Consider the following 59,405-nt stretch of genomic DNA (forward strand, 5'->3'; position numbering starts at 1 on the left):
ATAAATCAGCAGAGAAGTAAACCAGATGTATGGTAATTAACACGGCACCCATGGTTCGGCACATAATGGTATGTCGAGGTCTGAGTTCTGATTTCTTCCCATTTTTATTTATTGCCCAGATGTTAGGGTATCACGTGAAAGCAAGATCTTTATGTTGAAGCTTCTGCAATAGCTAGATTTATTAGTGATGCTCATATTAATCAAGCACGGCAAATGACCCACCCGTCTGCGGACTATTTCTGTTATTACCTTGATTTTTTTTTAAACTAAGCTGTCATTCTTTTGGTAGCTCCTGTCAATTTTCACGTGTCAAATTTGTTAGTTTCTCTGAGTTTTTGTAACTTAATTTAATTGAGGATGCACCATCGATTAGCAGAAATTTAGCGGTTGCGCGAACATGATGTTACTTTACGGCCAAACTCACGGCAGTGGCAGAACAGCTCTATTTAGCTCAATTTCCCAATCGGCCCAGGCCATCGCATAGAGTGTTTGCCAGAGTATTTCAGCGATTGCGGGAAACGGGAACAGTAGCAGTTAATAGGAAGAACTGTGGAGTTCAGAGAAATCGTGGAATCATAGAATACGAGGAAGAGGTGCTTCATAGGATTGAACAAGATCTGTCAAGTAGCACGCGAACTATTGCAAGCGACATGACAGTTAATCATATAAGTGTTTGGCAAGTTTTGAGAAGATAACATCTCCAACTAGTTCAAGCACTAACTCCAACTCATTATGCCCCACGTACCATTTTCTCTGGGAGGTTCGTACAACGTTATCAAATACAGCCTGAATTTCCAGGGTTTGTTCATTTTCTGACGAAGCCATCTTCACCAAGGAGCGTATTTTCAACTCTCGCAACAGTCACATTCGGGCTGACGAAAACCCTCATGGCGTTTGGTCTGCCAAATTTCGGAATCAACATGTGGGCTGGTATTGTTGATGGCCATTTAACTGGGCCATACCTTCTTCCACTTCGTCTTACCGCTCCCATTTACTTGAACTTTGTGGAAGAAACCTTGCCCGAATTGCTGGAACAAGTGTCTCTGGAGAGTCGTCGTCAGACGTGGCTGAAACAAGATGGAGCATCAGTACGCTATTCGCCGGTTGTTCGAAAATACTTAAATTAAAAAATTTCGGTGAAAAATGGATTAGAACAAAGGAACCAGTTACATGGCCACCACGCTCTCCCGACTTAACTCCCCTTGACTTTTTTTATAGGGCTATATGAAAAATCTTGTTTATGAGACCCCTGTAGCGTCGAAGGAGGATCTATTGGCGGGCGTTATGGCTGCAGTACAAGAAATACAAGCAAGACCCGGCATCTTAGAGCGTATCGAAATATGATACGTAGATGTAACGCGTGCATTGAGGTTGTTGGCCACCATTTTGAACAATTATTGTAGTTATTGACAGATATAAAAGTTGTTGTGAGTGTGACTTACCATGATTGATTGATATAAGCGTGACTAATAAATCTACCCATGATTCGAAAACGGTGCGCTTCCGCGTATGACTTTATTAAAAAAAGTTGGTCTTTCAATCCACCTGTATGTCCTATAAGTATACAGGGTGTCCCATAAGTGTTTCATTAAATTTTAGTGGGTATTAGTACATTGAAAAATAATATGACTCCCCATATAAACCATATTCCAATAATGTTTCATTAAGAAGATACAGGGTGTAAAACTTTACTTAAAAAATCCGACTTTTATTGATATATTCAAAACCGCTTGAGATATGTAAGTGAAATTTGGCACTTTTTAAGAGTTAATGTAGACGCATTTATCTATGCAAAAAGGTAATTTTTAATTTCACCAGTGGCGTGGGTATGGACACCTCTCAGCACATTTTTAAAGAAAAAAATGGTGCGCTACTGCTTTTTATCAAAATAAAAATTATTTTTGGAAGTTTAATTTTATTTAGCAGAGAAATGCTCCCCTGATTCTTTTTCGTCCGATGTAGCGTTTGCTAGTAAAAAATTGTCTACATGCGTGATATCATCCTCTAAATGGTTTTAATAATATTAAATGTGTTCTAAATATTATTCATTTGCTATAACATTACAGAAACTGTTCAAATTGGCGGCCATTTTGTTCAAGACATAATTGAGCTCGCCTGCTCATTGATGCTCTGATACGTTGAAATATTCCAGGTGTGTTTAGGATTCGTGTGCAGGCGGCCATTGTACTATTACCCACTGAAATAGAATGAAACACTTATGGAACACCTCGTATAATACGTGTTCATTAACACCCTGTGGTTTCCGTGTGTATATAGGAAATTAACCAATGAGATATGAACTTAAAGTAATTTCTACTGTTTCCTCTAAGACACTCTACAGCTCCCACATGGAGATCTGTGCTGGTGTTCAGCATGGCGGTCTATGTAAAACTGATAATTCTACTTCTGCAGTTACTCAAAGAATTTGCTCACATTTACCAGCTTCAGGAAGAAATGTTAGTGGGTCGTTGGTTTACAAGATGTGCCCTTATGAGAAGTTTCCTAAGAGAGGATCACCGACTTTCCGATATGGACACAATTAGAGCCAATAGAAGAGAACTAGCTCCCGAAATAATACAAATAAAAGATAGACCAGTATGCTCTTCAGTACTTGCGTTTAATGCTGACATGAATTACGTTACTTTTCTCGAAAACGGGATTTTTTCACTTCATTATTTCAAGAAGTGAAGATAAATGTTCAAACCAACAACATAACTACTCAACGGGAAATTATGAAGAAGAATGCGCCTCCTAACTAATTTAAGGATAGTTTTGTATCATGGGTTATCGCTGGTTCCTTAACGGGTCCAGTAGAGAATCCAAAGATTTACGTTGGCCCAGCTATAAGCTAAGGCGGTATGGTTCACACAACTCATGATCGTCGTGTGATATGCACCTACAAATGGAAAAGACGTTCTTGCGGCTTCCATGATCCGCCGAGATGATGGTATTGATGAGGAGAATGATAATTTGCAAAAACCTGAAAAAATCATTTTCTGCAACAGTGTGAAAAGAGGAGTAGATCATACAATGATCACATCATACAATGTTGCAAGAAACACGAACTGTTGGACAATGGCGTTATTTTGTAACTTGTTCCATATTGCAGTAGTCAACGCATTTGTAATTTACAAGGGCAATAGTGTAATTGGCGAATTCGAGAAGTGTCGTAGGCTGTTTCAAAAAGATCTTGGTATGGAAATAGTGCAGGATAAATTGGAAAGAAGAGCAGCTGACAAGCGCCTACCACGAAGTGTACGTGCCTCAGCTACAAGGCTTGCAGGCGTCATTGAAATGGATGTACCGAACTCTAGGTGGGAGAAGAAATTATACAGGGTGAGTCGGGAGGATCGTGCCAAACCTCAGGAGCGTGTTGTACATGAAAAATAAATGTAAAAAAACTCAAATGTTGTTTTCCGATTTTCGTTTGTTTACAAGTTATAGCGTAAATAAAATTAAAACATAAAATTTAAAAAATTTATAAATTTCATAAGAAATTCCATAAATTAACGTTTGGACATCATAGTAAATGTTCAAAAATATTTCCATTAACTTCTAAGCATTTTCGGCTTCGTCTATGAAGAGCATTCGTTGCGCTCCTGATTGTTTCATGTCTTTCTTCAACAGCAGCTGCAGCATTTCTAATGCGTTGAATTAGTGCATCTTGAGTGTCCACTTTCACTTTGTACACTTTAGTTTTAAACCAACCCCACAAACAATAGTCTAGTGGTGCGAGGTCTGGAGAACTTGGAGGCCAACTAATAGGACCACCACGACCAATCCAACGTCCAGGAAACGTTTCGTCTAAATGTTGCTTAACCTTTATGTTTTAATTTTATTTACGCCATAACTTGTAAACAAACGAAAATCGGATAACAACATTTGAGTTTTTTTACATTTATTTTTCATGTACAACACGCTCCTGAAGTTTGGCACGATCCTCCCGACTCACCCTGTATATATTGCAGGAGACGTAAAACACGTTTTTTTCAAAAACTGCAAAACTCGGCTGTACATGAACAGACAAAGGCCTATTGAGGGGGATAATTTTACAACTTTAAAATGAAAGTCTGAGAGCCTCCATTTTTGATTTTTTCTCTTTTTTATACCATTTTTTACGCCAATCTGGCCATTTTTTAAATAAATACTTCCAAAAAAATGGTACTTTTCTTCTTCAAATTTTTGTCCGGATTTTCATGAAAAACGCGCGTTAAAATTGGAACTTTGCCAATTTCGATTCTAAGGCAAAGGCGCAATTTCACAAACGATTTCATATCATACAGTGTGTCCTAAAAGATTCACAGAAGATACATTCGTATGAAATTATTTCAAGAAAAAAAAAGTATCACCAGCGATCCTATTGGTTTTGTCCCTCACTGACGCCGCCCGTGCGAATGCGAAACCGACCAAGCACCCGTTTAACCGAGAGTTAATGATCACTCTATGGTCAATTTAACCCACGAATAAATCTTCTCGTTGTGAATTGATTACTGCCCACAGTTTACTCATATCAGTTACTACATTTTAGAATTCGCATGAATGGTGTGATTGCAGAAACGGCCGTTTTCGAACAGCAGCAATTCGATTCTTCATCTTGTTTTATCAGTCGAAAAACATTTAAATGCTAATTGTGATCGCTCGGTATATGAATATCGCGAAACAATCTCGGCGGATTACCTTCAAATGATTAATTTTACAAAATTTCTAAAAAGTAATTGTTGTGTCGGTAATGTTCGTTTGCGACCATTTTTATCTGAGTCTGATTAGGATACTTGATATCATATTTAATTGGACAATTGTTCTCGCAGGACTGAGTCAATACATAAGTTCACCTGACTTGGTTGACATTGTGTCTAGTGCAAGGTTTGTCAACCCAATTTTATAATTCGGTTTGTTTGGTTTTGCATTATTTATCGCACTAGTTCTGAAGCCGTGAAAAGTTTAGCCCGAAAACTTTGGAGGTAATGACTAACCAGGTGATTTTGAAATCTTATACATTTCATGATATTCAAATTAACTTGCCTCTTCACGTTCAAAAATAACATGATATACAGTATATAACAGTATATGTAGTATACTCGGGGGATTGAGGCACTAGCGGATCCGATACAAGTTTGTTTCATTATCGAAAACTGCAGGACAAACTTGATCAGCCGCAAGGTAAAAATTCGTTCCATCAATTCAGCAGATCAGTGCATCGCTCTAATCGCCAGTTTTCATTATATTTTCGATTTTACGTAATTTTTTCATTAAAGCGTTAAATATTTTTCGCACGTTGGGAAATCGCCCGTCCAGGACACGCAGTCCGGGTCTCGAACGGGCAGTTCCACATGGGACAAAAAACATTAAACTTTTAATCAAGAGGCGACATTTATTTTCGTTTTAGTTTACCCACGATCATAATTCCTTTATAGATCAATTAATCTAAAATAAGTAATCAATCTCTGATTAAAAACTAAGATTGGACACGAGCTATGATATCTAAGCTCGTATATCACAATAAAGTTCAGATAATCTACGGGAAATTGCAGTTCTTTGATAAACACTAGTGAGAAAAAACAGGATATTGATCATTAAGACGATATGCCGAGTGCTCCTGGAGGATGGAACCATAAAATTTTCTCAAAAATTTCATTTCTGTATCGTAATATACAGGGTGGGGCAACAAGAGCGCCCCGGGGTATTACGTCCTTATTAATAATTTGATCGAAAATTGTTTTTAGAGGTGTTTATAAGGGCTTACAAGGTACGTTTTAAAAATATTTCCATTTATACAGGGTGTATATAAAAAAAGATACATTTCAAACATATGGTTTTTTTAATGAAACACCCTATATTTTATTACTTATTTGGAATTATAAGAAGAAAATAGTATAAGTTCGTATAACACACATTGGGTCTAGAACAATCGCTTCTCGAGAAATTTTAGAAAATATAAAAATGCAAGAGTGAAGAGTTTTTTTTTACTGGGTGAAATGAGTTACTTAGATATTATTTTTTTACTAAACTGATATACAGGGTAAGCAAAAAGGGTGGTCAAATTTTACTCCCTTATAATTTAGCATAACTTTCTTATTTCAAATGGAATATATACATTTTTATGTATTACTTAGAATCACTAATTAATTCCCTTTCAAGTGATACTACAGTGTTCTATTCCTATCTTTTACCGTTTTCGCATAATATGAAATTTTATTTAATTTTCAGTAATAACACTAAATAATACAAATTATGCCTTGGATTGGTTGCTATGGTTATTAAAGAAAGCTAATTATAGGGGACGAAATTTAAAAATATTTAATACAGTTTAACAGATTCCCAAAAAAATTTTAAATTTACAGTAAATGTACGAAATGATGGTCATCATTTTCAATGCATAATTGAATACGTTTTTGAAAAGAAAATTTCACTTTTGATAACATGTCTGGTGTTATTTCTCTGAATGCATTTTGAATTCGAATTTTCGTGTCCTCCTTTGTTGTTGATGGTAATTTGTACTCTACATCTTCAATGTAGCCCCACATAAAAAAATCCATACCGGTAAGATCGGGCGATCTTGCGGGCCATAACTGAGGACCACTTCGCCCAATCCATCTTCGGGGAAACATAGTAGTGAGAACTTCTCTCTCACATCTCTATGAAAATGTGCGGGTGCTCCATCTAACCGAAACCACATTTTTCTTTCAATTGTTAATGGTATTTCTTCCAATAATTCTACAAGTCTATTTTCAATAAAGTCTTTGAACACTTGTCCAGTTAATAATTAGCTTTCTTTAATAACCATAGCAACCAATCCAAGGCATAATTTGTATTATTTAGTGTTATTACTGAAAATTAAATAAAATTTCATATTATGGGAAAACGGTAAAAGATAGGAATAGAACACTGTAGTATCACTTGAAAGGGAATTAATTAGTGATTCTAAGTAATACATAAAAATGTATATATTCCGTTTGAAATAAGAAAGTCATGCTAAATTATAAGGGAGTAAAATTTGACCACCCTTTTTGCTTACCCTGTATATCAGTTTAGTAAAAAAATAATAGCCAAGTAACTCATTTCACCCAGTAAAAAAAAAATTCTTCACTCTTGCACTTTTATATTTTCTAAAATTCCTCTAGAAGCGATTGTTCTAAACCCAATATGTGTTATACAAACTTATACTATTTTCTTCTTATAATTCCAAATATGTAATAAAATATAGAGTGTTCCATTAAAAAAAACATATGTTTGAAATGTATCTTTTTTTATATACACCCTGTATAATTGAAAATATTTTTAAAATGTACCTTATAAGGTCCTGCATGCACCTCTAAAAACAATTTTCGATCAAATTATTAATAAGGACGTAATACCCTGAGGCGCTCTTGGTGCCCCACCCTGTATCGCCTTTTACGATATCTGTCTGAAAGACCTTTGCGACTTCTATTTCAAGTTAACCCGGATTAAATGATCAACCTTACTGTTGTGAATATATGGTGTAACACGACTTTACATATTCGTAATCATAACGTACGGAGTCAGGAAATTGTCGAACGCTTTTTATAATTTCGACATTGCGACATAGTTTTTACATCGATACGCTGATTTAACTGGTATCATTACACTGATTGCACTGATTACAACGAATATGTCGTAAAATGTAACACAAACATCTTTTTAACGTCTCTCTATTTTCGATTTTCTAAATAAATCACGGAAAGTGTCCCACTTGTAGCCCTAGGGCTGCAGGCCCTGTAGTTCAAGGTGCAATTCGCACGATTTCCCATTCTAAATTTCAAAGGTGTTTTCGAGATATAGACGGTCAACAGCGAAAGGGCGCTGGTACAAAGGTCTGACGCGTCCATTGGCTGGAGTCACGACTACCGACGGAAGTTGAACTTGAACTGGAAAACATTTCGCCCTTTTTAAAGTAATTTCACTAAAGGGACGATTCGAGTAACGATAATTCTGATATTTTGTTGGAGATATTAAAATTCAGATACAAAAGTCGAGATCGCAATATTGTTCAACTATCCATGACCTCATCATTGAGACATCTATTTCATTACTGTTGATTAGGCGGTCGTTATTTCGCCCGGGTTAATAACAGTATATTATACAGGGTGTCGCTCAACTTATTGCATAATACTTGACCGAAAATTCCTCGATCGAAAATAAGGCGTTCGAGGTAAAGTTGCCTATATCCAATGTTGCTTCCTTTTGCCTCTACTGGACCCCAAAGTTGTCAAATTAATATCGTTTTTTCGAATTAATTGCTAAATGCTTTTGTCAATTTTCACTCATTCACGTCCATGAATTACTACATAAATTGGCATGTTTTGGGGTACACGGGGTCCTTCATCGAAGCTCGGAAATATTACTAATGGGGGGGGTCGTAAATAAAAGTTTGTGTTATCGTTACCCCCTGCTCGAATGGTTTTAACTTGATCTCTTCCACTAACTGACTTTATACTGGAACTTTTTCGTCTCTTGTGGAATTTTCGTCAGGTATACACAGCTGCTCTAAAAAATTACTTATTTATGATACCCTGCAGTTGACCACTGTTTTGAAGACAATGTTACAAAAAGAGCTGGATGTGGTGCCTAAAGTCCAAATTAAATTTTTTTAAATCAAATTTATCTATGTATCCCAGGAAACCGTCAATATTTTCAATATTTGTTATAAAAGTTGGCGGTTATTCAGAATCAAAGCTTTTTTCATGTTTTCGTTCCGAATAAACAATGATGAAGCGTAAGATATCGTAAATAGTTTTTTTTGACAAAAATTTTACAAAAATCAAAATAGTTTCAAAATAAAGATGCCTCGCGGAAGAGAAAAAACTTAAGTCATTCATACAGGGGGCGACGAAAATATTAACTTTTATTTACGAACAATGCGCAATTTTCAGTATTTTTACATTTTCAAAAAAGGTCCCGAATCGCGACAAAACATGACAATTTAGATAGTGTTAGTTCGAAAATTAGTGAGAATGCTTAGCAATTATCCCGAAAAAACATTACTAATTTGAGAATTTAGGGCCCCCTGCAACTGCAAAACGAAACAACGTTGGATGCAGGCAAGTTTGCTTAGAGCGCCTTATCTTTGGTTAAGGAATTTTTAGGCAAGCGTTGTATAGTCACTTCAGAAACGCCCTGTACATTAAGAGAGTCAAACTAAGCCTCTTAATCCGGTGGCGACGCTTCGCTAGGGAAATGAAATTTTTGGGAAAAAAGCCATAGAGCTACGTGAATTCTTGGACGATTTCGGTAAGTTGATTCAGTTTTTCATTTTTTTAAAATTTATTCTACGATACGTTAAACAATTTTTAAATTGTATGAAATCAAATGAAACATTCGTTTTTGTTTACGAATTCGTCAGACCCCAACCTTAATGCTAGTAAGGCCATGTGGGATTCGTGCAAATGAATATAGGGATTGTTTTAAATATAATTCATGAACATACATGAGCGTTATTATTTTATTCACAATTTGTTTGGTTCCATGAGTGAACGATTACGTCAAGAAGAATTAAATTTTTTTACTTTTGCGAGATTAAACGATCTACTTTAGTCCCTGTTAGGAGGCTTTGAAGTCGCTACTTCAGTTTTTGAACTGCAAAAAAGGGTTTCGGCAGTTATAATATCAAACAGGTATTCCGAATAAGGTCTTTTGTGACCATTTTCTCAAATATGAATGACGATTTGTGATAAATCGTTGTAAACGACGTTGCTTCTCATATAAAAGTACTCACATCGAAGAAGTCTTAGAAAGTGTTTAATACGCGGCAAAACTAAACTTCTGTTAATAAATTTCTAAATTATATCGATTTTTTCATAAGTTATAAATATAGCTAAGAACGCCCTCCTGTTAGCTTAACAAAACATTCTCGACAACCAAAAAAGATTAAATCTAACATAAAGTATGCCCTCCACGGTCATTAATTACAGGCCTAACTCTGTCGTCCATACTAAAAATGATACGATTTTTGATGATGATATGATGATAAATGATGGATTTCCGGTTGTGGTGTGCTTTGCTATTTTTCTGATATTAGTTCCCGTAATCGAATGCGCTGTGAATGTTGGCCATATTCGGCGAAACTGTCCACTGAAGCATGTCCCAGACATGTTCAATTGGATTCAGATCTGGCGATCGTACTGGCCATCGCGATGCGACAACTCCTTTGTTGGTTAACCAGCCTGTCACAGTACTGCACGAGCATTATCATGCACTAGACGAAAGTTTTGACCAACAACGTCGACAAATGATCGAACTGTAGGGTTAAGAATGGTATCAATACACTATCCAGATGTCAGGATTTCATTTGGAAAAACTAGGTCAGTTCTGCCGTTATTATTCAGGTCCATACCATTATTGTGCCAACAAAAGAATAGACTTCATGGACATGTCGTCAACGTTCAACATTTCCAGACCGCCCCACATTCTCAATTGATAAGAATCTGGATTCGTCAGTGAGTAAAAGTAGTCTAATCACTTTCCTTCCAACTTCGATATTCTCGACACCATTCTAATCTTGCAGCGCAATTGCTTCTGGAAACTGATAGACCACTTAGTGGTCTTGGACTATGAAGATTGGCTTCATATAGACCATTTCTGACAGTATCTCGGCCTACAGTCCCCCGGTGCCCCCGTAGTAAATCTGGAACGAATCCAGATACCGTAATTGTAGGTTGCCTCCTAGCGTTTAAAATTAAAAATCAATCTGGAGCTGCAGTTGTAGTGCGTTCACGTCCTGGATGTTGTAAGTCGGAGCGAACTCCAGTTTCTGCGTCTCCGAAATCGACTGATTTGACACTTTGGGAAACACCCATGCGGTCGGCCACCATTCGATTCTTCCCATTCAGAGTTACATGTTGTCGTTCCATGGTAAAACACAGTATCTTCAAAGCACCTGTTGAATATCAGCTAGTACTGTAGGCTCGTTCTTTCTATTGTCTAGGGTGTTATTGATGAATGGTTACAATTAGCCTGATAACTTAACTAAGGGATACTGGCGTGCCTTTACGGCACTCCCGAAACTCCGCCGCTTCGTCATTTGGGGTCAAAAAGAGGGCGATCCCAGTTTCTAGAATACCTTAAGTATTAATTCACGGGGCAATAAAACAGCGCCGTACCCTGACCAGAGGTCTGTTGCCGATCTGCCATGTGGCCGGCTTCATCTGGACATCATAAACCGTCCTTTGTCGGAACCGTCGTCGACTGTCCTTCGACCCTCTTTCCTGGTTCTAACAAGAAGAGGCTCGACTTTCTTTTGCTTCATGGGGCCTCAACCACGGATAATTCCAGTAGTGCTGCGAACCACACGAACTCAGTGATCATACACGTGGGCGTACCATTAGGGTTCCTCACTATCTATCCCTCTTCATTCCTCCAACTTAGCCTAAGCTAGTTTATAACTTATGTCTTCTGTTCGCGGCTCGATTTGGTCAAACAGCACCAATTATATCTGTTGATTATATACACCAAGGGATTGCAGCAATCTGACAAATGGATCCTACGGTAATGAAATGGAACCAACCTGACAATTTAACAATGCTTAAAATTCTTACTTTTGCTTTCCGCAAGAAAAGTGTTTATTTACTCCTAGACCTTTTCAACCAATTTAAATATGAATGTAAAGTGAGAGTTTGCATCAATATACTACAGTGTAAACTGCAATGAAAATTATTTGTTATCTGTTTTATGATTTTTCCAAAATGTCCCTAGACTTTTCCGATGGGTGTATAGGGAAACTTCTTTTCAAAATGGCGAACGTCACCTTAATTCGGATTAAACCGGCAGTTCTGGGTATGTAGATGCATACAGTGGTGGACGAAAGTATGGAAACTTTAATATATTAACATTTTTCTATGATATATTTAATTGAAATTGAAGCCTTTAATATCTAAAAGGTAAATAAGTCTCTACATAAACAAATATGAAATTCCATTTTAAAAATAATTTTACTATTGTCAATATTTTTAACAAAAACAAAAATGTGCTGGAAAAAAGTATGGAAACTATTCATAAACAGGTTTATTTTTCTCTTAATCGTGTACGATCTTCCAAAAGTGCGGTTTATTTCAATTGAATCTTGTTTCAACAATGCCCAAAACAGCATATTTCTCGTTTGACTTGAAACAAAAAGTCGTAGATTTATATCAAATGAAAAAGAAGAAAAGTGAAACTGCAAGATCTCTTCTGATTAGTAAAAGTGCTGTGACGAAGATAATAGCCAAATTTAAGAAGCAGGGCAGTGTGGAAAACTTGCCCAAGACTGGTCGTCCCCGTAAAACCATCCCAGATATTGAAGAAGTGGTATTAAGGATTTCAAAACAAGATCCAGGAAAATCCGCTAGACAAATTACTGCTGAAATTTCTGGACAGTTTGATATTCAAGTAACCAGCAGAACGATACAAAATAGATTAATTAGTGGAGGACTTCATGGACATGTTGCAGTAAAGAAACCATTATTATCCAACAAGAATCGAAAGGCTCGAAGGCTGTTTGCGAGGAGTCATCTGCATTGGAGCAAACAGCAATGGAATACGGTTCTTTGGAACAATGAGAGCAAGTTCTGCTTATTCGGATCTGATGGAAGACACTGTGTAAGGCGTCCCACAGGTGCTAGATTCAAAGCAAAACATCAAATTTCCATCGTGAAGCATGGAGGTGGTAATGTCCAAGTTTGGGGTTGTTTTTCGAGATCTGGCATTGGGCCGATCGTTCTAATTGAAGGGCGTATGGATCGATTTTAATATAACGACATTCTAGAGAACAAAATGTTACCGTTTGCAGAAGAAGAAATGCCGATTAGACGGGTTTTTCAGCAGGACTGTGATCCCAAGCATTCTGCAAATATAGTAAAAGAATGGTTTTTGCAGAAAAATATTACTAAACAAAACACCAAAATACCTAATCTACTTAATCAAAAATCTGCTAGAAAACCGACAACTTCAGGTACGATTTGACACTGCCTTCTCCTTCCCCTTCACCCCGGAACAGGGGCTACCATAGGGTTCGGCGCTCTCACCACTGCTCTACAATAGATACTGCCACGACATATACAACTATGATCTACAGGACAAGGAATATATAGAGAAAACATCATACATTTTGCAATACGCGGACGACACAGCGCTGATTGCATACGACAAAACTACTAAGAAAGCCGTGGAAAAGCTTCAGACGTTGACGAACAGAACCATTACATGGTTTTACAAATGGAGACTAACGCCAAACGACACTAAAAATCAACTTCTACTTTCAAATCACCACATCAAAAACAGCTCACCAACAATAATGACAGGCGGACACACGACTAAACCAAGGAACGACGTGAAGTATTTGGGAATAAGAATAGACAATGAACTAAAATTTACGAAACAGGTACGAAATATTCGACTAGAAATCATAAAAAGGGCAAAACACTTCCGAACACTGACATACAAAGACAAAGGGATTAGTATGGAAACCGCCATAAAAATATACAAAACCATATGCAGACCACTATTGGACTACGGGCACGTACTGAGGGCAAATGCAACAGAAAAAACAAGCAACCACATACAGACTACAGAACAGATTGCACTAAGACTAATCACAAAACTAAGACACCCCGAAAACCCGTTACACAACCCACCCAACCAATTACTGTATGAACGCACAAACATGATAAGAATAACAGAAAGACTACGACAACTACAGAACAGATGGAAAAAGAACACCAACAGCTCAACTATACTGAGCCCGCTTTGCTTAACAAGACAGACAAGACAATCCCGCCTCCGTTTCCCTTCGAGCACCCTTTGGGAGCACTTCCAGATGTAATGTGATAGTATTTAGTCATCAAAAGATTACCATTGTATCACAGGCAGAAAGACCTAACAGGTCGACAGCCTATTTCTGAGGAAATGACGATTGTTTATATATATATTACCAAACTTGAATGGCCGTCTCGGTCTCCAGATCTGAACCCAATTGAACATTTGTGGAATATTTTGGATCAACGGATTCGAACCCATTCAAATATTAAAAATTTGAAAGAACTCGTCGAAATAATTAGATTGGAATGGTCTAAAATAACAAACAGTTCAACAATTAATAGATTTCATGCCCAAACGATGCCAAGCAGTTCTAGATGCTAATGGTTGCTCTACAAAATATTGATAATTTTTTGTTGTAAACGTGTTCTTCAAACGTAAAAGTTTCCATACTTTTTTCCATGTAAATTTTGAATTTATTTTCTACAGGGCATACTCGCGAATGAAAATTTTAATTTTATTGTTTAAATAAACGAGCAATATATTTAGTTTATATTTCAAGTAATGGTTCTTGCCTACATTCCTTAATGTCTAATTTGAATACAAAATTCGAAAGTTTCCACAATTTCTTCCACCACTGTATGTGCAAAAGAGTATTAAATTGGGCAGTAACGAAAGTTTAATGGAAGTGAAACTTCGCTAGTAAAAATCATTATTATTGTTTTTCGAATTGGCAAGTTCTCGAGTATTACAACATATTCAAGGATTTACTGAGCTTACAAAGAATTTGACGTCACTATTAGGTCCTCCTTTATTTTGTAACTTGTTCAGAAGTTTTGAAGGACCCCAAGCGACCTCACTCATTATTGTTGGTCACATTAATAATAATTTGTTACTAACTAAATACTTATAAGATGCACAGATACGATCTGACAATAAGCGATTAAAGTATCTCAAGTTTGGATAATTGTCGATTCCACTAATCGAATTGTAAGTGAAAATTCACGAAATGGGGAAGATACTCGATATTGACAACGTTTAATTTGTTTAAATATTTTGGCGTTGTCCCAACGGACGAATTCGTTCAAAAATGGATCTACGTCATCATCATTCAATAGATCGATCATATTGCGGGGGGAGGCGGAGGGGCGGTGAAATTTTCACGCGAGTCACGTAAGAGAGTATAAAATTTGTTGAATAAAATATAAAATGATAATTTGAGGAAAATAACAGTTTAATGGATTATTCTTCCTGGGAAATTGATAATCATCCTCTTAAATGGAATGCGATTTTATCTCACGGTTTTAACCTACGCGACATCTTCCTCATTTATTATGTATATCGGCGCGGATGAATTATAATTAATTTTACATAAAATACTTGTTAATTGCTAATTATAATAAAATTATGTTCTGTTCTAGATGTCTGCCAGAATATTCAGAATGTTGACCAGGCGAAAAACGGACTCTGACCAGGGCACAAGTGCAATGGCACGATGTTTAAATCTTATTGACTTGACTGCTTTGGGCGTTGGAGCCACGTTAGGTAAATGTCCTTTATTTATATTTATTTATTTTTCCTATAACTGTTCTCGAGTCTTTCGAGTTCCCGCAATTCGAAATCGCTTTATCTTCTAGTGATCAGAATGACTATGGTCATTTCACTGTGCAGCTATACAGGGTGTTGGGTAATTCGGTGCATTCCTTTAGGAGAGTGACAGGGCGCGAGGTAAGAAAGAAATTCGACCAGTACGTGCATCTCAATAGTTTTCGAGTTACTTTGGTTTTCATTTTTGAGTTAATATTAGCTCCTGGTGATTTCGGGTTGATTTTTCAAAAAAATCATTTTTTTACCCCCACCACTCGATTGCTTGCCCAACACCATGATCTTTCGTTTGGAGTGAAAAATATTCGGAAACATTTGGATTACGTGAAGATTTTCAGTAAATTCTTTTATGAAATGACTTTTGCAGATCAGCCGCCAATTTCTTCCAAGTTTTTTTCCGAAAATGTTCAAGGTAACACGGGTGCAAATTATTTTAAAAAATTCTCCATTTTAATGGCTGTTCGGCGAGGTACTACACGTTCAAGAAATCAAATCTAGTTCCAAGAAAATGTAGAAATTATCAGTCTCGCAAAAACATGCAATAAAACATGCTAAAAAATAACAGTAAAAATTATATTTATTTAGATTTGTTTTGCAAAAAAAAATTATTATTTATCCTTATTATGTAAGATACTGCTCGAAATGATGCCCTCTTCTTCCAACACACGCACGAGCACGTTTCCGACCGTTGGTTATCCTTTTTCCACCAAACGTGGGTTCGTCGGTGTGCAAGTTTCTTCTGAGGAAAGTTGCATCTTCCACATCAGCAGTTAAGATGGATTTCCGGCTTTTGTCACTTTTCTCAGAAGAATTTTACGCACCGACGAATCCTAATTGATCAAAAAACAATAACCAATTACCATAATGCTTATTACTGAAATGAGGAAAATCCACGTTGAACTTAAATGCACAACTATAAAAACAATATTCAGAGTTAATGATGTGTGGCTTGGTGCAATAAACAATCTTCTAATAGGACTTCATTTTCTGCCGGATATTTTAAATGATGAGAGAGACGAAGAGTTCCTTGTGAATGACCTACCGCCGCTACTGGAGGATTTACCGTTAAATATTCGTTAAAACTCGATATTCCAGCATAACGGATGTCATTCACATTATCGTCAAACGTAAAGGAGTTGCTTGACCAAAATTTTCCAAATCGGTAACTTGGAAGAGGAGGTCTCATACGGTGGCCTGCAAAGAGCCCAGATCTAGGCCCATTGGACTTTCGCGTATAGGGAGGAATAAGGAACTAGCTTATGCTCGAGAATTACGGACAAGAGAGGAATTAATACAGAGTGTTGGAGAAGCTGCGGCAATACTTAAGCAAACATTTTTGACCAAGGTGATTCGCGCAAAAATCATAAAACGACCAGTTATATGTGCTGAAAGAAGATGGCATCATTTCGAAAATATCTTGTATGATGAGCATAAATTTTGATGTTTTTTTGCAAAATAAATCTAAAATGTTATTTTTGTAGCATGTTTTCTCACTGTTTTTGCGACACTTTTATAATTTGTGAACTAACCTGGAGGAAATTGAGCGGCTGTTCTGCCAGGATTATTTCATAAAAGAATTTACTGAAAATCTTCACATAATCCAAAGGTTTCCGGACATTTTTCATTCCACACGAAAGATCATAGATCTGGACAAGTAATCGAGTGGTGAGAGTACAAAAAGTCAAAAAAGATTTTTTTGAAAAATCACTCAGAAATCATTAAGAGCAGTATCAAAAAAATTGAAATTCAAAATAACTCAAAAACCATTAGGTTTTGAGACATGTATGTAAGGGTCAAATTTGTTCCTCACCTCATGCCCTGTCACCCTCCCCTAAAGGAATGGATCGAATTACTAAACACCCTATAGTTATTTCTTCTTTGTTGTGTTGGTGACAACTGCTTTATGGAATTTAATATATGATCCTTCCATTTGTTAGATAGATTTTTGAAAATCTCCATATTGTTTACAAGTTAGAGGTCAATATGGAATCTATTGTTAGCACTATTTAACTTGAAAATATTGCATATATTATTGTCAATTTAACCCACCCTTAAGCTTGAAGATTTTCTGTTTCCATTGCTAGTCTTATTAGCGAATCTGTATTACATATATTATGTACAGTGTGTCTCTTAATAAATGGTAAAAAATTAAATGGGTGAATTATGAGCTTGTTTTAAGATAAAAACTTCGTTTAATGGCATGTCCTAAATCGCTTCCATTTTGATTTAAAAAGTGTTGAATTTTATTTTTTTTTAAATTAATTTTTCTGTTATTTGTAAAGATAATTAACTCAAAATGGGCAACAATAGTTTTAGCACTGGAAACAAACTGAAATATCAATTACTTAAAATACTCTACAGGGTGTTACTTTTTTGGCGGTCGCTCTCAATATTTTACAATAGAATTTTTTGATGATATTTTTAGATTTTATTTTTTAACTTCATTTGACCCTTTTTATCTTTTATAAATTTTTTTCCTCTTCAGTTTTTTTTTTATTAAGGAAACTAGTCTCAGAGAGATTTGCAAAAACATCTAACCATATCCGCCCGGATTCGCTTAAAGATATGATAAAACGACAAGGGAGTGAATCCTGTGATTAGGCATAATAAGCTGTGGAATTTGCATTTGTTCTATTTGAAATATTAATTTTACAGTTTTTCCATGTTTTTATAAGCATTTCCCTGAGAGCAAAATAAGATTTAAAGCTAAAATTGTTGTCTTTTTTAACTAAAATATGGCGTTTCCACGTTTTTCTAATGCTGAGGTAACTGACCTTATCCACGCTTTGGCTAATGGAAATACATTTCCTTAAAAATTTAACACACCACCAATAAGTAACCAAAAATTTCAAGTTATTGTTTTTTCAAAACTACCTTGCCGATTTGGACGATTTTTGTAAATGACAGGTTGTCTCTTCCAGGACGTTGGTTGTTAACTCTATTCCTGTAGAAACCTCTTTTTTACAAATACCGGGTGTAGCAATTATAACATGTTTTTCCTATAAAATTTGTAACACCCTGTAGAGTTCTACAGTTACATTATCAAGTTAAAATTGAAATAACACTTTAGCCTTACCTTTGTAGTGTCCCGATTTTGAAAGTGTTTTTGAATGAAAGATACATTTTTGAAAAATATATTTAAAAAGGCCCTTTAAGCCTACACAAACAATATCGTTTCATCCCTCTTGGTTTTTGGGGTACGGAATCGCATTAGTACCTCTTATACGATTTTGAAAGTGTTGCTGAATGAAGGTCCCTAAAGGTACATTTTTAAAGCTAGAGGACCTCAATTGCTATCCTAGAACAATAAGCGGCCTTAATTTTCACTTTTATCTCTATAAAGGCTCTTTAGGCCTGCACAAAGGGAACTGTAAAATCCCTTAAGATTTTTGAAACACGTTAATTCGTATTTTTATGACTTCAATAGTGGTATAAAATGAGGGTCCCTAAGGGTGTATTTTCAGGTCTCCAAAGCCCCAATCGCCACCTCTAATCGATATAGTATCTGCAGTTTTCAATTAAATCGATAAACGTTCTCTAAGGTTACATAATCGAAACTGGCCCATCTCTTTTGTTCATTGATATACGGGGTCACGTTACTACCTACTTTGCAACTTTGAAGGTGCTGAAGGTCCCTAAAGATGCAACCCTTAATCTCCAACACTTTTTCCTTTAATTTGCTTTATTATCTTTCCTGTTACACGGTAATCACCATTTTATGGCACGACATGATTTTATTGGAAATTAATGTCCAAGGACGAAAAGAAGCAAAATGCAAAGAAACAAGTTAAACGAAAGTGCCAGTAGAGATTATTTTCACCTTTGGCGCGAATGATTTCTTCCCAACGACGGCCCTTACTTAAAATAAACTAAAAGAAACCTTATGCCATTTTGGTCCAGTTCTTCCCACACTTGAATCAGTCTGTGCCGTACGTCTCCTAAAATGTTTAAGTTACGTCTCTTTTGTAATCTTCTACCAAAAATGTCATGAAAATTCTCTATGGGATTTAAATCTGGACTCCGAGCTGGCCATTGCATGGTAGCAATACCGACTTTCTCGAGATACTTTCTTACAACTCGAACGACATGAAGCCTGGCATTATCTTATATATCTGCAAAGACCTTGTTCTATATATGACGCACATGACGCTACATGTTGGACCAATACCTGCATTATGTGTCTTTTAACCGTAAGGCTTCCATCTATGACGACAATAACTTCCAATCTCTCTCTCCATCTTTGTATGGCTCGTGAAGCGGTTGTGTAACTTCCATTAAATTGTCCACTAATTCTTCGGTGACTTCGACCCATCTCAAACAATAACGAGTGTTTGGACATATTCTTCACGAGTAAGATTTCGTGTTTCACGTTGCATATTGATCAATAAAATAAGTTGCAAAAAAACGTGACTAACACTGCACCTCTAACTATTACTGCCGTTCTTTGTGTAGGATCACAAAACCAGGCCATGATTCAGTTGACCATCGCCATTTTCTTGTTTATTCATGTATTCTTTCCATTTCACAATGCCGCGTCCCCATACTTAAAGATATTACGATAGGACAATTAGAGTGATGATCCTCTGGACATCTGTTGCCCAGATGTGACCAAGCGGGGGTGAGAGCCCCAGAAACACAGGTAGCAGCTAAGGGAGTTGGAAAAAGGAAGGGGCTGACCCGGACAGTCCCGAAAACGACGAACTGAGATGCGACAGGCCTCGGTCTGCTTGCTCTTCTTTCTTCTGTTCTTCTATCTTTATTTAATAAACGCGCACTTACAGCTTTTGTTTTTTGAACTGTGATTTCTTTCGTAGATACAACCACCATCCCATATCTACTCTAGTGTTGGAATTTGACATCCCATTGAATCACCGATGCTACATTTGGTTTACGATGGCTTGCTACTTGCTTCGGTGTTTATGATGTTAATGATAATCAATAAAATCATTCTATGGTATAAAATGGCGTTCCTCGTGTAATTGGAAATGTAATGTGTTAAGACTTGATGAACCAAGTCTTGACGTCTTCATCGAGCAAGTTAAAACCCCAAGTTGCGCCCCTGCACATCTTACATTTGTCCCCTCCCACACGTCGCTATCAGTTAGGTTCACCAGAAATGTTTCAAATTCCTCGTCCTTTGTACTTTTGCTAAGAACTAAATTGCGAGTTATTCAAGTCATAAATGTGCATCGGAGGTGGTTCTTGGGTACCGGAGTTCCTCGCCATTACCTTTGACGGTGGTCGCAATTGGGGGTGCCGTCACGTCCCATTCGGGATAAAGGGAATATTCGGGTCACGGGATAATCTGCCCATTGGCCGTCAGGTCTGGCGAAATGGGTATTCCTCGGGTGAAATGCGCTCCGACTAAGAGTACGCCTATGCCTGCTGACCATCAGCTTCCAGTACTTAAGAGCTGGGAGAAGCTGGGAAGTATCATTATTTTCTTTCCTATCACGATTGTCACTCATCAGTTGAAGGCGGATCGATACATCGCCAATTCACAATCATAACTCATACTCTTCATCGGATCGCGATCATTCAATCATATATTTCTGCAACTAAGTTTTAATCATAGTTATGTGTTATAAGACAGTTAATAAACCGTGTTAATGTTTAAAGGGTTGTCCTAATTCCACGACTTTCGGTTGATCCCACGTGTTTACCTTGGTAAGCAGGTATCTAGTCCGTCCTAGACTCTCGTAAGCAGAAGTGCAACGCCGGTACTTTGACAAGTACTACAAGTAGTGCTCGCGTGTAAGCGCTCTCGTACAACAATTCGCGGGTGGTATCTCCAACCCCCAAGGAAGGAACCCCTGCATATCGATCAACATAATGAAATAAATCAAACATGAAAATGTTAAAAGACAATAAGGCCAAAGTGCGATTTTAATTGTAATTTGATAATGTAACTGCCAAACTCTATAGGGTGTTGCAAATTTTACGAGAAAAACACACCGGGCGTTTACAAAAAAGAGACTTCTAAGCGAGTACAGTTAATATACCAACTGGAAGAAACCACCTGTCATTTGAGAAAAATCGCCCAAATTAGAAAATTTTGAAAAAAAACTACTTGACACTTTTGGTTCCTTTTCGATGGTGCATCAATTTGTTGTTGAAGTGCAGTTGCAGAGCAGTGCAATTGCACCAACGGCGTTTCTGAGATCGTACCACGTCTAATTTAAGAAATTCTAGAATTCACATTCGTTTGCGTGAAACTAGAATTTTCCAAATAAATCATTCTGCGGGAGGAGCATATCACATGATAAGAACTCCAGAAAGGGAACAAGCGGTTTTAAATAATATTGAGGAACATTCTGACACGAGCAGGAGAAAATTGGAACGTAGCTCAATACTTCCCATATATTTGTTTGGAGGAGGGTGGTTGGTAACTTGTCGCAACCATGTCACACCCAATGAGGTAAAGCATTGTTTCCACGAGATTTTTCATTACCCCTAAGGTTTCGTGTATGGTTTTGTCACACGATTATTAGAGATCTCTTATTTGATGCCAAAGTATTATTTGCCGATGAAGCGAACTTTTCTCGTAAAGCTATTGAACTTTCCATAACAACCATTTATGGTTGGACGGAAACCCTCACGCAATTACTGATAAGGGCCACCGAGGAAAGTTCTCAATGAACGTACGGTGTAGAATCGTTGGCGATTTTTTTGTTAAAGCCCTTTTTTTACCGGGAAGACTAAATGGGGCAACTTATCGACAATTTTTTGAAGAAAATCTGGATATTATTCTGAAAGATCTTGCTCTTTTATTACGTCGTAGAATGTGGTTTAGGCACGTAGGGGCATACTTTAGTGTTTTGGCTTGTCAAATTCTTGAACAAAACCTTAGAAGATACATGGATCGGAGAGAAGGTCCTCGATTTTGGCCTCCTCGCTCGCCTGACCTAAATCGTTTAGATTTTTTTGCGTGGAGATATATAAAAAAAGTTTGGTATATTCTATATCAGTGAATCACCGAAGAAAAGTTAAGACAGAATTGTAAATGGTTGTCAAACTATTGTAAATATATTTGGAATTTTTCAGAGTCCGACAATTCATGAGAACAACGGTAAAATCTTGTTTTTTGGTAGGAGGATATTTTCAGTAATTAGTTGGATTGTAATCCAAATTACTAGTTTTAATTTTTACAAGTATCTCTTAAATTATTATTTCTAGTAATAAAATTTTAGAGGCAAAAAACTTAATAAAAGACATAAGTGATTAAATGAATTTAATAAATAAAATTAAAAAATGCCATACAAAAAGCTCTGATGTAAAATATTGATAGTGACAGCGAAAAAAGTAACACCCTGTGGAGTATTTTAAATAACTGTTATGTCGGTTTGTTCTTAATGCTAAAATAATTGTTATTACCAACTTTGAGTTAATTATCTTTACAGATAACACAGAAATTTATTTTAAAAAAAATGAAATTTCAACACCCTGTAAATCCAAATGGAAGAAATTTTGGACATGCATTTATACGGAGCATTTATCTTAAAATTAGCTCACGATACAATAATTTCCTTTTCTACCACCTATCAAGAAAACACCATGTATAGTCCCAAATTTTAGGGGTCAAACTTTAACCTCGACTTGCGCATAGAAAAATAATCGTAGTGTTCTAATGGGTACATCCTCAAGGTATTTCGTGTCGATAATAGAATGGTTTGAAATTTTTGTATAATGTTAAAAATTTATTAATTTCCCATAACTTGCGTATTAGATTTTATTGTAATTTTGTAGGCGTTATTCATATCAACCAACGATTTTTTTAAAGTAAAATACAATTCTAGAGTTCAGAAGTACCGTGCGTACGGGCACTACCTTGAACATATCAAAAAAATGTATACAGGGTGTTTCCTAAGTACGGTACATAACTTCGGGAGCGCGTTCTACAGCTAAAATAAAGGTGATTTTGTTATATAAACTGTATCCCTAAAATGCTTCGTTGTGGAAATACAGGGTGTGAAAATTTCATTAAAAAATTACAATTTTTTAAATATTTTCGAAACTACTCGAGACATTTTAATGAAATTTTAATAAAACAGGCAAGTACAAAACAAAAAAATTCACATCTTCATGCAAGTATTTCTTCTCTTAAAAAGAATAAAAAAGAATGAAAAAACTTAGCTACAATGTTTTTTATTTATTTACTCGAAAACGATGCGTCCTACGAAAAAAAGTCAAGAGACCTTTTCCAAATCGAACACATAATTCAAAAAAGAGACAAGATATTGGAAAAGAACAGTGGCGTATCACATTTTTCCTTTAAAATATCTAGTAATTATCCTGCCCGCACGCCACTGGTTACATAACAGCCACTGTTTTCAGCGTAAAATACGTACCGTTGCTAACTCTCAAATCCTGCAAAATTTCATTAAAATGTCTCAAGTAGTTTCGGAAATATTTAAAAAATTGTAATTTTTTAAAGAAATTTTCACACCCTGTATTTCCGCAACGAAGCATTTTTGGAATATAGTTTATATAACAAAATTACCTTTATTTTAGCTGTAGAATGCGCTCCCGAAGTTATGTACCGTACTTAGGAAACACCCAGTATTATAGGTTTTTCTCGAAATAAAAGTTACATTTATAGTCTGCGTTTATTTTTGAATTAAAAAAAAAATCTAATCATTTTTTGTTCAGAAACAAACCATTTCAGAGTTAAAAAACTGATATCGTCTTAATGCACTAATAACAGCTTATTTTTGTTTAATTATTATCTTTAAAGTACTGCGTGTACTTTTTTTAAAAATATATTCAGGATAATGCCCATGCGCACGCTGCAGCTAGAATCAAAAATTATATTTCGCTTCGAAATATTAGTTGTTTGATGTGACTAAAGTCTACAAAATTACAATAAAATATTTCAAGCGAGTTATGAAAAATTAACACATTTTGAATTTTCCTACAGAAACTTTAACAAACTGTATTTCTGTTCCGAAATATTCCTGGAACATAGCTAATTGAACAAACTATGATTATTTTTCTATGCAGAAATCGTGGTCAAATTCTAACTCCTAAAACTTGGAATATCCTGTATAATGATAGAGACCACTCATTTCAAACTGACTCACCTAAAGATCATAGCGAGTAGGTCTGCGGTACATTTTGTATTTATTGCATAAATAACTATTATTTTTATTTTTCCTTCATTCTTATTTTTCTTTATTTTTATTTTTTCTTTGTTTTTATTTTTTCTTTATTTTTATTTTTTCTTCATTTTTATTTTCCCTTTATTTTTATTTTTTCTTAATTTTTATTTTTCCTTTATTTTCAGGCCTCGGGGTATATGTTTTAGCGGGCTCCGTAGCTAAAGAATATGCTGGTCCCGCGGTGTGTTTATCTTTTTTGATAGCAGCTGTGGCTAGTGGTTTTGCAGGTACGTAATATTGAGACCAAATGGGCAAAAAATGGAGCTAGACACAGACATAGAAGTTGTGGCTGCAATTCTTACAATTTCCGAGATTGCAATTTCCACTTTACGAATATAAATCCAAGAATATTCGGCAAAACAGAAAAAATCACACCTTTACTTTAAAGTGGTGCAATTTGGAGCTGAAAAATAGTCCGTTTCATATTTCGAAAAAACTCCAATGATTTTCGGGGGTATTTGAAAAAAAAATGGAATTTTGGAAAAACACCTTTATTTTTATTTTTTATTAAGCTTATTTGGTTACGCAAGTTTGTAACTGTCACGAAGGCCTTTACTAAACATAAGTATGGACGCTATTCCTCAGACACTCTCTGTAAAAACAGGATTTTTGATATATGCGTCGCACTGCCACACTAAATCAGAGCACACAGTACATCACGTAATAAGACAAAAAGTCGAATCGAAAATATGTAAACGTAAGATGCCGCCCATAACGAAAAAAAAAAGTCAATGACGGTTGCCGAAAATCGAAATGGTGAATTTCTAATGTGACGTCGCAATGTTGGGGAAGAGGAAAAAATCCAATGATGAAGCATCAATCATTGCGAATTAGTTTGCCAAATAAGCTGAAGAAAAAAAAATCAAAATTTTCATATCCACATTAGACAGTTTCTAAGATACATAAAAATCACCACGTTTTAGTGCTGCCATTTTGTCAAGAAACGTAACATGCGATTTATGGACGACGAAAATCGTTTTAACGACATTACCTTCGCTAATGACCATATTATTTACTTTGTTTTGCTGCGGAACGCAGGACAATCCCCGGATATAGGAAAAAGCACGATCTTCTCACAAAATTCATTTATTTCAATGAGCCAAATGTAGAATGTTTAAATGTCCGCGCACTTGGCATAACGAACCAAGTTCAGACAGGAAAATTGCGGTTGCAATAAGTGCTGATTGAATTAGTTCATTGCTAAGAGATGTTGCCGATTCCGAGTTAAACCAACTTAAGTGCAGGAGTAATTCGAGAAAAGTCAAATTTTCCACGACCGGACTTCACACATTTTAACGGTTAACGAACGAGTTGATTAATGAAAAATAATAACTGAGAGAAGTCGAGAATATTGATGTCTATCATTATCCCTCTGCGTTAGTGTTTACCTTGTCCGAACAAATGGACATTAAGTAAGGAACAATGTAATTCTCGCAATTGTCCAGTCAGGCTAATTCGCATTTGCGCTTCGTACGGAGTTTTCAAGTTAGAAATTAAAATCTTCGCAAATCATCTTGAATCACTTGACAGTGGCGTAACGAACGGGCGCGTCGTGATCGATAGGACGCGTGCTAACCTGGACTAACCCGATCACGAACGTTAAGAGAACCAAAAATCAAATTACATTTCCAGCATGATTAATGGTTATTAGGTGTTGATTTTGCATTCGGCAGGTATATGTTGTTTAATTTATTTTTTATAACAATCGAACCACCTATTGTAGCAAACTGATAAGAAGAACAAACATGTAAATCTGCATTATAGCTTTATTTCATTTAATATTTGCTTGAGGCACGTTAAAAACCCATTTCAGTTGGATTGTCTGAAAACTTTCAAATCTTACGGCGTACGCTTACGGCATACGACGTTACAGCAAACAGCTCTTGAATTCAACGTTTCTCGAATTTTTTTTTAAATTGATTTTCGTCTGGAATTCAAGCAGCGAAGTAAACTTTTGCCCGACGAAATAAATAAACAATTATTATTAACGATAATTCTTCGCATCGTTAACTTCGATTCGTAACGATCATGGTCGAAAAGCGACCTCACGAATAAAGGTCAAATACGGCTGCAAGGTGCCCATGGAAGTCGTTAATAACGGCTTGATAATAATATGATTATTATGCTGCTCACAGTATACGAACGGTCCGAATCGGATGAATTATCGACGGTTATTTAACGCGCGTTCAATCGATTTGGGTTTAATAACTTTAATAAAAAGTTTGAATTGGGCGGTCGGTCGTTTAATGGAAATTAAAGCCTCTTTTCCATGAACATAAAGCTCCGTTTTAAATACATTTGCAACTCGCTATTCCGATTACCATCAGTTCTCGATGTATACAGGGTCATTCACGCTGCACGGTGCGGAATATTGCGGCCGAAATACGAGGCTGTCAAAAAGTTTCACCTTTGGACTGCATGAGGGTCTATTACGGCTACTTTCCGAAATTATTTTCATATTATACGGGGTGTCCTGAAAGCTCCGAAAGTATCAAAGTTGTGTTTTTTTTTAATGGAACCCCTCGTATATTATTACAATTTTGAATTGTTCGGCTAAAATAAGCGTCTGTTTTAATGAGACTTCCAATACCCGACATTTTCATAATTTTCACGTTTTAAACGCTGAAGAAGTACTTAATTTATGTGAGAGTAATTTGCAGTGCTGTGTGACAACAGACCATATTTTATACCCCAATCATGGTAAAACTCCGTTAATGACCTAATGAATGGAGAAGAACCGTGCTTCATCCAAGAAAAGAGACTTTCCCGCTGGCGCGGTAGCCTGTTAGCCGTCCAAAGACGGGGAAGAACCATTCGGTAACGAGGGACTTCCCCTTAAAATTTTTCTTTAAGTTTAGCAAAGAATGGTCGGATTGCAGGCAGGTTTCATTTTAAATCAAAATAGTCATATGGGCAAAGCGTGTTCACAACACAGTACCCACAACCGAAGACTTCATGGAACTGATTAGAGCAGAGTGTGCATATATCAACCCAGAAGTTCTCGACAATGTCTTCAAGAATATGAAACGTCGGGTAAATTTGCGCATTGAAATGAATGGACATTTTCAGCAATTATTATTGTAAATTTTTCAAACAATTAGGTTCTTTTTACATTAAAATGTATTGTGAACAAATAACCTTAATGTTTAATCGAAACCTTGAAAATTAAAATTAAATGAAGCAACATAACCTCACTCGGCTCCTCTATCAAAAGTTCATTTCAACGTCATTTGGCGGCACGTGATCAAGCCGCGACCTACTTTTCATCTTCTATTTCTCTCGTGTACAATGCCACAGCTGGCTGTATGTGAAATTTAAATTATCTCACTGTAGTTGGTAAAGGAGGACCAGAGCGGAATCTAATTCCGTTATGAGGTTTATGGGACTAAGACCTTCCAAATAAAAATATTGGATCACGTATCGATAAGCAATTTTTTGATTTTTACGAAATTTCTAGAAGTGTTATTGGAGGTGGCTTCAAGTTAAACACAAATCAATGTAGCACCCTTAAGCTTTACACGTAAGCTTTTTAAGGTTAGGTCTTTGTGTTATAGACAAATTTTTAACAAAAAATCGCCATCTATATGTCAAGTCGGGTAGCTCCGGAGATATCCTCGTAGTAAGGCAGAGGGTCTCGTTGTAGTTGGATGGATGTCCAGGTCGCAATTAACATACGGGGCAAGGGCTATTTCAAATTACTGTACCGCCAATTTGGGCCGTTCTGGTCCTTTTTTTAGTGCGTTTTTTCAGGACATCAGATCTGGTGTCCTAGCGGCCAGATAATGTGGGGTTCGTCGGGCATCTGCCAACTAAAGACCCCGGGGGGACACCCTACAAAAACCCGGAATTGTCCCTGGGACATAAAACGTCAGTGTCGAGAAGCTTGAAGATTCGGCCCTTAATTACCTTTAGGCGTGAGATCAGTGTCCTTCTTGATTGGCATGCTCCGTGTACTCTTATTCCCTCACCATCGCAGAAAGAACTTTGTTATAACGGTCCCAGGTTGTTTTGCATTTCAGCATTTAATTGGTGAGGGGTGTTGGAGTCAGGTTGGCCACACATTGTTTTAGTGCCTCCCGTTGCTCTTTGAACAACGAGTATTGAAAAATGCGGTGTTTTGCAGTACCGATGACGTCACAGTTCCAGCAATCACCGCCCTTTCCCTTATTCTGTGGATGAGCTCTTAAATCTACCGCGTCCACTAAGCGTCTAAGTTAGATAGTAATTCAGGCATCTGATGTTTACATGACGTCCATGACTCGAGGTCAAAGATTAAACGCTTGGTCCATTAGCCCTTGTTCATGGTGTTAACCACTTCTGGATGGTCGTTCTCCTGGTTTCTCGCCAATTCGTCCCCGTGAGCTGAAGGAGGGCGCTTAAGTTAGTGTGCTCCTCCTGGAGGAAATCGATCATTGGAGTTCCTGCGAAAACTTGGGTTATTTCAACGAATATCGTGCGATATGCATCGAGTATCAGGGTTTTCCTTTGGACGCTCAAGAACATTAGAGAATACTAATTTACTACCACTATTTGTCCTCAGATGGGACCAGCCTATTGGATTGAATTACCCCGTAGAGTATCTATGTCTTTAAGGCCCTTTATTACCCTTTGGAGCTGGCCCAGCTACCTTGGCACCAGTCCTTGGAGCGATGCGAAAAGTGCATACTTCGCCGAATTCTACTTCCAGATAACAGATGGTTTGTTTCGGATTTATCTGAAAATTCCTCGCGTGGAAACATGCGTCCCTTCCGTCCCTTTTTCTGCAAAGGCCGACGGTTACTGTCCTTTCCGGGGTCAGTTTCAGTGTGCGAGTTCTTCGGATTTTCTGACGGAGTCGGCATTCGCCATTGATTCCTCCCTGTCGGCGTCATAGACGACCAGGGTTATGTCATCGGCATATACAACAGTGTTAGTTTTTTCCAAACTTTTTGCTTCCAAAACGGGGTCGTACAGGATGTTTCTCAGGACGGGGTCCAGGTCTCATCTCTGTGAAATTCTCATCGTCACACGGACTCTGATGTCTTATCGACTTTTACTGCTCTGTTGGGGAAGCAATCGATTATCAAGTTTCTCAGGTAGTTGAGTTTTGTAAAGTTTGTGATCGAACATGATCATGAGGCTCTGTTGATCGCGTTTTTACGTTTAGTGCGATCAACACGCACAACCGTTTTTCTCTTTGTCCGATTCTTTCCTGAAGGCAAACTGCACGTTGAATAGCGGTCGTTGGACATCCAGTTTCTGCTTCGAGGTGTCTCGTGATCAAACTTGAGTTGACCGAATTCTCTTTTTGGTTTTAACAGCAGCAGCAGCAGCTTGACTGTTTGCCGGAAGTGAGGGAATTCCTGGTTTTCCAACATCTGATTACATAATCGGAGTCCAGTGTTTGGGTAGGTTTTGACGCTGAATTTGACCACATCGGAGGACAAACCGTTAAGTCCCGGAGCCCCGGCGTCGGACCTCTCGGACTGGAATTGAACCTTCTTCCTGTGGAGCCACGCCGGTCTGTGGAAATGGCATTTTCAAATTTTAATGATTTTTCAGTAAATTTTTTACCGAGTTGTGAATATTTATGACATTTAAAGCGAAGCAGTCTCGTGTCCCACATCCTCTCCTACGTCACCGTGGCTCTCGACGTGTTAACTTGGGGCGGTACGGAGCGTTTCAAGTAGAACTGAACATCACTTCTCTTCAGCCACTCCATATTCACTTCAAGAAGTAAAAATTAGGAATTTTGTATATCGATACCAGTCGAATTTAAAATTACTGTTAAAAAGAAGATTCAGTGTAAAACAAGGTCTACGATGTAAAATTTCTCTTTTTGCAGTGGAACACTCCATTGACTATTTTATTCTATGAGCTTTTATATGTTGATTTAAACACGTGGGGATATTATCCTTAAGCTTATCCGCAACCGCTTTCCATTAAAATAATTATTCTTCGTGTCATATAAGGATTTTCCTGTATATTTATTAAGTATATTTACGACGTAGTTCGCGGTCTCATTTATTATTTATGTTAGATGATGTCTGTCTGACTTAACTATTGTTTCTATACGGCCTTTTCGCCTGCTTTTCATGTCACTCCTTTGAAGTACGTTTTTATTCAATTTTTCCAGGGCTTTGTTACGCAGAATTCGCTTCTAGAGTTCCCAAAGCAGGATCAGCTTACGTGTACAGCTACGTCACAATAGGGGAATTTATCGCGTTTGTCATTGGTTGGAATCTAATTTTGGAATACGTCATTGGTAAGTTTTGGTGTGTGCGAAAAGCAAAAAATCGAATATTCGACTCTTCTCAATTCAAGGTACTGCCAGCGTGGCTCGGGGGTTAAGCAACTACATAGACGCATTAGCAAATAATACAATCAGTAAGGCCTTTCACGACTGGATGCCGATGGATGTTTCCTTCTTAAGTACCTACCCGGACATGTTGTCCTTTGTATTAGTACTAATTCTAACAGGTAAGATATCGTAGTTACCAATCTTCAGCATCGAAAGAGGGCGCGCCGAACGGGGCTGACAAGGTTTTGGATGAGTTTTTTAAATAAGATATTTTTCAACTGATACGAGACAAAAATACAAAATTTCGAGTTCTTGTTGGAGTTAAAAATTAAAAAATTTTCTCTCATTTTTTTTTTTTTTTTTTTTTTTTTTTTTTTTTAATAGAAATTTATCTATTTTGCAATATGCAGGGAGTTGACCGCATTTTCATGAAATTAAATTTTTGCCGGGAATCTACGAACTTTTTACACATATTTTTTTATCATTTGAAAATGGTTTTTGCCAAGACGTAGCACGAAATCACAACGGGTGGTGCAGTCGTGCCCGCCCGTCGTTATTCCACCCGTTGTTTCAGCCTAAGTTTTTGATATTCCCGCTCTACATATTCATAATATTTGCTTTCTAGTTATTCACAAAAGTGTCTAGGTCTGTAGATTATTTCCCACTTTGGTTCGAATTGGGTATTTGAGGTATGTACATAATAAATTAAGGTGAAAACAGATTAGTTTAGCTGCCGCCATTTCAATATTGACTTTATTTTTATCACATCGTGGTGTGTGCCTGAAAAACATGGGGGGGGGGGGGGATTTACGTCCCTTTTTACGGGACAATCGTCCAAATTTAGGCAAATAATTGAGAAGCCCATTTGCAGTTGCTCACAAAACTGGGTATGTGCCTGTCGATTTTTTAAAGAATCTAAAAAAATTTAAGTTTTAATAGATTTTTCAATAATAATTTTTTATTATTATACATCAATTCTTACATATCTAAAATCGACACTGTAACGGAAAAATTGAAAAAAAAAATACGAGTCATTATTATAATCAAAAACCAGAACATGTGCGAAAACAATGCCACGAAATTGAAGTACTCCGATTTTTATTTACAGAAATATTTCAAAAATGTAAATACAAACGAACGGTCTATTAAATTTTATTATTTTATTCAGTTCTCATGCAAAAACAAGTCGGTTCTAATAAAAATGGTTCATGCGCGTATTGAAATTTCTATGGAAGTACAGGAACCAATTATAAACCGGTACGGTCCAGGAATTTTTTTTTGAAAAATTGGAAAATTAATAGAACTCATTGAACGATACGATACGGATGTTGTACCCTTATTTGCCAAATTTTTGTAAGATACACGTCGTTTCCGTATATTTTCTTGTTTTTTCATTGTAATAATATGGTGACTTATAGTCTCTTTTCAGTATTTTTTCTTTTAATATCGATTTTGGATATTTACGAATTAGAATAATAAAAATTTCTTATTTAAAAATCTTTCAAATCTGGAGTTTTTTAAACCGTTTTAAAAAACTAGATAGGTGTATACTCGGTTTTGTGTAAGTTGCAGCGAGTTGTAAAACTTCCATGTTGCCCCAACGTGCCAAAATCTGGCTGAGCCGGGAGAGAAAAAAAGTAATAATAGAAATTGACCCTTAACGTTATTCTGGCATTTCTGGATGAATTCTGGTTTTTCAATACTGAAATTTGATAACTGAACAAATGCGCAACTTTGCCCCCATACGAATGAAATCGCATCCTTTACGGTTACTCAGGTCAGAATGGTGGGGCTCAAACTTGAGCCGCTCTGCGCGGGGGGGCAATGATATTTATCGTCTAAATGGAAACGGGACATCCTGTATATCGAACGACTGTCGCTGGAAAGAGATCTTTATAAAAACAATTCTCCAATTTTTAAAGGATTTTATCTGCAACGCAAATCCGACTGTAGAAACGCCTTTTGCACACAAAACGCACATTAGTTTACCAGGTATACCGGTATGAAGTGAGCGTCAGGATATACCAGGTGTACCGGTATGAAGTGAGCGTCAGGATATACCAGGTGTACCGGTATGAAGTGAGCGTCAGGATATACCAGGTGTACCGGTATGAAGTGAGCGTCAGGATATAAATGTCTTGATATAGGGCATTTGTTGTAAACAAACCTTTTTATTTGTTTGCTTGGTTGGTGTGCAAACTGACAAACACATTTAGTACAAATCAAGTCCTTGAACAAATAACAACAAATTATTTCATTGTGCCAAGAATGTCGAATTTTGTACCACAAAATGATGATTTGCGGAAAGCATTAAATTTTTGTTTTCATCTGAAGAAAAGTGCTGCAGAGTCGCATCGAATGCTTGTCGAGGCATGTGGTGATTATGCTTTATCAGAAGCAACATGCAAAAGATGGTTTCAACGATTCAGAAATAACAATTTTGATGATCAAAATGAAGAACGTGGCAGACCACCAAAAAAGTTCGAAGACGCCGAAGTGCAATCAATATTGGATGAAGATGACACTTTAAGTCAAAAGCAAATGGCAGAAATGTTAAATGTTGCCCAACGAACAATTTCTGATCGTTTAAAAGCTATGGGAAAGATCCAGAAGTGTGGAAAATGGGCGTGGCATCAATTGAATGAAAGACAGATACAGAACCGAAAAAACACCTGTGAAATTTTGCTTCAAAGGCACGAAAGAAAATCAGTTTTGCGTCGAATTGTTACTGGAGATGAAAAATGGATTTATTTTCAAAATTCTAAACCGAAAAAATCACGGGTTGATTCGGGACAACCATCGACATCGACTGCAAAACCTGATCGATTCGGCAAGAAGGCAATGCTGTGTGTTTGGTGGGATCGGAAAGGTGTGGTGCACCACGAGCTTTTAAAAATCTGGTGAAACCGCTAATACTGTCCGCTACCGACAACAATTGATTAATTTAAACAATGAATTGATCGAAAAACGATCGGAATGGGCCAGAAGATACGGGAAGGTAATTTTGCTCCGTGACAACGCACCTGCACACAAAGCAACACCGGCTCAGGATACCATCAAAACACTTGGCCGGGAGTTGCTACCCCATCCGCCGTATTCACCAGACTTGGCTCCTTCGGACTACCATTTGTTTTCATCGATGGGATACGCATTGGCTGAGCAGCACTTCGATTCCTACGAGCAGAAAAGCAGAAAATTGGGTGTCTAATTGGTTTGATGCCAAAGAGGCACATTTCCATTGGCGTGGTATCCAGTAATTGCCAGGAAGGTGGTCAAAATGCGTAGAAAGCAATGGTCAATACTATGAATAATTTTTTTTTCTTTCCTTGTTAAAATTGGTGTTTTATTTTCACAAAATAGCGCTCATTTCATACCGGTACACCTGGTAGGTACGTATTTATTGCACTCAGTTATACTGTAGCCGTGGAACAAAAACCATAAGAAAGTTAATTGAAATGACTGTCAGGTAATAGAGTAATGGATAAATAAAAAACATTTTAGGCTAATTTGAACCAAATACCAAACATGCATTTTACTTATGCCTATCTTATTATTTGACCTAATTTTGCAATTACTATCCAACTACCTAATCTATAACAGTTCTTACTGGTTTTCATTCTTTTTTTTTTATTTTTTTTATTTTTTTAATTCACATTTAACATATTTTTAATAATAGTATTTTTGCTGTCGATTTATCACCGCGAGAATAGGTGAAATAAGTTTGAAAGCGTTATTCGTTCATTATTACACTGAAAAATGTGCAAATTTTACGAAATGTTTATATTATCTTATATAGTCAGCAAACTATTTCACCTTGGCGTTTAAATTGTTGAGATTTCATGTCAAGTTAAACGAGTTGGACAAAATTGCTTGTAATATCGGTGCTTAATGTGAATTAACGACACGATTACGATGGAATTGCATAATATAAAAAATGCAGAAATTCATAAATTAAACGAGGTTTGAAATCATCACAAGCCAGCAGTGGGACGCGTCCCATAAAAGCTTGCCAAAGCACAAATAGATCTCTTCCCTTGACGGATGTTATTCCGCAGTTTTTTGTCATAAAACTTTTTTATTAAATGGGCAAAAGCTCCTACCAGTATCACGTTCAGAAAAAAAACTTGCACTACCCGAGATATCATAGAATTGAGCCAAGACGGCAGGCTGAACCTCATGAAAGGCTAAAATGGACAATTTACGTAAGCCTAATAGACCTCGTGGCACTCTTGAGGGGGATTCACGTATTTTTCGGATTATTCATCGTTGAAAAAACGCCTTCGCTAGGGACATCAATTTACGTCACCGGAGGCAATAGCCCAAAGAGCCCTTTTGAAAGCTCAGTATTTGAACATACACCTGCCCTTCATCTCGTGCCGAAATAACGTTTAAATGTCTTAACTAAATTTGAAAAAACACGATTTTTCATTTTATCAATTTTTGGAGTATTATTGGTTGAGGAAAGCACGTGATCAGAAAATTACGTTGTAAACGTATGAGAATTGTGAATTGTTTTAGGGGACTGAAAAAGAACGTTTTTTTCTGTTGTTTTCCTGACACTAAAAGAAAAGGAATTGGGAAACTGAGCAATTTAATAAAAATCATTTAAAAAATGAAAAATAAAAATTGTCGAATTCCGAACACGTTTTTGGATATTTGATGAAACTTGGCAAAAAATAAAATTTTGGTGTTCTATTTTATTGAGAGAAGGAAAACATCCTTTTTTGGATATTTATTATCGAAGTTCGTAATTTTTGGTGGGAGACGAAGCCGCAATTTTCCATTATAAAATTTGTTCACAAGAGTTGTCCATTCAAGGCCGCCGTGCAAGAGATAAAGTAAAACTTCCATCAATCAACTCTTTCGCAAAGGGCTTAGCAGAGAAGACCGAGGTCTTTCAGAACGTTTCTCTCCATCTTAATAAAGTTTATACGTATTATTGTTGGGTTTATTGCCCCTAAACATATTGTTCAAATAATGATTTTCGAAATATCAACTAATATTTTCTTTTTTTTTTCAAAATTTTTCTTCGTTTGAAATAAGGCTCTTGCATTTAAACCAACGAAGTTATAGCCACTTAAAGTTCTTACTTGATCAGTCTTCATTTTCGCACGCCCTGTATAAGATAGCAAGTTTATCATGATCGGGATATAAAATACGATCTATTGTTACGCTACACTGCAAATTACATTTAAATAACGTAAACACATCTTAAGTGTTTAAAAAATGAAAATTATGTAAAATTTTGATAAAATTTCAATTATTTAAGAAACCTTAAGTGTAAATCTTATTAAAACAGACACTTAATTTGACCGAAAATTCAAAAATGTAATAATATACGAGGGGTTCCATTAAAAAAAAACACACAACTTCGATACTTTTAGGGCGTTTGGGACGCCCTGTATAATATGAAAATAATTTTGAAGAGCAGTCGTAATAGAACCTCATATAGTCCAAAGGTAAAACTTTTTGCAAGTCTCGTATTTGGCCACAGTATTCCGTGCCGCATAGCGTGAATGACCCTGTATATACATTTTTGACACACGCTAACTATTCTAAAAATATTAAATTACAACAATTTCGCTAAACCTGTGATAAGAACCACCTAAGCCACGAAATACCTATAAGCAAACTACCTGTCGACATTATTATAGGGGAACCATTTACCAGTACGGAAGTATCATGTAAACGAGCTCAGTAATCGACCTAAGCAAGGTATGCCACAGATAATATTATTTTAAACAATCAGTGAAACAAACAGGGTGTTATTAATCTTTCGGATGGAACATCAATGTTCCTAAAACATGGAACAGGGTATCACCCCAAACTACCACGAATTGCCTTAGACATGCAGCGCTAGTAGCTGATGACTCTGAAGAGGAAGACTGTCTTCCTTTCGCTGAGGTGGCAAGCAGGATAAATAACGATTTTGGAAAAGAAGATGATGTGCGTCTTGCTATGATGAAATGAATGCTTTACAGCGATTTTGCCAATGTTGACCTTCACTTAGAAACAAACAGTGTTTTATCTCAGGAGAACATTGCAAACGAAGTACTAACCGTTCAAGAAATCCTAGATGAAAGTGCCGAAGACTCTGAGGGTGGTGAAGATATTGAGCCATCATCAATTGTAGAAGCCGTACAGAGCTACCAGCCCTACAACCCCGAATAATTTTGCGCCATACAGGTATCCCCACGACAAAAGACGGCTGGACAAAACCTGTTTAATAAAGTAAAAAATTGAACTGATTTATTTTAATCAACGCTGCAAAAAGTAAACAAAAATTACAGAATATTTGAATAAATGATGTGTTTTTTTAAGTTTATTCACGTTTCGTTATTTATATTTTAAAGTTTTTAATTTTTGAAATAAATATTTATGTTTTCCTTATCATAAAATCCTTTAAACATAAAAAAAACAAGTCTTGATGTAAAGACGACCGGATATAACGACCCCCTCTTCTCCCCGTCGTTATATCCGAATTTCACCGTTCTTTAACGACAGTTCGGTAAAACAACGATCGAGCTTACCAGGTCAAAGAGAATGACCAATCGAAGTTATAACAATTAATTGTTTTTCACAATACTAAAATTGTTACACCCTGTGGAACCAGCAGCTTGGAAATTTTCATTTTCGGACATAATCGACAGCAATTTTACATTGTTGACATAGAGTCGATGTTGATCGTATGTTGCGACCGCGGTTTAAAATTTCCACTTTTGTTGCTGCGTTTTTAAAATCAAATTTCATAAATTAAAAATCTTTCAAGAACGATTCAGAAATATACAGTGTTAAAAGGATTTTTAAGACACAAAGCGCGCTACGTTCGAAACTCGCAAAATTCAAACTGCAAAAAACGATAATGAACACACAAATTATGTGGTATTTGTAATTTTTTAAAAATACGAAAAATATGTACGTTTGCGAAAGATAGAGCTTGCAAGTCTGCAAACAACAGATATGTAGAGAAAGTTGTAAGAAGTAATAATTTTAGTAACTGAAAGTCGCGAAAACTAAATCGTTATCGCTACGTAAACGCGTAAAATTCGAAAAAAATACCGTTTGTGGACGTCATTTCCTTTAATTTGCCACGTAACACATTCAAAACAGATAAACGAAAAAAAAACGTTAAATTAACATTCTCCCTGTTTAATAACAATATTGTGTGTCTCAGGTCCGAGTTCATCCAGGAATTCAGGCACATATTCTCGAGGCTGGTCTATATCACACAATTTTGCACAAAAACGATAAAGCTCAAGAGACTTTTGCATAATTCAATTATCCAATAGGATTATTTTAAGTGAATCACAGTTCTAATTTTTCTGTTACGCGGTCGTTTTTCAGTCTTTTCGTTATCGTTTAAATTCACGTTTTTGCGCATCTGTGAAGAAATTCGATACAACACAAAAAGTTAAAATAAATGATTAAATTAAATTAAATTAAAAAAAAATTAAATTAAATTTAAAAAAAAATAAATTAAATTAAATTAAAAAAAAATAAATTAAATTAAATTAAAAAAATTAAATTGAATTAAATTAAATTTAAAAAAAATTGATTAAAATTAAAACTTAAAAAAAAAGTTTTTAAAAACTGCTAAAATATTTGAAAACGACTATTACTTCAAAGATGTGTTATGCCTAAGGATGTTAAGGTGATTAAGGAATTTAATCGATTTAGGAATTCTGTGAGCACTGTTGTCGAGATCAATTGGAATAATAGTAAATAGCCTGGTTACGTAACGTATGAATTTGACCTATAATTTTATCGTTTGCGTTTCCATACTTGTTGAGTAACGCACCAGGAAATAACAACATTTTATGTTGTAATTGGGTACTTCTTTTGTTTCAGGTCTATTAGCCTTTGGAGTGAAGGAATCATCAGTATTAAATAATATATTTACTGTACTTAATTTAATCACCGTCGCTATTGTTATTGTTGCTGGATCAATAAAAGGTAAGTTGAGCATGTACAAATCGTTCGTATTTACGAGTTCCTAGTTTAAGTAGTTACGAGTCACCTTGCATTTACTTACGAAATTGAAAATAGATTTTATGGATTTTGATACAACAATGAAAATAAACTACAACAAAAAAATGAATAACTTAAAGCCTCTAACAGTCGCGGTCCTCATTTTGAGCATTTTGTCAATTAAAATTTGGTAATATTAAAAACTCAAGAAATTTTTTCGTTTTTTATCAATAATTGAGCGAGTTACAAAAGAGAGCCAAAGGACAAGAAAGTTTTTTTTTGAGTTGTTCAGTCTGATACAAATATCAAATTCAGAAAAAACGGTGGCGTACAATAATCACACCATAAATGTCAATCGGGTAACTATTTGCTACGCCACTGGAATTACTATTCAAAATGTAAAAGTAACCCCTTATTAATGCTAAGAAACATGCCAAGTTTCATCAACACCGGCGCAAAGCTTTTTGAATAGTTAATGGAGACTCGATTTTTTGATAAAATTTTGACACCCTGTATCTCGAAAACGATCCAAATTAGGACACACGTCCATATGAACATAAAATACTACAAGAAATCAGCCCTTAAAATTAATGTCATCACTTAAGTTACACTCTGTATATTGATTTAGATTCGATTTTTTGCCATATGCAAGGTTTCAGCAAAAATTCTGTCATTTCGACAATTTTAAAGGTGAAACAACGAATTGGAAAGCAAAATGTTTGCTGAAAAGGGCACTTTCCAACAACGCTTGAAGATCTTCTGCAAAAGTACCGCGTTCGTGCACAGGGTGATCAAAGAAAAATGAACAAAAAAACCATTAATCAAAATTTTTCCGTTGACTTCCATGAAGATAGAAACAAAATCCGTTTCTTCCAATTACATTAATCGGCAACGGGCTAAGATCCAAACCGTCCAAAAAAGTTACTGATTTTGAATGATCTGCATAAAAGTCATGAAGCCTCGAATTTGACATAAAATTGGGTTAACCACTTTTTTTGAAACTTCCTGTATTTTATTAATAAATTGCAATGTAAACCCTTTGCAGCCGATACAGGTAATTGGAAACTCTCAGAAAAAGACGTTAAAGAAGGCTACGGAACTGGAGGTTTTATGCCCTACGGGATGGCCGGAGTAATGGCAGGGGCCGCAAAGTGTTTTTACGGGTTCGTGGGCTTCGACGCAGTGGCCACCACCGGAGAAGAAGCCAAAAACCCTCAAAAAGATATCCCCCTTGCCATCGTCATTAGCTTATTTATCATTTTCAGCGCATATTTCGGGGTTTCCACAGTACTGACCATGATGTGGCCTTATTACGATCAGGTAAGACCTTTGTTCGTTATTTACAACACAGTTCGTAATTCCGTCGTGGAACATTTAACAGAACGAAAATGCACCATTTCCATACGTCTTCGACCAGGTGGGGTGGTATACTATAAAATGGATAGTCACGAGTGGAGCAGTTTTTGCCCTTTGCACCAGCTTATTGGGCGCTATGTTTCCATTACCTCGGGTCATTTATGCCATGGCGAATGACGGAGTTGTATTTAAACCCTTAGGAAAAGTGCATAAGTGGACACAAACGCCTTTAATTGCCACAGTCCTTTCCGGAATATTCTCAGGTAAGGACAAAGAGGTAGAAGGATTTTTTTTCCATTAGTCACCATGTCGGAATACGTTTCGCCTGGCTGAGCAACAGTCAATTTCCATTAGTACTTGCGACCTCATCTCTTTTTGCGTAGTGACTTAAAATGAGTTACTGTTAACCCCTGGGTTTATCTGCATTAGGCCACTGTTATACTGCCGAATACGTCCGGACATGCACTAACAATCAAACAGTATACATACGAGGACAATCCCAAAAGTATCCGACTTCACATTTAAAGAAAAAACTTGATTGGGAAATATACTGCGTGACATAGAAAAGAGGACACCCCGTAGAAATGGTTGTATGTAAATAATTTTTGGTATGCGAGTTGTTCACGCTCAAACAAATACTTCATTAAAAAAATTAACAAATTTAATTGTTAAAAACCAAAAAAATAAATAATTTGTCGGTCCTCTGCGGAGTCTCACTAGTTCCTGTACATGTCTATGCACGGACCTAATGAGATGATTGATATCTTCTTGGAGGATAGCATTCCAGGTTGACTGGGTGGCACGACGTTCCCATAACCCCTAGCGCCGCTAGGGGTTATGGGAATGGGGTAAATTATGCAACCTTCTATCTACAGTGTCCCGTACAAGTTCAATCGGTGAAAGGTCTGGGGAGCGAGGGGGTCAAGGTAGCAAATTGATTGCATTTTGTTGAAAGAAGTCTATAGTCATTCTAGCTACGTGTGGTCCTACATTGTGTTACTGAAAAACTGGATTAACGAGAGTTTCCAGATAAGGCCCGACATGAGATTCAAGGACTTATTGGATGTATCGTTGAGCTGTCATACTGCCTCTAATGAAATGAAAAGGTGACCTGCTGCCATACGCAATAGCACCCCAAGTCATTACCTTAACAGTCTGACGGTCATGCCTTTGTATTGTAAACTCTAGATCCCGTCTTTCACTCCCTCTTCTTCTTACCCTTGCCCAGCCATAATGCTGCCCAAACAGAATCTGGATTCGACGTTATACACGATGTCATCCCATTCCAGATTCTAATGTGTCTGTTCTCTGCACCACTGCAGTCGATTTTGACAATGATTTAAGGTGAGGGGTAGTGCAAGATGGGGACGGTAGGGAATCGGTTCAAAATGGCAATAAATGGCTCGAATCCCAATGGAATTTCCATACTCAGCGAAGCACTGATTCGCGCAGCGTCTTCGATGAAACGAACCTATCTCTTAGGGCCATAATTTGAAGGGGGCGATCTTAGCGTTCTGTAGTTCTTCAGAATCGTCCGGTACTTCTTCGGTTTTTTTGCTCTTCTTGCAACAATGCCCGACCGCATCACACTATAGTGTTTACACTACGATTTAATCTAGTGGCGATTTCCCTAAATGATCGACTAGCCTCTCGTTGACCCATTGATCGACCTCTCTCAAACTCGCTTAATTGATGAAAATTTCGCTACATTCTGTGTCTAGACATATTGGCTTAATCGAAAAGTACTTTAAAAGCACAATATGCGCCAATAAATAATATTTTGCAGTTATATCGTTGAAATTTCTCGCAATTTTTGTAGTAAAAAGAACTAAAATTTCGGATAACTCGTAAATACATTGATGAATTTGGATGAAAATTTAATCGTTTTTGTGCAAACATGCACCCCAAAAACTATTTAAATAACATAATTTTTCCGGGGTTCTCTTTTTTCTGTCACCCAGTATATTAAATTATTTCTCAATATAGTATTTTTTGAATTTGACACACATTTACCGCGGATGTTCTATGAAGGAGCTTCAAATATTTCAAGATGGACATCAACTTCAGACTCCAGCTCTTCATTAATGGTAATTCTCTTTCCACCGAATTATTTTTTCAAGTTAGGAAGTAGGAAGTAATCTGATGGGTTTAAGTCTGGCGAATAGGGTGTGTAAGGAAAAGTTGGAAACCAAGTTGATTGATTTCGCCGGAAAATGTACCCGAAAATATCTCGAAAACCGTTGGAGATACATACTTCTCTTAATTGCACCTTTTCTTTGGAAAAGGGTCTACTCTTTCCAAATTTATGCAAAAAATTAATCTACGAGGTTCACTTAAAAAGTTAGTTTTTCCAAATACATGTACGACGTAGGTGACGCTACCTATACGTTAGTTAAAAATAAATATTATAGATACGTTTGTCGTACCCAAAACCCCCCTATGCAAAATCGAATCACTGGCAAAATGTAAGATTTATCGACAAATTACAAAAAAATAATAATTGTTTCAACACCCTGTAAATCGAAAAGGACCCAGTTTTATATGAAACAAGTTCAGCTTAACCGAATTACTTTTCAACGCTGTTTCATCCCCTACTAACTTGTATCAATGTTTTTGGGACACCCTGTATAATAAAAGGTAGTATTAATCAACTGGGTCCCTTTTCCGATAGCAAAACTATTTGGAATAGTAAAGTAACATTCACGAAACAAACATTAACAATCAATTTGTAATTGTTATATGAGGAACTAGATTTATCTGAGGTGTTTATCAGATAATTTAACTCTAACCGTAACGTTCTGACGAATATCGTTTGGACATATTCGTCAGAAAACGCATCCACTGTAACTGCACCCTTAAGCTCTTCCATGATTTTAACATTCTGACCGGTTAAGTCTCACCAACAATTTATGGAGCTGCTGCCATGGATAGTTAAACTGAAATCACTGAACTAACCTGAATTCATCCCCAAAATTGGGAACCTTTGCGAATGGAGCTGAGGTGGTACTTGAGTGGGGTTCCCACGTTACTTCCTTCTGTTGTTTCTACACGCACGTGTGTACGGGCGAATCGTGCATTATTTAATGTTCTTGCAAGTAAACATGTTCACAAATTTAAAACATTTTAGGTCTGATGGCTATGATATTTGATCTGAACCAACTCATCGACATGATGTCCATTGGAACATTGCTTGCATACACCATTGTGGCTGTTTGCGTCTTAATCCTAAGGTGAGATCGGTTGAAAAAATTACTTAATTCATTAAATGTTAATTTATTTTTTAAGTTTATTATATTGTTTAAAGTGGTGGAAAATGCGCGAAAAGCAATGCCACTGTCTTAATTTCTGGACTTTGTTCTATACAGGGTGGTCAGTTTCGAACGTTTTTGCTGGGAAAACTATATTTCCCCGCTAGGTAGAGGAAAACACGTTGTGATTTAAATTTTTGAGAAATGTTTAATGGTGAAAACCGCATTTTGGTGTCTACTACCACATCGAAGCTGCAGCTCGTTTTCTGAAACAACTTTTCTGCACGCTTTCAGTGTATGCGAATGTTTTTTCCCCTAAAAATTTTTATTTTCTATTAAAGTTCATACGAGAAATGGCAATATTATTGCTATACAGGGCGGTGCAACAATAAAGGCCTCCATTACTCGTATTAACTTTTATTACATAACTAATACACATATGTATACATATAGCCTGCATTTGATTAAAAAACCATAATTGAACGTCAATTTCTAGAATCACTTTGCAAAAAACGTAAAATTTTTTATTTTTACACCTTTTATTGGGTATTTATCCATAAGAGTCTCTGAAAAATGAATTTAAAGTGTGTTTCCCCTATCAGAAGCAATATTTCAGAGAAAAAGCGCATTGTCTTTCAGATTTCAGACAATCAGCTTCTTTCCAATACACTGCTTCTTATCGAAAAAATTCATTTAAAATTTATTTTTCAAAACTATTAGAGGTAAATACACCTAATGTTACATGCATAAATTAAAACAAAAAATGAGGGGTATCGGAAAACCAACAATGTACTATGTGTTTCATTTATACAGGGTGTCCGGCAAGTCGATACAATAATTTTAGGGGGTGATAAAAACAATTGTTTTACCTGAATACTTGATAATGTCATCAAATACAAATTCTTCCAAAATGATCATTTTTAGTAGATAACGTTTTGGTGAATGCGCTGCTTGGGTACATAAAAAGTTAATTTCTCTCATTTTTAAAACGTTTCTTAAGAATCTTTTCAGCATGACTGAAAGACTATTGCCTAAGGAAGTTTTTGAGAAATTTGTATTAACCTACACCTAAGCGTTTAAATTAAATCCATGTTTGAACTTGACTCTTCGCTTTATTACAAGCTCGGAAGATCATGTTTATGTAGTTCTAAGTAGGTAACAAAGCCATTTTAGATTTTAAATAATTTAAACCTTAACCCCCTTTAAATCCTTTAAATAATTTAAACAATTATCTATAGGCAATAAAAAAGTTTAGTACGTTTTAGTGATTAAAAGGCTTGGTGTTCTTCTACCCTCCAACAATTGTGAAAGAGCACGGTTAAATTAAAAAATATTAAAAACTGAATTATGAGGAAAACTGGGTATATAGGTATGTTTGGTTAAATCGATTCAGAATCACGTAATCTACAACCCTCTAAATTTATTGTATCGACTTGCCGGACACCCTGTATAATAAAAGTTATAGCAGTGATTCCTTTCAATAACTCTGAAAATATTGCTTTGCGTAAAATAAAAAATTACACGTTTTCGATATACAGGGTGGTCCACATAGGATGGAACATTTGCCTTATCTCAAAAACCGTAAGGTTTATAAAAACAGTTTAATACAAAAGTTATTCAGTTTTTGATGAGTTTTGTTTTTTTAAATATTTTCGATGTTGTAGAGTGGTTCAGAAAATCGTAGCGTTTTTTTTAAATTATTATTTTTTTTTAAAACGAACACCCTATATTTTGTTATGGTTCCTTTCTGCATGTATTTATAAGTATTTTTCATCCATGTAAAATATGATTGTTTTTAGTGGTTTTAAAGGTAATTTAATTTAAAGTAAACTTCAAAGGAGAAATAAACTTTTAAAAAATCTTAATAAATTCACAAAATATTATTTACATTATTTGAAAACGCGTCCAATTAACAACAAATGGTGGTTCTACTCGAGTTTATTTTTAATTTCTGGGAAATTTTACACAGGGTGTGAAAAAAATCTAAGTTTCACATTTCAAGTGTCCCCAACTAGCTATTTTTTAAAGAAGACATTATATTTTCATTTTAAATTAATTATTTTGTTAATACTCTTTGAGATGTAATGTACAGGACGTTGCGTTTCCAGGGCGACCATAAGAAAACCGATCTAAATTTCAATGCCGTCTGCTATCTTCCACATTCCTTTAGAGGCAAAATTGCATTAGTCTTTTTTTTAAAGTCCTTTTGTGAGGGACTTGCATGTAAAATTTGAAAAATTATCCTCGCACCTTTTGCAAGATATTTTGAAAAAAAACGATTCTAAAATTTACAAACTTATAATATTGCCCTGCTATTTTCCTCAATTAAACCACCACCAGCCAAATGACGTATTTAGTAGTATTAGCAAGTAATAAATAAATATTCCTAATTCTATTTATAAGTTAGTAAACATTCAAATAATCCCAACTGTTTCCAATGTAATACCATTTAATCATATTTTCTTTACCTGGTACTGTGTAGGACATTTTTTAAGAGACTTTAACAAAGATAGAATTGTTTAAAAAAAAACTATTTACACAATGTCACAATAGACAATAAAGTGACGGTTTTTTGGTTTAACTGATTCCAATATCAGGACAACATTATAAGTTTTAGAATTTTTTAAAAATATCTCATAAATGGTGCGACGAATATTTTTCATATTTTACATGCGAGTCCGTCATAAAAGGGCATTTAAGAAATTTCAATACAATTTTGCCCCTAAACGTACAAGGTAGATAATGTTAGATGGTATTGAAATTGACATGGATATTCCTATGGTTGATCTACTGAATAAACTTTTATTTATATTACTTAATAATACAGTTAAGTGTGTAAAGACCTTTTCGGTTTAGATATATAAAGCATCATTTAAAAAGAATTAAAAAAAGAATTAATTTAAAAAATATAGTATGTCCCATTAAGTAAATCGAGTTTGAGGCACTTGAAATATGAAAAGTTTGGATTTTTTTCACATCCTGTCTAAAATTTCCCGAAACTTAAAAATAAACTCTAGTAGAACCACCCTTCGTTTTTAATTGGACAAATTTTCACATAATTTAATATTCTGTGAATTTATTGAGAATTTTTAAGTTTATTTCTCGTTCGAAGTTTATTTCAAATTGAATTAACTCAAAAACTGCTAAAGAAAATTCATATTTATATCGACGAAAAATGCTCACAATTACAAGCAGAATTAGCACCCGGAACGAAATATAGGGTGTTTCGTTAAAAAAAAAAATGTTTTTGTCACGTCACGATTTTCTAGGCCAATCTCTATCTTCGAAAATATTATTTAAAAAAATGTATGAAAAATTTAATAATTTTTATATTAAACGTATTTTCTAACCGTTACGGCTCTCGAGGTAAGGTAGTGGGCCATATTACGTTAATTAACATTTTCGAAAAATTTTCTATAACATTGAGACGATGATAGATACCAAAATGCAGTTTTGATCTTTGCAAATTCCTTTAAAATTGAGCTTAAAAACCTATTAGCTACATAGTTCATCTATCTAGAGGGAAAATCAGGTGCTTCCATTAAAATAGCCCAAATTTGACTGCCCTGACCACATGTCGTGTGCAAAAAAGTCCCAAACTTAAGAGTATAAAAAATACTTCGTCTAATTAGTGATAGACGAAATCCGCAAAAGTCGAACTTAGGGCAGGACTTAGCTATCATGTCTATGCAATAAACAAAATTATTTTAAAGCATTCTTGAGTAGAGATTTTTCGATGTTCCTGTTGTAATTAGATGGATAATTGGACAATAATTAAAACCAGTAATTGTAATTAGGTAATTAATTGCAATCAATGAATAATATTTTAACAATTAAAAAAAAGTAGACACTTTGTAGCAATATACCGAGTCCCAAAAAAGTGACTCACGTGATTTTTTGGTCTAATTCGAAGCTTTATGAATTTTATACCAGTTATTTGAATTCAACAGTTTTTTCGACGTTTTGTAGCCTAGTCCATTGGAATTAGTATTAACGTGAAGAAAAGAAACAGATTTTGTTTTTTTTTTTCATGAAAGATAATGGAAAAATTTAGATTTACGCTTTTAACAATTTATTTAAATCACTCTGTACGTGAATATAGCACTTGTGCTAAAAATCTTTGAACGTTGTTGGAAAGTGCCCCTTTTAGCAAACATTTCGTTTTTCGATTCGTTGTTTTACCTTTAAAATTGTCGAAATCGCAGTGTTTTTACTGAAATCTTGCATTTAGCAAAGAATCCCCTCCTAATAATACAGTACTGAATAAACAAATGAATAACAAAAAAAACAATTGCATCCATAGTTGACATTTGACATTGCGCAGTAGAAATTTTTTTTATCACAGCGCGTACAGCTTTTCAACGATACGAAGAAACCGGAAGTGTGGCTCGAAGGGCGGGCTCTGGTCGCCCCCGAAACACAGCCTCCAGGGACGATCATTTTGTGAGGTTATAAGTTTTACGTAATCGATTTAGCACTGCAGGGAAGGAGCAGCAACACATCCAACAAGTTGGAGGCACCACAAGCAGCTAATAAACTGGTTGTAGACGACTGCAGAGCGTAAGTTCAAAAACAAGGAGGGCTGCAAAAGGTCCTAAAATCTCTCCAGAGCACCACACAATGCGAAGAAACTTTGTTGCAATCTAGTAGATTATTCAAGAATACTCCCGTGCCTTATTCACGATTGAATCAAGGTTTTGTCTCAAAATGGTAGATAACCGGAAGCAAGTATAGTGAAGATTGGGGAAGGTTCAACCAAGAGTTGTTTATAGAGCGTCAGAATTTTAAAGGAGGTTCAATCGTGGTCTCGATTGGAGTTTCGAGGAACCCCTCCTTCCTTCCTAGGTAATTAATGACAGCTCACATCTACGTCGACGACATCTCACAGCAACAAGTGCAACTGAGTGCAAAGTTAGCTGGTCCTGATTTTATCCTAATTCAAGACAATGCCAGACCACATGTAGCAGAAATCGTTCATATAACTTCATAGAAACTGCTGGCATCAACGCGTCGCAATGGCCTGCGCAAAGTCCAGATATGAACCCAATTGATTCCGTATGGGATGAATTAGGGCTCAGGGTACATTCGCACGATAGGCCTTCAGCAACTTTAAAAGAAATGCGTGATAGATTAGTTGAAAAGTGGAACATCATGCCAGACCGGGTTGTGCTAAAAATTTCCAATACGTCAAAAAGAGTAGAATCTCTAAGAGTTGCTAGAGGTGACAGTACTCGCTATTGAGTTTGTTTAATTTAGTGATTGTACCTTGTTTAGGATACGATTTTTCACTATACTTATTAATTACACTAAACTTGTTGATTACAATAAACTTGTTAATTACACTAAACTTGTTAATTACACTAAACTTGTTAATTACACTAAACTTGTTAATTACACTAGTGCCTTTTGTATTCACAATGCATTGATTTGGATTGCATTCTTTGCTAAATGCAAGATTTCAGTAAGAACGCTGCGATTTCGACAATTGTAAAGTTAAAGCAGTAAACTGGAAATCGAATTGTTTGCTGTGAAGGGCACTGCCCAACAATGTCTAAAGATTTTTAACACAATTGCTGTAGTCACACACAGAGTGGTTTAAAAAAGTGATAAAGAATGTGAACCTGAATTTTTCCATTAACTTCCACGAAGGAAGAAAAGAAATCTGTTTCTTACATTTACATTAATAGCTGACGTATACGTACGGGGTATGCCATAATGCGTCGAACTGGAATAACCGTTATAAAAGTTATAAACCTTCGGATTTTATCAAAAAATCGAGTGGGTCACGTGGGTCATCAGCAAATTGCTATGTCCGTAGCGTCGTTACTAAAAATGACTCTTTTCTGAGAAATGCCTATTATATTCCATGGAGGATAATTTCGTAAATTGTTATCTAGGTATCAGGTCGATGAAGACACCACGATAAAGTGCTTCGACAAGGAAAATAAGCAAATTTATGAGAAAACATTCCTCAGGGGATTTGTCGAGATATTTAATCTGAATAATAATAAAGAGCCTAACGTGCGAACATCGAGGATTGTCAATTGGAGCATCGCAATATTCAGTAAGTATCTTGAGCAGAAAATTACTGTACATAATAATAGGAAAATTAAAACAATTTTCGTTTATCCACAGCCATTAGGTACTGATACACACCCGGGCTTAGTTACTAGTCTGGAAGGACACGATGCGCGTACAGTATCATCTCATTGGTTAAAATTTATTTGCTCGGAAACATTTCCAACAAAATTTCCTTTTAAGTTGCAATTTTCTAGGAAATTGGTGCTGCAATAAGGCGTCAACGGTACTTTCCAACGACAATTACGATCTCGTCTACTTTTACCTAAGAACCACCTCGGCAGCGTTTTAGGGAATCTGCTACGTTTCGAGCGCCGGTCGCTTTTCGTTATTGCACTAGGGCCGTAATGTGGAGTCGGCAATACCTTCAAAGTATACGTGTTATATTTATCTGAAATGTTAACGGAATCATTAATTGTTTCAGGAAAACCTGCATTCACGGTTAAGCGCCTGAGCGTTTAGCTTGTCTTACCGCCATTTCCATGTTTTTCTACGGGGGTAGTCTAAAGTGAACGTCTGAAATTAAGCACGGTTGCAGGATTTTTTTTCATTATTGCGCATAATTGAACAAAGTTTTTTGCCTGGAAAAGTATGATTTAATACAATATAATTTCCCTCTTTAATTGGAAAATATGTATTTATTCGTTTATAAAACTGCTTTCGCATCGATCCAAAAAAATACCGATTCTGCCGAAGCAGGTAATTCCGTCCCTCCTAGGTACCTTAAAGAGAAAACTGGAAGAGATTCTTAATCTGCATCGCCGTCATTATCGTCCTTACGGAAATTTTTAAATATCACTGCAAATTAACAAAATGGAGTCATTTTTTTTTTTTTTTAATCTTTTTTGCGCTATACTATACAGGGTGGGTCTGAGGTAATGGGACCCAGAGCAACGATGGATTTATGACATAAAAATAATGCAATATAGCTAAATTTATGCTATACCAAAAGTTGATAATAGCTGAGGTACAGGGTGCCAAAGTTGAAAAATGAAATCAAGTTTTCTTTAATATCTCTGGAACGGTTCGGGTAATTTCACGAAATTTCTTACATAGGGGTTTTTGGAGATGATCAATTCAAATTTATCGACGATTTCGGTGTATCTTCTAGAGGGAGCTACGATCGACACAATTAGGAGTGATTTAAACCATTTGAACTTTTTTGTGCCACGGTGTATGTCATTTTGGACTCATGAAATTTGTTCCCCTACCTCTTCTAGTTAAAAAAGTTATGCCTTATTTGTTTTCATATTATCATTGTGCTTTTTTAACAATACAAAAAAATTATGTTGTTACGTGTCAACAAGTAGAAAAAATGGGAATTTAAGTTATTTAATTGAATTTCTCGAAAACCGTTGCTCCTAGCGACACCAACAAGGTATAACTGTTTCTTCTAGCGACCTCAACAGGGTATATCTTTTTTAAGTAGGACAGGTGAGAGAAAAGATTCGAGTCTAAGGTGACCTACACCGTGGCACAAAAAATTTTTAGTGGGGTGGTCAGCTGAGACGCAATGGCAATGTCCTTCACCGATACTCGCCTTGGATAATTTCTATTAATCACTCGACGTACCTTGAAGAAAGTGCATTTTATCCCTATTGCTAGGTTCACGTCTCTCTTTGTCCAATCTCACTCTCAACCCGTCCGGCTGAGTTGAACCTACTGGTAGCTCAGCTGCCGCCGGCATGGCTCAAGTTCCTCGATGTACACCGACTCAAGCCCCTCGATGTACACCGACTCAAGCCCCTCGATGTACACCGACTCAAGCTCCTCAATGTACACCGACTCAAGCCCCTCGATATACACCGACTCAAGTCCCTCGATGTACACCGACTCAAGCCCCTCGATATACACCGACTCAAGTCCCTCGATGTACACCGACTCAAGCCCCTCTATGTACACCCTATTTGCTTACTCTGAATCCCTAGCGCGCATGCTCAGTGTCCCAGCTGTGAGCCTTATTATTGATTAAAAATTAAGGAATCGTCTAAACCGAGTATAGAATATTTATTCTATGGCTATGAACCATCGAAAAACTAAAAAAAAAATACATTTTTCGACTCGTAACCCTAAATCCCCTTAAGTTTTCAGGGCTCGTTGGTGGTTTTCTGTTCCTTTCAAAACTGGCCATCAAAATGATGTATTCTCGGCTAGAATCAATTAGTATGATTTATATAATTAATTTATGCAATGAAAATTGTTTATTATTATTTAGGGTTTGTACACAATTTCCTAATGCAGGAGATTCTGATTTAAGAAGCTTGGAACGTCTAAACGAGCGCTTTGAACGGACAAGGGGTGTTAATTATAAGAGAATATTCGGAAAAAAGGGTCTTAGAAGATGAAAGTAAACTGGACATTACTTTTTTAGTAGTGAACAACCCAAGCACTGATGTGAGAGAAATTAGTCAGGAGGTCGCTGCATGGTAAACACTCAGGCAACTTAGCCTTGAATGCAGTTTTCCTGAAATAATTAATGATTCCATTAACATTGAAGAAAGCTTAGAAAGCTTAATTTCCTTTCGCCCAATGCTGTGAAAAATACACCGTTTCATTTGAAAAAAAATCAAGATAATTAAAATTAAAAACGAGGAAATTGAAGGTCTTAATGTGAACGCCTTGTGTGCATTTTTGGCTAAATGATCATTCGCGCCTGCTACGGTCATCTTAGGTGAAAAAGAAAATCTATGAACTATAACACAGGCCCGAGGGCAGGTTCTATCACGTAAAAAAATGCAGGTAGTCCTATAAAGAGACGCTCAATGACGCCCCACGTTCGTAGAACATCCTGTAACGCAGCCACTAATTTCAAAATTCACCTTCATTAGCCTCATGTACATCCCGATAAATGGTTTTTTTCTGTGAAGTCCCAAACGAACTTACAGGAGTCTGGGGTGCCGTCCAATGGACACCCTGTATAACGAGAATTACGCTCTTGTCTGCTGCATCGCGAATGCATCTAACCGATAATGATTTATGTCGTAGTTGATTTTTTTAATGATGGATGATACTTATTAAATATTAAGAATATAATTAAGTGCTTGTGACCCCCACTTCTTCAAGATCTTCAATCAATCAACAAGCCACTATTACTTAATTGTTAAGGACTTTTTAGGTGTGTTCGCTGCTCTCTTCGGCGCCCTGATCATCCACGTTCCCGAAGCCATATTCGTGGACACATTCTACCTCTTCGGATTTGTGGTTAGTTTATCTGCCGTGTTGGCTCTGTTGGTGGTAATGGCTCGCCAACCGACAGTTGATATTAACCTTTCGTTCAAAGTAAGTTAATTCGCAATCTCCATGTCTGCGGTCTGTACAGGGTGTCCCACCGACGACGGAACATTGGCTTTCCTTGTAATGTTTTCTTCAGGAACACCGAAAATTACGAAGTGACTGAATTCATGGAAAATTACAATGGGTGATCTTAAAAAATGGCTTAATTAACGAGCTACGTTTGCGGTTTTTCAGCTATGTAACGTAGGGCGTGTACTAAGCCATTGGCTGTTTACCATTCCACGCCTCATAAATAGCTGATGTATACGACACAGTTCTGAGAACATGCCTCATTTCAATGTTTAAGTCAGTGTTCGAAGTTTTTTTTAATGATCGCCTTTTATTTATTTAAATTCGACCAATAGGACCCCGTTTTTGTGTTTAAAAAATTCAAATGGAACATGGAATTCAAAAATTCCATCTAACTTGTACGCTAACACCCATATAATAAATTTCGAAATACTGCTGAAGGTAAACGTACTCAGTGACATTAGAAGTGTTACACTCAGTAGGAGTAACTTTTTTGAATTAATGTTTTGGCAACAAAATGACCATACAGAGAGCAGACCATGATACCATGCTCAACGTTTAATCTTGAACAGCTTTTGCAGGAAAAAAGCTTCACTTCTTTGTTTTTTGTGAAGATAACGGTTCATGCGACCTGCTTGGTACAGATATTTGCAGTTATCACGTTTCTGTCCACTTGTGCAAAATGCCCAGGGTCCGAACACATCATCAATGTCACCATCTTAGCGATTTTGACAGGGGTAGAATTGTCGTCCATCGAGGTGTCGGCTTTGCTTATCGCGAAATTGCTCGCCGTGTTAACACCACTGCAATGACGGTAACGCGCGCGTGTCGGGGGTGGGCAGAAGAAGGTGGGAGGAGGAACACGTAGAAGACCAACTGGCCAACCGAGGCGTACCACAGAGAGCCGAGATTGGAGCCTCAGACAACTAGCTCTGCGAGAGCTACGAGATTGGAGCCTCAGACAACTGCTCTGCGCTTTGCTACTACACTCCAACTTGGCAACCAATGGTTTGGAGAAGAAGGTATACCTGTTAGTTTGCGATCTCTATATCGTCGCATTCGAGCCTTTGGGCCTTTTCATACCGTTCTCGATTAGTGCTACCTTTAACAGCAGCATTGGGAGGCAGAATGGCATAATGTCGTATTCAGCGACGAATCGCGATTCTGTTTAGGCATGCACGATGGCCGTATAAGGGTGAGACGCCGTCGTGGTGTTGAATACGCTACCGAGAGGCTTGTACAAAGGACTGTTGGAGTAATGGTTTGGGGGGGGGGGGGGGGGGGGGGCTATTGCCTATGCTACCCGATCAACTTTTGTGTTTATTCAAGGCAGTTTGACCGCTGCGCGTTATGCGGATAACGTCCTAAAACCCACTTTACTGCCTTATCCAGACGGTCCGCGTCCTTTTTCAGCAAGACAACAACACGTCCCCACATTGCTCGTCGAACTATGGACTTTCTCCAAGAAGCTGGCGTTAATGTTTTGCCGTGGCCATCCCGTTCGCCGGATTTAAATGCGTGGGATGTGATAGGGAGAAGACTGTCCACTTTGCCCCATCCTCCGCAGACTCTGGCACAGTGAATTCTCGAAGTTCAAGTTGCCTGGAACGAGGTGCGGCAAGCAGACATCGGTCATCTAATTTTGTCGATGTCCAAGCGTGTACAGGAGTGTACTCATCTACGAGGTCGCCAAACCCATCATTAATGTTTTTTCGGGTTATACGTTGATAATATTTCGTACAAAGTTTATCGTTTCATTCTGGGTGCGAGACTACCCCATTGCCAAAAACTTAATTCCAAAAAGTCACTCCTACTGGGTGTAACACTTGTAATGTCACTGAGGATTCATTTAAAAATTAGATCCTGCAAGCCTAGAAAAATATCCATTTTCTTTCATTTCCGTAGGTATTTCCCCGGGTATAGGGTGCCTGACACGTCATCATATTATTTTTAATTTGGATATTTACTTGCAATACTGATATATTTTTTCGGAACTAGTTCAAATTTCCAAAATAACGTAATTTTGCTCTAATTTCAATATAAATCTTTAAATAGCCGACATGACCATACTTTAAGTCGAAGAACGGTCACCGTAACTCAGTGTATCTCCATTTGGTTCCCATATATATATATACGGGGGGTATTTTCAAATTGTTTGATATACGAGGCGGAAACTTTTGTAGTTCTTACGATTCGGATCTCTTCAATTGGGGTAGTTACAGGATTGTTAGAATAAGGAAAAAGCAGTACCAAAGAGTGTTCTTTCAGAGCAATACACACAAACACCCATTGGTCTCTGCCCTGTTCACACGCATGTTTTCTGGGCGCCCTGTATAAGAATTAGTTTCTAGATTGCTGTATTAATGCCGATACATAAATTATCATTCAGGTGCCCTTGGTTCCGTTCATCCCATGCATTAGTGTATTCTTCAACATATATTTGATGTTGGAATTGGATCGAAACACGTGGATCCGGTTTGCAATATGGCTTATAATCGGTGAGTATTAATATAAAACAAACACGTTTCTTTATAAATTAGATATGTACAGTCGAATCGATCATTGTTTGCATGCACATCATACAAAGTACTAAACCGAGTAGGCACGTCCCTTTAATGTTCCTTTTGCACTCGACAGTATTACTGAACATACCTCACTCACTCAGTTATTTATGGTTGGATTTTAACGAACTAAAAATTAAATAAAATGAAATTGTTCAGATTACTGAATAACGCCATAATAGTGTTCTTTTTACTCAACTTTTTCTGTTTCAGGTGTCAGTTTCAGAATTTTAAATAGACCCCCGCATTGTTTTTAACATTTTTTGATAGAAAGTATTTTTCTGCAATTGATGATGCATGACAAGTTAATATTACAACAATTTTTAACTGGAAAAAAAGTAAGAAATTGGAACAATCTATTACCATGGGTGTTCAAAAAGAACGTTGTAATGTTCGTTTACGATCCAGTACAGATGATTATCAAGTATCGACTTCAGTTGAAAATTACGGTGTTCGAAAAGCAATAAATAAATGCAATAAATCATAAGTTTTAATGAAAATTGAATAAATTTTTTTATAAATATATCAAGTCACTTCTCCTATTTAAACGTAAAAAATTACTAGGTGCGCAATTAAGTTTCCGGGTTTCACACATGGATGGCGCTACCGACACGTGTAATCGACAAAATGGCGGAAACTGTGTTTTGTTTATTAATAGTGTGGACCAAAATAAGCAAAAAAGTCTTAGTAAACGTGGGTCCGCAAAGTAACTGCTTTGGAGATATGGAAGGTTATTCTTTTTTGAAAGCCTTATTTCTAATTACTTATTACTTATTTACTATCTACAAATAACAAAACAAGCCTCTAACAAAAACAAAAAAATACAGTTACGTACGATGTTCAAAGTGCCCTCCTTCCATTTCCAAGCAGGCCCCAAATTTTTGTCTGAAGGATATTGGAACCTTTTCTAAAATCCCCTCGTTGGCATTTTTGATTAATTCGTAACTGCAGCTCCTCGAGACTATTTATGAGAGTACCATAGGCCAATGTTTTCAAATATCCCCAAAAAAAGAAATCTAGAGGGTTAAAATCGGGCGATCTTGCAGGCCATAATACAGGTCCGCCCCTTCCTACCCATCTACGTCGAATAGTTTGGTCTAAATGCTCTCTAACGGTAATCGAAAAATGAGCTGGAGCACCATCGTACTGAAACCACGTTGGTGCCTTTGGTTTAAAGGAATGTCGTCGAAAAGATCACCCATTGTGTTTCGCAGGAAGTTTAAGTAAGCAGCGCCTGTTAATCGGTTTGGTAAAACAACAGGACCTAGAAACCTGTCGTCTACAACACCCATCCAAATGTTTAATAAAAAACGTGTCCGATGTTCAGATTCCATTAGAGAATGAGAATTTTAGTCGGCCCAAATATGTGTATTGTGAAAATGAACAACTCCATTTCGTGTGAATCCGGCCTCATCAGTAAAAAGAACGTTGGCAAGAAAACGGGGGTTTTCGGCATCATTGCGTAGAAACCAGCGGCAAAACACCACATGTGATTGATGATCAAGTGGATTTAAGACCTGTACTCGTTGTACATGGTATGGACAAAGCAGCTCCTCGTGGAGGGTTTTCCAAACAAGAGGAACACGCAGCTGATATGCTTCGCACACTCGTCTCTGGATTGTGCTCTATCCGTGCTAAAATTTCTTCTTCTACTCTAGGAGCAGATACTCACCTTGATCTTTAGGATAAATAGCATTGTTTGTTCAATGAACCGGTATCACGAAATCTTTGATAAATTGTACCAAACATACGATGTGAAGGGATCTGGCGATTTGGATAAGCTTCAGCATAGAGTCATCGCTCTTTGGTGGCAAGGCCGTTAGCATGACCATACATGAAATGCATATCGGCTAATTCTGCGTTAGAGTAAACGGCCATAGCAAATGAAAACTTGTACACAGACAACAATCAAATGCTTAATGTTCATACCATGATGAGAAAATGCAAGTTTTTGCAATATAAAAAAATTCGGAAAAAAAAGAATAATTGTTGTTTGTTTATAAATAAACAAGTCTTTAAAAAAAAAATAAATAATCTTCCATATCTCTGAAAACGATATTTTGCGGAACGATGTTCACCAAGACTTTTTTGCTTATTTTAGCTCATACTATTGCTTCTTTGAATATTTTACAATCTTTTTTTAACACCCTGTATAGTAGTCTCAACAATATTGTTTCATTTGGATTTTAGTAAATCAAAATCTGTTCATAAATAACTGAGTTATAGCTGCGCCGGTTTTTTCTGAGACAGCCGTACAGGTCTGAAACGTATTTCCTAAAGGTTTAAAAATTTGTCTGTTATTATTGGCGGGAAATCGTTTTCCGTCATACTTTAAGGTTAAATATGCCTTAAACCTGCACCATTGCCTCAGGCAAGATGGCACTACATCACTGTTATTATTCTGAGATCACTAGTCATCCACAAAGTCCCTAATAACCCTCGAAAAGATGTTAACTTTAGAATTGTCCTATCCGGTTGAACCGGTTCGGTATAACAAAAATACTTTGAAAATTTAACAAACAAGGACGCCTGTGGTAAAAAATTAAAATCTGTGATGTATAAATAGCGAATTTTCAAAATAAAAACAAATAATAAATCTCACAGTTGCGACTATTAAAATTTTGAAAATTTCAAAATAATATTTGATTTTTTTAGTAAAAAATGGGTAGAAATACGAAAAAAATATAACTCATTAACAAGTTTCTGAATTGATCAAATAATTGATTTCTTTAACGGTCAGTGGCAACAAAAGTAGGGAAAGGAAAGAGGAACTTTCACTCCCGGAAAATATTAACTTCCAAATTATCATCATCAGTTGGCGGAGGAGGTATGACATAATAAGTGATTTTTCTCCTAGTTTGAGCAATATATCTTCAAAAATCCAAAAACGATAAAGGAAAAACCGAAAAATTCTTCAGACTTTTTGATTTTGGTTGAACTTTCATTGGTTGGACAATGTATTATAAGGCGGTCCATTATTTTCCATTTGCTCCTCCTGTGCGTCTCTCGCTCGAGGCTTTGTCGGATGACAGATGCTTAAATGACAGTTGACTGCGTCGTATCAGTATTAATGGCGGCGTGTCGATGACGTGCACCTAACGACATACCATCATTTACCTAATTGCAACTACGACACTGACTATTCATTTAGGTTTTCTGATATACTTCTGCTATGGCATCCGAAACAGTGTCGAAGGAAAGAAACTCCAAGCTCAAGAACATCAATTAACAGAAACCATCAAGACTCAAGAAAAGAAGGGATCGATAAGCCATGGCTCGTATTCAGCGTATGATCCTGAGTGAAACGGAGATTACTTCAAATTGTGTCGAAGACAATGAGTTCCTTTGTTCCATTTGGAAAGTCCCATTTATCCCCTAAACCCGCATATAGTTTTACGTCGCACTTATGTATTAAATTGTTATTTTTTTTTTGTTACAATAATTTTAAGATTTTCTTTTCAATTTTTAAGATAATGACATAATAATTAGTTTTAAATGTTAAAGCAGTGTATGACACTTTACATGCATTAATGTTAATTTTAAATGAGAATCCCATAATTGAATCCCATTAGGTTTCCATGGCATTTCAACCTCTTTATGTGCTTACTTTTTTGATATTTTGATATGTTTTTACTTGTAGATTTACGCAAAGTTTTCGACGAAAAAGACAAATATTTTTTGTGTCGTGGGTGGCTGGTGGATGTAAGTGCAGAACTAAATATTTCCATTAAAACTGGTTGTGATATCAGGGACCTTAGTATAGGTATTTACTTCTAACAAATACTTATTATTCTATAATGCAGAATTTTTCGATTTTTTTAGTTTTAAGTAAATTTTATTTTTACGACTACAGCATTCATTTCCCTACATAATAACTCCTCCTTTGTAAATGAAAATAAGGTTTAATTTGCAGCAATTATGTCTTTGTACACGGGATGACCCTTACACTAAATAGTAGCTGCGCAACTGAGTTTCCGAGTTTCACATATAGATGGCGCTAACGACCTCGTGTAAGCGACAAAATGGCGGAAACTGTGTTTTGTTCATGGCTTAGACAGTTGTTATCAATAACCAGGTGGAATATCAACATTTATCGCACGCG

General features: G+C 36.4%; 1 protein-coding gene across 1 annotated transcript; it reads left to right on the forward strand.

The window, feature by feature from the left end:
- Positions 1-4,823: 4,823 nt before the first annotated feature.
- slif (slimfast) lies at positions 4,824-59,150 on the forward strand. The gene is made up of 13 exons (XM_066299863.1): positions 4,824-4,976; positions 15,168-15,291; positions 24,635-24,736; positions 30,625-30,753; positions 30,813-30,968; positions 38,638-38,742; positions 39,803-40,077; positions 40,139-40,376; positions 43,241-43,343; positions 49,259-49,425; positions 52,555-52,718; positions 55,132-55,240; positions 58,455-59,150. The coding sequence occupies exons 1-13, from the start codon at positions 4,965-4,967 to the stop codon at positions 58,604-58,606; spliced, it is 1,836 nt and encodes a 611-aa protein (XP_066155960.1). The 5' UTR covers positions 4,824-4,964; the 3' UTR covers positions 58,607-59,150.
- Positions 59,151-59,405: the final 255 nt, after the last annotated feature.

This window comes from Euwallacea fornicatus, chromosome 35 (genome assembly GCF_040115645.1).
Source record: "Euwallacea fornicatus isolate EFF26 chromosome 35, ASM4011564v1, whole genome shotgun sequence".
Classification (NCBI taxonomy): domain Eukaryota; kingdom Metazoa; phylum Arthropoda; class Insecta; order Coleoptera; family Curculionidae; genus Euwallacea; species Euwallacea fornicatus.

What these genes read in the sequence shown, in the direction of transcription:
- slif (XM_066299863.1), top strand. An exon ending in TGTGGCTAGTGGTTTTGCAG is followed by an intron (nt 24,737 to 30,624) that starts GTACGTAATATT and finishes CAATTTTTCCAG; the next exon opens with GGCTTTGTTACGCAGAATTC. An exon ending in TGTTGCTGGATCAATAAAAG is followed by an intron (nt 38,743 to 39,802) that starts GTAAGTTGAGCA and finishes AACCCTTTGCAG; the next exon opens with CCGATACAGGTAATTGGAAA.